Genomic DNA, 72,089 nt, shown 5'->3' on the forward strand with positions numbered 1-72,089 from the left:
ATTTGCTGTTTATTGAATTTTATAATTCGTAAGTAATATTCTCGAATTAATAAATTATTTTTCCAAAATTAATGTTTACTTTAATAAATAATTATTTTCAGTGTACGTTTGGTATAATAACAAGGACTGGTTTTACGCCTTATGTATGTATAAATTATTGGTAAGAGATAAATGAGAATATGCAAAAATCTAATTCATTATATGCAGGTAAATTTCGTCTGCAGCGTGTTTGCGAATAAGTTGGTAGATTAATGTACTTGTATATTATGTCAAATATGTAAGCATATATAAATACTTTGTAACTAACTTCCAACCACAATATGCTGCTTCGCAGTAGCAGCATACACGATTCGTACCACCCGCTATAGGTTCACCTTATTCAGGACCACGCCCAAGTATGAGTATTCCTACTATACTGGACTTGCGAGACGGCACGCCTACGTACTAAACCCTAACTCCGTCTCCTGTAGCTTTACTGGGAGCCCTGTGGGACCGCCGTTAGGCATTTCATCGCAGGGCAAAGCTTAGCCTTGAGGCTCACGTCCTTCGCTGGCTGTTCACGATTCTAGCTTCACTACTTCTCTGCTGTTCTATTCTCCTTAGATCCTTGAGTACCAAGACTGTCATCTTTTCCATTATATACCACGCTTGTCTCGATTGCAACATATAACTCTGGAGTTATTTGGTCTGCTACTTCCCTTTCTAGGAACAGCCGCTCATTTGAATATTTTTGACAATGGAAAAAGATGTGCTCAGCATTCTCGGTACTATTACCACAGAAAGAACAAACTACTCCCTCATCGTGTCCGTACTTGTGCAAATACTCCCTGTAACAACCATGCCCCGTTAAGAACTGTGTCAAGTAGAAATCAACTTCGCCGTGCTTCCTTTCCACCCATGCTTGTACGTTTCCAATTAATCGGTGTGTCCATCTACCCTTGGCTGATGAATCCCACCGTGATTGCCATTACTTTATGCTAACTTGTCTTTCTTCTTTGCGCTCAGACAACGTTAGTTTCCGTGCTATACCTTTGCGTCTGTCGTATACTCTCTTCTTTGCATTATGTCTGGTGGCATTATATCAGATATAACGCCAACAGCTTCATGCGAAACTGTGCGAAATGCACTGGCTATCCTGATGGCACTCAGCCGGAACACCGGTTGTACCATTCTGGCATATGTCTTGAGCATTAATGCTGATTCCCATACAGATACTGCACACATAAAAACCGACTGACTAACCTTGGCTAGGAGTGCTCTTCTGCTCTGCTTTGGCCCTCCTATGTTTGCCATTACCCTTGCTAAGGCCATATTTACACGCACAGCCTTTTCACAAGCTTTCTGTATGTGGACCTTATAACAAAGTCTCGCGTCAATCATTACACCAAGGTATTTCATCGACGGTTGCGTTGTAATGCAGTATCCGTCTATGTTAAGGGACATATTTTCCATTTTCTTCCTGCTTGTGATAAGTACTGCTTCCGTTTTTTTGTCCAGCAAGTTCGAGTTTAGAAGTGAGCCACTGTTTTAAGCTTAGTGCAATATCGTCAGGGTATCCGATTATCTGGACTTCAGTGGGTAAAGTAAGATACAGTACACCATCATAGAGCACATTCCATAATAGTGGGCCTAATACGGAGCCTTGTGGCACCCCGCCTGTCACACTATATTTTTGGACCTTCATCCGTATCGTAGAAAAGCATTCTATCAGACATATAGCTCTTTACGATGCACAAGAGATAGCTTGGTATCTTTTAAAGTTCTAGCGCACGTAGTATATGTGGCCAGTAGGCCGAATTGAACGCATTTTTAACATCGAAGGTAACGATTGCACAGTATTTTATGGTTCCGTACATCCACCTTTCTCCGTCTATGGCCTTCTCTGCTATACTTGTGACTCTTTTGAGTGCATCAATAGTCGAGCGCTTTCTACGGAAACCATATTGGTTTTCAGATAGGCCGCCAGTTTCACCTTCTAGGTAATTTTCAAGATGCGTGCAGACTATTCGTTCCAGGATTTTGCCCAACGTATCGATCATGCAGAGTGGTCGATATGAACTCGGTTCCCCTGCCGGTTTGTTCGGCTTCTGCAGAAGTACCAACCGCTGAACTTTCCATATATTTGGGAATACTGCTTGTCGAAGGCATCGTTTGAATAGATCCGTGAATATCCTTGGTCTGTGTTTAATTGCCGTTTTGAGAGCCCTATTCGGTATACCATCTAGGCCTGGAGCTTTAGAGTTCCGAAGCGCCCTGCTGCTTGTATTACTTCTATATCAGTAATTTCCGGTGCCTCTACTACTATTGACTCATAAGTGTATCTATTCCCTCCGTTCTGGCTTTGTTGAGGAAATAGCGTTTCTATAACGTTTCGTAATAGCGATGGACAGGTGGGCGCTTGTCCTTCACCACCTTTAATCATAGCCATCACGAGTTTATACGCTGCACCCCACGGGTTTGCATTCACTTTATCGCATAGTTACATGAAACACATCTTTTAGCTCTTTTTAATTGCTTTTTTAAGCTCGTTGCCTAATCTCCGTTGGAAACGGCGCCTTGCTTTATGACTTTCACTTCTCAGTTTATCAATATCATTATTCCACCAATATGCTGGTTTTCTCTGAGTGGTTTACCTTTTCTTGTTCATAGCAGCATCGCATGCTTTGCTAATGTGTTTTACTACCAGATTTGCTAGTTGATCCGTATTGTCACATTCTTCGAAGTCTTCATCAATCATAAGCTTGAATATTTCCTCATCCAGGGTTTCAATCTTCCACCCTTTAACTTGCACCTTTTTGTGGCAATCGTATCCCCTCTGAAGCCGCCTTACCTTGTTAATATTTATCATTATAGCAAGGTGGTAACTCTGGGTATATATATCGTATACCCGCCAATCTCCGCGTCGAAATAATACCCTGCTGGAAAAAGAAATGTCAATAATGGATCCACGCCCGTTCTTTTCGAATGTGTTTTGCCTTCCTGTATTTAGCAGTACAACGTCCAGTAGGCCGAAGGCTTTTAGCAATGCAATACCTCTATGCTTTATAGATTTTCTGCCCCAATTATCGTAAAATGGCCTTCCTCTCTGCATTTGATACAACACCGACTCCTATCTTGCTGGTTGTTGCAGGCTTTCGCCAGATATCCATATTCCAGACATCTGAAGCATTTTTTCAGTTGTGTCTTTTCTCGAATTCTACACATTGTCCAGCCGATCTTGATCCGTTGTAGATTCAATAAGCATTTTGCTTCCTGTGTATGAAGTTTTATAACTGCCGTTTGGGTGCATGCATATGCTGGTCTGACGCTTTTGATTGAGTCTTCGTTGAAAACTCGGAGCTCTTTCATTTCAGCACGAATCGCTTCTGCAATATCTGTTTTTGTTGTGTTATCGTCCAAATCCAGCACTTCCACTGTGATCTCTTCTTTTAGAGTTCTGATTTGAGCCTGATCTCCTAGTAACTTCCCCATCTTCTCTCTGTATCCTTCTGTCCTTCCTTTTTGCGGTTTCTTAAGCTCCAGTAATATCTCACCTTTAGCTGTCTTCTTTATACGTGTGACATCTTCGCCCAGTTCTTGCAGCGTTTCGTTCTTTTTGACCGCCCGAAGTATGCCAGCATATGTCATGTCACCAGTTTTCGTGATTACGATAGTTTCAGGTCGTAGGCGTGGTATGGTGTCCGCTTTCCTCTTAGCCTTGTTTTTATCACGTTTTGTTTTACTTTGTATAGTGGTCCAACCTTCTTCTTTTGTCGATTCCGCCCTTGCACCTTTAGGAATATATTCTACTCTCTCGCGATTCACATTTTTGCTAGTTTTCACCATCAGCCTTGCATGGGAAGTTTTGGTCTTTTTTGGTGGGGTCATACGGCTCACTTGTTTTTCATCACATGGCCTTTTTGGAGTTATTTCAACGGTTGTTGGGTCGATTACCACGTTTCTGCCTACATTAGATTTCCGCTGTCTAATGTGGCATAAGTGTGTAACTTTGATATTGCATTTAAGATTTCTCTCATTGGGTTGTTGATAGAGCGCTGTGGCGGACGCATCATATCTGTCAACTTTTGAATCATTTCTCCCAATTCCTACATAAAGTCTCGTTGGGATGGTACTGCTTTCCCTATCGGCGTGTTCTCTTGTAGAGCCGGTGGTGACGATTTTGCCCGAGTGGGCCTATTTGCGGTGAGTACCTTAACTGGGGATCTAGCTAGGCGAGAAGCCTTTTTAAAAGGATCTATTTCGATACTCGCACTTGTGGATTTATCTATATTAGTGTCGTTCGTTTTCCGAGAGGAGGTTTTCTCTGATTCCAGTATATCAATTTCCTCCCGCCTACAAATACTGCTAGTGACACCGCTATATTTGTTGCTGCTGTTGTCATTGTTGTATGTTTTTTCATTTGTTATCTCCATTATGTATGTACATATGTATATGCAAATCTATATATTTTGAAATTGAGTATATAAAACTGCTTAATTTTCCTTTATATCGGTACTTGAATTTAACCGTATATCTAAACTTTTTTTTACTGTTTAAACGGATTACTGGTTTTATGTGATATAAACCGTATAAACATGCATATATACATAAAAATTTAAGGCCAAAAGTGAAATGGATACACTCACTTTGAATTTCCTCAGGGGTCTTGGGTTAAGTAGATAGATATGTAAGTCAGTGTGGGTGTTTGTTTGGGTTGTGGGGAAGTTGTTTCTAATTTCCTCTTCTTCTGATGATCCAATTAGTTGAGTTGTTTTTTTTTTTGTTTAGGTATTTGTATTTGTATTATGTTTTGTAGTTTTTCTTACAATCTTTTTATATATATATATATATTTTATTTTATATATATATTTTATATATATCTTGTATATATTTATGGCGTCACTGACCTTTTTTATTAATTTGCACCACACTTTATATATGTATTATATATATGCACTAAAATTTGTATTTGGCCTTTTTGTTTTGTCTTTCCAGAATATGCACATATATTTTACTAGAGTTTCGCTAAACTTTTTAGATTTGTGTTTTGTATACTGTACTTCACTGTTTATTGGTCACTGACTTTATGTTTTTTACTTTTCATTGATGCCTCTCTTTTAGTCTCGAAGGACCATGTTAAACTTCTTGAACTCACCTTTTTTCATAAACCGATCGAAATAAGTGGTGTTGTATTTCTATCCTTTGCTTTCTGTTTTATTTCACTTTATATTTTCCCCCTTCTGGGTTTGTATGATTTTTCACTTGTTTTATTTCACCTTATAATATTTATTTCCCTTCGAAAGGGTTTTACAAAATAGTATTTTGAATTTATTGTTAAGTGGTTGAATATGTATACGTTGTTTTAAATTTATGTGTTTTAAGACAAAAGTTTGAGCCGCCGGAATGTTTGTTGATCGGAAGATGTTAAGAAAAACAAGTAAGGAAGGGCTAAGTTCGGATGTAACCAAACATTTTACACTCTCGCAATTTATTGAAGAAATTTTATTTACATAACACACAAATTTTCCCATAAATTCTGCATACAATTTAATAGAATAACGAAAATCGTCATATATAGTATATGAGGGCTGAGGTAATTCCTGAACCGATTTCATTCATTTTCAGCAGCAAGGTACACTATATCCAAGGCTATACGCTCACTTAATTTTGCTAAGATATTTCACATATTAACCAATACATATATGCGGAATAAAGCCCACCGTATTTTTGAAAAATCTATAATTAGGTACGAGTATATGGGAGCTAGGAGATGTTATGACCCGATTTTAATAATTTTTGGAACAGAACACTATTAGAAGAAAATAACTTCCTCTGAATTACATTAAATTTTCTAATAGATTTACCCATATTTTCGGTTAAAATTTACCCTTAGGTGCTGAGTTCAAAATGTTCGATATCTTAGTCTTCGAAAAGTTATAGTCCGTTTTCGACAATTTTTTCACAAATGAAGCCAGAGATGATATACACTATTTGTGTAAAGTTTTATTCCGCTATCTTCATTGGTTCCTTATGTATATATTATAAAGTGAAGGAACCGATTTCGCCCATTTTTGGTCCGTGTTATCAGGGTGTCAAGAAAATATTATATACCGAATTTCATTCAAATCTGTCGAGTAGTTCCTGAGGTATGGTTTTTGACCCATAAGTGGGCGACGCCACGCCCATTTTCCATTTTGTAAAAAAATCTGAGTGCAGCTTCCATCTGCCATTTCTTATGTGAAATTTAGTGTTTCTGACGTTTTTCGTTAATGAGTTAACCCACTTTTAGTAATTTTCAACCTAACCTTTGTATGGGAGGTGGGCGTGGTTATTATCCGATTTCTTTAAATTTTGGACTGTATTAAAAAGTGGCTAAAAAAACGACTGCAGAAAGTTTGGTTTATATAGCACTATTGGATTGCGAGATATGTACAAAAAACCAATTTGGGGACGGGGTCACTTCCTCAAAAAAATTACATCCAAATATGTCCCTTCATAGTGCGATCCTTCATACCAAATTTTATTTCTTTAGCTTTATTTATGGCTTAGTTATTGCACTTTATGTGTTTTCGGTTTTCGCTATTTTGTAGGCGTTGAAGTGGTCCTATTTTGCTCATTTTCGACAACCTTCCTATGGTGCCAAGAAATAAGTGTGCCAAGTTTCATCAATATACCTTAATTTTTACTGAAGTTACAGCTTGCATAGACGGACGGACGGACAGACAGACATTCGGATTTGAACTCCACTCTTCACCCTGATCACTTTGGTATATATAACCCTATATCTAACTCGTTTAGTTTTGGGTGTTACAAATAACCGTTATGTGAACAAAACTATAATACTCTCTTTAGCAACTTTTGTTGCGAGAGTATAAAAACCAAACATTTTATACTCTTGCAATTCATAACGCTTAAAGATATGGAAACATTTTGAAGTCTTGGTAAAAATTTATTATAATAGTTGTATGAAGGCAAGACTAAGATCTAAACCAATTTCATCATTATATGGGTATATTGGTCTATTCTCATGAACCTGTTTTCACGAAATTTTACACAGCAAAACACAGCACATATGTATATTAGCCATAAAGTCCACTGGGATAACGAAAATCATTATATATATATAAGGTAATTCCTGGAATATTTTCAGAAATATATGTCACCAAGCTATCACCAAAGATATCTTAATTTTTCAACTCCTCTAGTCATCCTGATGGCTTTGGTATATATACTATTTTGGTATCTAGCTCGTTTAGATTGACAAATATTGTGCGAGTATAAAAACACGCAGTCATAATGAAGGCTTGGACAGGTATTGAGCTACCAGGACAGTAATAGCATTATTCTTAGTATAGTAATGGCATTGAATACTGATATTTAAGTAGAAGAAGAGTCACCTTGTCTGAAACCTCGCTTGGTATCGAACGGCTCGAAGAGGTCCTTCCCAATCATGACGGAGCTTTTGATGTTTTCAACGTCAACTTACATAGCCGTATTAGTTTTGCGGAGATACCAAATTCAGACATCGCGGCGTAAAGGCAGCTCCTTTTTCGTGCTGTCGAAAGCTGCTTTAAAATCGACAAAAAGGTGGTGTGTGTCGATTTGGCGCATGATGAATATCTGGTCAGTTGTGGATTTTCCGGGTCTAAAGCCACACTTGTAAGGTCCAATCAGTTTATTGACGGCTAGTCTTTCACACAGTACGCTCCATAGAACCTTATAGGCGATATTTAGGAGGCCACGGTAATTGGCACAGATTGTGGGATCTCCATTTTTATGGATTGGGCAGAGTATACTGAGATTCCAATCGTCAGGCATGCTTTCTTCCAACCATATTTTGTAAAGAAGCTGATGCATGCACTGTATCAGTTCTTCGCCGCCGAGAGAATCATATTCATATTTCTATTGGAACTAGCATCTGGTCCTATGGATTATGAAATATCAATTAAGCTGATTGTTTCTCAATAGCTATCGTCGTACCACACGCACTCGCTTTTTATACGGTGCTCGGGTTCAAATCCTGGCAGAGGTCTTATTTTTCGCATATTTTATATTTCTGGCAAATATGAAAATTGATTCTTTTGTGATTTTTGTCAAGCTGCTTCCACTGTTGCCACTTTTCGCTTTGACTTCAGTATCAACATCGAAATATGATTATAGATTTTGTCATCGTCGCGAGGAGGCAGTTTGCCGACAGCGACGTCTGCAGAGGGGAAAAGAGTCGGAATATTGTTGTTTCTGCTTCTTGATGTTCAGAGTTTTTTGTCGTGAGCTACACATGTATGTATATTTGTATATGCGTTGGTTTGTTTTTTTGTCAGTCATAGACATACATATGTAGATGCGTTTGCTATTGCGCAAATGAAGAAATTCTCTATTTATACGTATATACAGATATACATACTTATGAATGAATGAATATAGAAGTGTGAATGTACATACGTACGCTTGATACATATAAATATATATATGTACTTATGGTATATGTGTATATGTTTGTATTTTTATTTTTGCATACTATTATATCTTCAAATATGCTGAATATGAAGGACAGCTTTATTTTTTTTTTTATTATTTTTCATTAATTAATTTCATTATTTTCATTAAAATAAACAAATTTATGTAAATAATTATCATATTTTATATAGAAAAAAATTGCAAAAAAAAAAATTATAGGACGAAATTACCAATAATCAAATGAATAATAATTAATTGGAAATAAAATAAAATATAATAAAATATATTTCATGTAGGATTTGAACTCGAACAAAATATTTGGAGTTGCAAAATGTTGTGTTACTAAGCACACAGCACCAAAGTCAACTTTGAAACCAACGCATTTATTGTGATATAGTTACAACACAAGCGGAGTATATTTCGCTCAACGCAATTTTTCCACCACTTATGAGGGAATACGACAAACTACACCTCATTAATAGAGAATATGAAAAATATCCAATTAGAAATCACAGAATTGTGTGCGAATTTGTGGTTGATGAGGAGGCAAATTCGTAAATCTTGTGCGATTAATAATTATTTCTTTACAATACACATTATTCTAATTACCCCTTATGCGCATAACAAAGAACATCTGCGTGGGCAATTTCTATAGAGTAGTCCCTTATAGTGTGGTGTAGTTTCTCTGATGCATACATTTTCTGTTCTCATGTTCCTTTATATCGTGGTGCACGCAATTGATCAGTTCCCTTATAAAGTGGTAAACATTGGCTTGCTTCCCCTTTTGAATGGTGTGTTCCTTCATAGTGTTCGAAATTTTTTCGATGTTCCCTAATGTCAAATAACATTTTAGCACAGCTAACATTTGCTCCTTCTTATTATTATACATTCTTTGCTTTGGTCATGAATAATTTCTATAACATCTCAAAATCATAAACGTCCGCGCATTTGTAATTATGTGTGCATGTAAACAAATACCAAAGAATTATTCTAATTGCGTACATATGTCAATTTGTCAACATTCAATATATGTATGTAAAAATGTGCACCCATGGCTTCATGTAAAATCTTTGTTGCCACGGTCAACCAATAGCCGAAGCCTATGATTTTTTGTTTTCAATTCAAAACGTTGTAATGATTGTGGAGCGTACGCAGGCAAAAAGACCCAGATGCCCAACATGTAATGTATTTAAGTTTTATGCCTTGTTTCTTACAAAAATGACTAGTAATTATTTAAAATATGATTTAATATGTTGGTAGAATATTAAAATGTATTTAATTGTGTAGGTACATCATTAATACTTCAATATTTGTCAACGCATAACAAGCGCAATTATTTTTACGGCGGGATCACTTGAAACGGCCCTGTAAACCTCGCTGTATCGAAAAATTGATGGCCGCCTGCGCGACGCTACATTGCGTTGTTGGTAGAAAATGGGCTTGCCGTAAATATGTATGAGCATGGAAACATATCGACATAAATTTTTGCGAGCCACAGAATTTTTGATGAAAAATATTTTAAATCGACTCAAGGGCTATGTTGCCATTTTGCTCCCTAGGTTTTTGCGGCGTTGCAACTTTTCCTTCTGAGGGAACATTAGAAAAATCTTCAATTTATGATTTTTGTCATCGTCGCGAAAAGGCGTTTGTTGGCAAGACATGCGCGGGGAGATGTGTATGGCACTGCTTTCATGAATGAAGCAACTTTGCCAAGTGAATGTGCGCCTGCGTTCATGAATGAAAATGTTTTTGTTGTGTTTACTACAATATTTGGCTACGTCGATTGGCTGCCATATTACTTGTGATGCTGGTTATGCGTCTTGAGACGTTTGTTGTTTTTGTAGAACAATGCTTTTGATTTTTTGTGATGGTTGGCAGACTTACGTGCACGCATATGCAAATGTAAGTTTGTGTGTTTGACATACAAACATATCTATGGATGTGCATAAAGAGCAATGCGTGCACATGTGACATGACCTTCACTTATAAGTGATAATGAGACAATTCGAATTTTTGAAGACATATCTACATAAGTATGTACTTAAGTAAATGCTTATGTATATAGATACACATATGTACTTATGTATATGCAAGTTTAAGTTATGAAATACGTTGTTTATTTTAGTATTATACGAAATGTATTTAATATAAACATGTACAAGTATGTACATACATATGTATGTATATTATTATAAAACATATATATTTATTATTATAAAACGTATAATTCATTTGAAATGTTTTCAATTGTGGATGCATTCATAAATATCCGCAAAACGATATAAATGCATCAACATATAAACACAACGCCTAACATGTGTCTATAATAGAAATGTAAACTGGTTTGGTTGATAGGTTTTGACAATTCACACGCTTGTCCGCAATTGAACCTTCTCTATATTATAAGTTCTCTGAAGATAGCGGTTTTCTCAATATCGGATTCGCGAAGTGGTATCTGATGAAAACCACTTTTTAGGTCGATAACTGTAAATAATTTGTTATTACCGAGATTTGCTAAAACTTCATTAATCTCGGGTATGGGATATGTATCAGGAATTGTAATTCTATTTAGTTTTCTATAATCGATAACCATTCGATACTTCTTTTCACCAGAATAATTCATTTTTTGTTAACGATCCAAAATGGGGAGTTCTATAGAGATTTCGATCTTCTTATTATTTATTCCATCAGCAAGAATTTCTTCGATTTGACGTTAAATTTCTTCTTTTAGTGCCATTGGACACGGGTATGGTTTTGAATAAACAGGGGTATCGGTTGTTGTCCGTATTTCACCTTTTAGAAGAGTGGTATAAGTGAGCCTTTCGTCAGGATCGGCGAATAGGTTGGGGCAATTATTAATAATATTATTTACTTTATTTTGTTGTATTTGTGAAAGATGGGGTATATTTATTCCAACACTGTTAACTTCATGCGCTATACGTTGCTTTAGTGCTATATTTATATTTTGACAAATTGTCATTAAATTTTTGTCGGTATGAATAATTGCTTTTAACTGCTTTAGAGTGTCATTACCTATTATGCCATGGAATGACCTAAGGGTTGGTAATATAAAGAATTTATTTTTTCCTACTTGCGGTCCAAAAATGTTTACGTATGTAAGCAGAGAACTTACAACATGTACAATGTACCTGTACAATGTACACTGTTGTAAGTTCTCTGGTATGCTAGGGGAACATCTCAGGTCCTGGAACATGTGCAACACGGGTCGTACCACAAAACTACTATGGGGTAGTGTTGACACTGGAGAGACCAAAAAACTTCTTACTTTAAGTAAAAGAGAACTAAGCTGTATCTCAGAGGTCATCACGGGGCACCTACCTCTAAGAGGCTAACCTGTGCACTGTGAATATTAAGTACTAGTTAAACAATAGTTATGATTTTAGTTTACAAATGTTTAACTAATAACTGTAAAAACTAAATTTTTTAAATATATGTATATACAGTAGTTTTCCGAAATAACGAATATTCGTATTAACGAAAACCGCTTGTAACGAACAAGCAAATTTGTTACATTGAGTACCTTAAATAACGAACATCGGTGATTTGTAAGTACAGTTGATCTCCTTTTTGCACGGTTAACTGGGACAGTAAATTACTCGTGTAAAAAAAACCGTGCAAAAAAAATCAAATTTTTATATAAAACTCACTATTGGGACCAATTTAAGAAAAAAATCGTGCAAAAAATAGAAAACGTGTAAAAAAGATCTAATTTTACATGAAAATCTATCTATTCGTACAGTGAGAATTTTCACTGTTGTTGTTGTTATAGACTTTTCTGGTATTGTATGTATATACATATTACTGTTAGAAGGAACAAACAACAACTATTCTGGGAATGGTAAAAAAATAATACATTTCAAAGTTTCGTCATTAATCGCTGTGTCTTCTTTTTTCTTACTTCCTCATACAGCTTAATTTTTTAGTTTAAACCTAATTTAGAATTTATTAAATTCTATTAACAGCAATAGATTTGTGACGTATTGACGTAAGGAATTTTGATTTTATTGCAAAAAAGTATACAATTAAAATAAAAAATCCGTGTAAAAAAAGTAAAACCGTGTAAAAATGGTAACTGGGAAGTGTTCAAAAACACCGTGTAAAAAAAACCCGTGCAAAAATAAACCGTGTAAAAAGGAGATCAACTGTACTCGGTTTAACGAACGAACGTGTTATGGTTTTTATTTTTTAACAAATACCTAATTAATAAAACTATTTATTAAACTGCAATTTACTGATATTTAACTCATTTGTATTGAAAAACATAACTCTAAAGTGCTGAACACAAAGGCGACGAACGACACGACGTAGCGACGGCTGATCACAAATGTCACTTTGAAGCCAGCGTCTTGAACATTTTGAAGACGGCAGCGACATATCCAACAGTAATTTCATTGTTGCCGTTCTAAAATCTTTCACTTCAATAAAATTTACATATTTAGTTTAAATTGAAATTATTTGTGCAAAAAATATAAAAATGGTCGATTTATTGGTTTAAATAATCGATTGTTATTATAAATGATATGTCAAAGCTATTTTACGTTTCTGCTGGCAAAATAACGTCATATTTGTTTTAACTTTAAATAATTTATATATTTCACATATTAGTGGCAACTCTACAGCTGTCCATTGTCGTCGCTAAAATTACAAACATTTTTAATTTAGCGACAACGACAACTATAAGCCTGTTGTCGCGTAGTCGTGCTGTTGTCAAAAAAGCTGTGCCCATAAGAACGCGTGTATTTTAATATTTGACAGATGTCGCTCGTCGCTTGTCGTTTGCTATGTGTTCAGCACATAAGTGAGTACTCGAATTAACGAAAAATTCGATGCAACGAACAGGCCTGACAATTAATGTGTTCGTTATTTCGGAAAACTACTGTATATTTTTTTGTCGACTTTAGCTTCGAACTTTGAACCGGTCCCTGCTCGGGCGCCAGTTAAAGTTTCATTTGTTTACTTCGATGTTTAAAATTCCCTTGCCACGAATACGATTACAAATTAAAACTCTGAATACAATTAATTCTTAACTTTACATTACACCTAACTTTTAGGTAAGGTTATGTATTAGTTATGTATGTTTGTATATGGTTTCTGTCTTTGATTAGGCTGTACCGAATTTATAAAATTATTTACGACTGGTAAATGTGTGCTTTCATTACATACTTACTACATCCATACGTATGTGTACATTCCATTTATTCTTGTAGGAGTATACGAAAATTTCACTTTTAGTTTAATTGGATTCCTTTAATACATACTTTACTTCCTGACATATTTCACATTAGGATTCGCTTGCTTCATTAATTACGATTTGAATTGGTTGCATTAATTTTAGTATAGATTTAGTTGTATATTTACAGAAAAAATACTACATTGATTTTTGTCTCCAAATCGTGCGCTCTAATTCTCCTGTCTTATTAATCTGTTATAAAATCACACTTATTATTACTAATTTCATCCTCGTTTATTAATGTGCCAAAGATTGACGGATTTTGTAATTAATTTCCGAAAATCAGTGATTTCGCTATTATTCAGGCTCAAACTATCTCCTATTTTAATGAACGTATTGGAACTTTTTCCATCCATAAAAAAAATTGTTATTTACTGTTTCTCAGTTCTTGAATATCTTTCCTGCTTTTCCTATTCGAGCATAAGCAAGATTGGCCAGGCTACAGGTATCCTGAAATTGAGGGCTAAATTGATTCGCTTGGTATTGACCGATATTTTATCTAGGGTTTTCTGCCGTTGATAGTTTTTTGAAATTATCTGAATTTCTTGGTCTATAATTATTATTATAACTTCCGCCGTTATCCTGCTTATATCGCCCTGGTATATGATTCATCATTTTGATTTCTATGTTGTATGAATATTTATTTAAAATTTTTATTATATCTCTGACCTCTATCAGGATATCTATTATAATATCTTGTATCATTTATTTTATTGTATTTACTAAACAACTTTTCATATTACTTAAGTTAGTCACCACTACAGTAAACCATCACTTCAGTCGGTTTCCATTCAATATTTTGTACTTCTGTAATTAATTCATTTATTAGTAAGTTCTGTTACGTTTTAGGTTAGCTAGCCTAGATCATGACTCTCATCGTCTTTCGTATAATATTCAGTCTTATGGTGATCATGTAAACGACATTACCAATGTAAAAATTCACACATTTGTGTTTTTCGTATCAAGAATTTCACTGTTTTAATTAACCATCAGAATATTTTTCTGAAAAATCCTCTAATGCTGGCCGAATTTTATTTATCGCCGAAAATAGCTTTGGCACTGGAAATTCAAATCAAAATGTGTACTTGATATCCTTTTTGTGATTTGAATTTCGCGGCTATGTATAAAGCGCTACAGAGCTCGTATCTTTGAAAGGTCTTGACATAACCTACAAAATGACGCTATGCATTATTAGTTTGGATATTGCGTTCAACAGTTATAGACGTGTATTGTAAAGTTTTCCTTCGTTAAAGGCAAATCCGCTAGAGAAACGTTCCGTGAGAGCAATGGTGTTTTGGGGGATGACACTCTTTCACATCGAACTGCGGATTGGTTTCGACGATTTGGAGCGGGTGAAAACGACACCATGGATAAGCCAGCCGGAGGAAGACCTGTGACAACGAATACCGATCAAATCATGGAAAACATCGAGTTAGACCAGCATGTGGCATCTCGTGACATCGCCCAGGAGATGGGAGTTAGTCACCAAACCATCTGCAGAAGCCTGGATACACAAAAAACTCGATGTTTGGGTGCCGCATGATTTAACGCAAAAATACCAGGACCGTGTGCTGTGTGTTTTGTCGGATTGGAAGGGATCATCCACTATAAGCTGATCCCATATGGTCAGATGCATAATTCAACCATCTACTGCGAACAACTGGACCGCTTGAAGCAGGCGATCGACCATAAGCGCCCAAAGTTGGCCAACAGGAAGGGTTTAGTGTTCCACCAGGACAACGCCGGACCATACACTTCGTTGATAATTCGTCAGAAGCTATGGGAGCTCGGATGGGAGGTTTTATCGTATCCACAATAGAGCCCGGACATAGCGCCAAGTGATTACCACCTCTTCCTGTCCATGGCGAACGCCCTTGGTGTTGTAAAGTTCAACTCAAAAGAGGCTTGTACAAAGTGGCTGTCCGAGTTCTTCGCAAATAAGGAGTGGGTCTTCTACCAGGGAGGTATTATGAAGTTGCTTTCTAGATGGAAACTGATTATCGAACGAAACGGCGCATATTTGAACTGAATCCGATCACTGCAACACTCTTTATAAAGCATTGCTTTTCGTTGGTTAGATTTTATCTAATTCTGGTTTTGTTCTTTTGTGATTATTAAGGGAATATCGTCAAGACGAACGTCGGGATCAATTTCATTTTACCACTTCATCGCTTGAAACATTTGATATCATTACTCTGTTGATCTTTTAATCATGTAATTTATCGCAAAAAACTTTTTTGCGTAATATTGCATGAATAAAGATGTATATAATATATTAAAGACAGTGAAATAGCATTTAATAGTTTTGCAATTTTAAAAATTTTAAATTGTAATATCTTAAAAATCATAAGCGACGGCATAAAACTATATGTTGTTACACAGGTGAAACTCCTTTATTACCCCAACAAATAGAAAAGCAGATAAAATTCTTCGGTGACACTCCTAATGACCAGAGCCCAATTCAACCTCAAAAAGGGGAAAAACTCACTTGAAACAAATACAATACGCTAGTGGTAAGCTAATATAAAGTTTGATCTACAATAATTAACGTTTATATGTCATTTACAGACAATATAATTAAAACTCATTTACTAAATCTTTTTAATAATTCAACTATACATATTTTCCCGTAGTTCCTAGGTGGAACACATTCCAATTTATAGAGTCGCGATTTTAACGGAGTCCTTTGTGAAGAGGTCCTTTACAATTATAAGCGATAACAATATAAAATAAAAATAAATCCTCTTCCTACTTTTTAGCATACACCACATTTTTGAAATCAACCGCTTAACATAGGGACCATGTGGAAAAACGATCGTACGATACATACGAGCATTGATGGATCGAACGGAAACCGAGCGTATCTACATAATATAAAAAGGCGCATGTAAAATTTAATGGAGAAGTACAAATTTAGAAGTAGATCGCATTTAATAGATTTACGTGTAACATAACTATAAATACCTTTCCAATCCTGTCGAGCGAAATAATAGTTGACTATCAAAAAATGATAAATAAGCATATTGAATATGTAAACAGCAAACGTCGATAAATTAATCCAGTTTATTTTAATTAAAAACTCAAACTAATAAAACGTCCATTCCATGCACTTGAAATCAATGTCTCAACAAATTCCCTTACCTCCTTATTGGCAATATCATAGTTACTATCAGGGACCGTAATCATTATAAGTTTTGTTACAGAAATCACAAAATAATCATTATATATTGTTTTTTATGATTTTCTCCACCGTTAATGATTAATTTTGTGTAATTTGTAAAAATTATAAATAATCATAATTTTTTAGCAAAAAAAATGAAAATCATAAATAATCTTTATTTTTGAGCAAAAAATAAAACTCATAAATAATCATTATACTTGATTTTTTTTTTTTTTTTTTTTGCTCAAGATATAACTCACTTTTGGATTACATGTTTGTTATTAAGTTTTTTGGTACTAATTTTTCATGTCCTTTTATAACATAGCTGAAGGATCAAATTTAAGATATGATTTTGCCACAGCCTAAATGAGCCACAGCCAATTTCAATGAAATTTCATGTAAAAAAAAATAAAAATCATAAATAATCGTTATATATGATAATGATAAAAAAATAAAAATAAAAATCATAAACAATCATTATATATGATAATATATAATATGATAATGATAATGATTATTTATGATTTTTATTTTTTTGCTCAAAAATGATGATTATTTATGATTTTTTTCAAAATTACTCAAAATTAATCATTAACGGTGATGAAAATCATAAAAATAATAAACAATCATGTCCATTAATTCGATGCAGTTTTACAGCGGGAACAACAACTATACATACTTCACGCTTGTCAAATATAAAAAAACAACCGTAAACATATGTATAATCTTAAGCTATAAGGAATTCGTGGGAAAGAAGATTTAAAGTAAACTTGAAAAGAGATGACAGCTGCACGCAGCACATTAAACATATTTACGGATGGTGCGAAATTGGAGGTGCTGAGATATACTGCTCGGAGCTAGGCATAAGAGCTCCGCTGAGCTGTCCTTAAATGCACAACAAGGTTACTCTAAAGTCAACGTACATGTAGATAGTCAGTAGACAATCAAGCCAAGAGATTGCCAAGAGATTCGTAAAACTATCAGCTGAAAGCCTGATCGACAGTACGATATTCTGGAAGAGATATCGTTAGTGAAACCACATAACCTAGCGCAGGCTTCCTAAAGGATAAGGATGACTAATACTCATTGACTACTTGACAGCACTTCATCTGAAATCGCAAGGGATAAAAACTGATCTATTATGTATATGGCTTTCTGGTCTATTAGACTAACCTAACTTATTGGAAGTCTCTCTACCCAGTTGATTGTTGTAAGATTTCACCTTAGTTTTTTACGGCAGAAAAATCTCTCATTCTTTCCAAATACTCTTAATCTTCAGCAATTCGTTAATGTGGTCGAAAGGAATTATCGTCACATCGCCAATTTAGTAAAAATAACGTTTTTATTGTTACATCGATGTACAACATTTTATACAATAAGCGACATCGTGAAGCTAAACACAAGCTGAATTAAATACTATCACAATATGAAAAAACCTACCGAAAGCAACCATTTTTTCTACAACCTTTAGGAGGAAGCAGTGTATTATACTTCTCTTCCGCTTAGTCGAATCAAAGTAACCCAAAAAACATACATATCCAGCTCCCCATAAGCCCATATTCTAACACAACTAATCTCCAATACAATTATCGATCATTACAACATGTCCGCCTAGAATTAATTAACCTAAGAGAACTTTCATCACTTGTCAAAATTTGATAGTTTATAAAATTTATCTTTAAGCTGAACATCTATTTTGAAGTGTGGTTGTTTTAGAGAATTAATCTATAGTATACGTATTTATTAATGAAGTCGCAAAAGCTGATACTTTTTAGACAGTTAAGACATAATTGTATTATTATTTATAATAAATATAATACTGTTCAGCCATAAAATGTAATTGAATTTAATAATACACTCGGTTTCAAAATTATGCGGCGGTAATTAATAATAATATAATAATTTTTAGCAAGTAAGAAAGCAATTAATTATTTATTTATTGTTCTTAATATAACACATAATACGACCTATATATGTATATACAGCATAAAGTTCACTAGAATAACGAGAATCAGTAAAATCAGTAAAAAAAAAACTAAATTTCAGTAAACGACAAGTGCGGCTCTTACTCCATTCAGGCCATGTTTGTCTACTTACGGAACAAGTCGTTAATTGTTTCCATTGTGATTCAGCCATATCAACAGCATGTTTATCTATTAGGTAACTGCACGTTGTCAGAGGCATATAAATTCCCTATTTATTAGCATCTAACTGCAATGTTGTGCCCAGTTTGTTTCCAGGAATGTCACTATGTCCCGGGACCCATTGCAGGTGTATCGTGAAATATGATGTCATTGCTATTAGTAAATCCAAACACTCTTTTACTATCTTCGATGATATTCTATGCGTCTTTAGTGATTTTAAAGCCGCTTGACTATCCGAAAATATGAATATGTGCTTAGTCGTTAGCACTCTTTTTGACAAAACGAGAAGGCTTTCTTTAATTGCAGAGATCTCTGCTTGGAAAACACTGCAGTGATCCGGTAATCGGAAAGCGATTCTGGTATCCAGTTATACCCCGCCTCCTACTCGTTTGTCCAGTTTTGAACCGTCTGTATAGATACTTATCTCAGAATCTTTGTCCACCGTTCCCATTTCCCACTCCTCTCTAGAGGGGAAGGATATGTGTAGGTCCGAGTTTAGATTCATTTCTATAGGATTTCGAAAGTCCGTACTATTCGGTATAAATGGGAACTTGCCGAGTATACTGGAATGTCCCCTATTACAGTTTTGCAGTAGCGACGATTCTCTCAGCCTTAGTGCCGATTTCGCCGCCTGTTGTTTGCAAAATAGATCTATAGGTAGTAAATACAGAATCGCATCTAATGCCTGGCTCGGCGTTGTTCTGAGAGCTCCACTGATACATATACAAGCAGCTCTTTGTAAACTTACCATACGCTTTACTGCGTACTTTTTGTCAATTATTGGCCACCAGACCAGTATCCCATATGTCATTATCGGTCTAACTACAGCTGTGTAGAGCCAATGTGATACGCGGGGAGTTAATCCCCATTTTGGTCCAACCATTCTTTTGCAAGTGTATAGTGCCAAAGCTGCCTTCTTTACCCTGGCCTCCAAGCTTGGTTTCGATAACAGCTTCCTGTCTAAAATAAGTCCCAGGTAGCTTGCCTTTTCATTTATTGGTAGCGAGGTGCCGTTTATTGAAGGTGGTGTGAACTCCGGAATCTTGTGTTTCCTTGTAAACATCACTAGTTCAGTTTTGGTTGCATTTAGGCTTAATCCACATGATTTTGCCCAACGATTTATCACATTTAGCCTTGTTTGCATAAGGTCCGAGAGTATATGTGGGAATTTTCCCCTAATTGATACCGCCACATCGTCAGCGTAGGCCACCACATGTACTCCCCCTTTCTCTAGATCTAACAACATACTATTCATTGTTAGGATCCATAGAAGTGGGGATAGCACGCCTCCTTGAGGTGTACCCCTTTGGACAGATCTGCACATCGTCGAAACCCCCAGCGTTGAAGTTATGAACCTGCCTAGAAGCATCTGTTCAATAAGTTTCATGAGTGATTCCGAGACGTTCAGATCTTTAAGCGCGTTGATAATGGCCTTCGGCTGGATGTTGTTAAACGCGCCTTCTATGTCTAAGAAGGCTATGAGAGCGTATTCCTTTACCACTAGAGCCCTTTCAATCTCTGTTACCACCGAGTTTAAGGCGTGGATTTTCCTTTGGAGTACGCGTGCTGCGAAACTGCTAACTTTTCCGGAGCTAGCTTACTTCTTATGTTAATTTCTATTAATCTTTCCAGTGTTTTTAGTAGAAATGAGGAAAGACTGATTGGTCTAAAATCTTTTGGACTTGTGTGAGAGCTTTTGCCCGCTTTTGGTATGTATATTACCTTCACTTTTCTCCACAATGAAGGAATGTAATTTAACCGAAGGGTTCCATCGAGAATGCTTGTTAACCAGCCCGTTACGTAACTGAGCGATTTCTGCAATTGAGTCGGGAATATACCGTCAGGCCCCCGAGATTTAAAAGGCTTGAAGCTGTTAATTGCCCACCTTATTTTGTCTATCGATATTAAGTCTCCAATATTAGGATCTGTGTCCACTACTCTGTCTAGAGCATACTCAGCGGTGGAGCTCTCTGAGCTGCCCGGGAAGTGAGTATCCATCAGCAATTTTAAGGTTTCTTCACTGGATTCCGTCCAGCTCTGATCTGGCTTCTGTAGGTACCCAACGTTATGTGCAGCCTTTGCTATTACTTTTCTTAACCGATACGCTTCTGTCGTCGTCTCGATTTCTTCACAGAAGGATTTCCACGATTTACGTTTTGATTTCCTAATTTCCTTTTTGTATAACTTGAGAAGGCTATAGTATCGTTCCCAGTCTCGCTCTACTTGGGATTGTTTCGCTACGTTAAATTGCCTCCTGCACTCTTTCTGAGATTTCTTGAGCTCGGGGGACCACCATTGGGGTCTAATTCTTCCCTTACTGCGAGTAAGTGGACATGCCACTTCTAATGCTTGTTGATAAGATTCTGTGAACCTTTCAACTAAGGAATCTATGTCTTCCCTGCTCTTAGTTTGGAATGGAGGAGTCATAGGGATATACCTCTTTAGCTCTTGCATATGCACTAGCCAGTTTGTTTTCCTATAGTTCCTATATTTATTATCTTGACCTGCTTTGTCACTTAGTACACATTCAATATACCGATGATCGGAAAAGGAGTGTTCTTCTAGAACCCTCCATCGTATTACTCTGTCTACCAGTTCTTCCGACACAAGTGTTATATCTAATACTTCTTGTCGGTTTCTGGTAATAAAAGTTGGCGTGTTTCCTCTATTACACAGCAATAGCTTAGTGCTTAATAAATAACTAAAAAGTAGCTCACCTCTTGTGTTGATATCTGAGCTGCCCCATAGTGAGTGGTGTGCATTGGAGTCGCATCCAAGTATTAACACACTCCTGGACGCCTCGCTTTCTTGCACCAGCCTTTTTATCAGCAGTGATGGTACCTGCTCCTCATCATACGGCATGTAGCAAGAGACAAGCCGGTAGTTACCTCTGCTCGTCTCCCAGCTTACTGCCGTTGTGTCCAAGTCACTATATTTGTACAATATAAAAACATTAAGATCCTTTTTAGCCAATATACATGTCCTTTTCTTACCTTCGCAATGTGACATGTAAATTTTATAGTTTGGCGTCCTCAGGCCGCAAATCCGCCCTCCATTAACCCATGGCTCCTGAATGAAGACAAAGTCAGGCTGATCTATTGCCATGCGGTTAATTAGGGCTACTGACGCTACTTTGCTGTGGTGAAGATTAATTTGTAGGAGATGCATTAGTCAAAGTTACATCTACATCGTCTTGAGAATCGCTTAAAAGCTCTTTCTCAGTATATAAGTTAGAGAGCCTGTCCGCCAGTTCAGACCCTGAGGAACTCTCACCTTGTTCGAGGATATCGACATCGCTCGAGGACTCCATAGGATCTTCCTCCACTTCACCCATCTCGTTATCCGAGGTAAGATGGTCGATAGCACCGGCATCTGCTTTATATGTCTTCACCTTGACCTTAGTGAAGCCATAATTGATTTCACCGCCACTTCTGTTCAGCGGTTCGATTGCGTCATTCGTTAGCAACAACAAAATCTGCATTGTGGCCCTTTTGGTCTCCACGCCCGATTCGGTTGTCGCTTCGTCGAATGCCTTAACGAACTTCCAACCCTCCGTTGGTAGGTTAGGGTTGCAAGCCCTGATCAGCTGCATAATCCGGGTGAGATGGTGTAGCCGGTATCCACACTCGTGCCCTTGGTCTAGACGGTATATCTTTTCTGTCGACCGCTATTAGTTTGGCCCCAGGATATACCTCTCCCACTTTCGCTAAGGCGGCTTTATAGAGCTGGACCGATCGTTCGTCGTCACATGCTACTATCTTAATTTGGCCCTGGTACCAACCGGCATCTGTGCATGACGGCGGTGGACCCGGATTGCTTAGTAGCACTTCCAGGGCCACGTTAGCCAGCGCAGCTTGCACCCATATCCATTGGGTTCTGGGAATTCTGCCTTCGGGATCTCCCTCATCCAGAACACCAATGATAATGCGGTTCCGGGCCACATCCGCAAACGATTTGTTGGGCGTCTCCTTTATTTTCGGTCGTTTAGCCGACGGCTTAGCCTCTTCAGCTGACCTCTGTCTTTTTGTTGCTCCTGCTGGCGGTTCTATGCTAAAATTGGGAAGAACCGCTTTAGCACACTCTATGGTTTCTTTGAGTTCCTTAGTGAGCTCCTCCTTTGTTGGTGGATGCAGGTGAGCTCTTCTTAGAATGTATGCAGCGCGTTTCCTCTCTGCATACTTCGCCTTCGATGGCTCTTCCACCCTGAGGGTAGGCCATTCTTTCGGCACTGCACCAGCAACTAAACTTTTGGCTTCTCTCTTTGCCTTCTGCCTCTGGTTGGTAGACTTGGCTCCGCGTGCCGCTGTTGTTGTTGCCTTGGACCCACGAGTGTGGGGGAATAAATGTCCACTTGCGCATAGCCCCCGATACGCAAGCAAGGCTATCTTATTACGGAGGGCGCCAGGTATCCGTAAGCTCCGTTCGAGACTGGGCTATTTAAGGGCCCCCAGCCAGGTTGATCCTCGGGACGGGTCGCATGACACCTTGATCCAGCCCTTTGTTGTACCCCCTACCATGATACGACTGCGTCACCGAATGCTGTGCTATTGAAGAGCAACAAACACTCAACAACGGAGTCGCACCTTAGCTAGATACCTCGCGACTATGGTGGGGACAGACCGTTACCGGACAGTCCCCTCCACAATTGCGACACTGTGGTAACTATTACCAGTCGACACCCTCGCGGAGGGTTCAGCGGGGGATTTTTGCCGACCATTTTAAGACTTAGTACTAGTAAAAATATTTATTTGAAAAAGAGCTACAGCTGATCTCCAGGAGCTCCTCTCAAAAAAGACGTTTTGCGGTGACCTCTATATCTCGGAACTGGATCATCCGAAATTAAAAAACCAAACAGATTTCGTTAAAATAATGTTAAATATAGTAATTAATCGAAGGAATAAGCAAAATAAAATTTTTTTGACAAAATGGCGGTTTCTCAAAAAAAAAATCGATTCTTAACCGAAATTTCGGCCTTAAATTGTTTATAAAAAAAATATTTATCGGAGAAAAAATCTTCGATTAAGTACTAAAAAATATATTTAAGAAGGTCGTGTTAAAATTTGAGACTAATCGGTCTAGCCGTTTTCGAGTAATGTTGGTCACCGACTTTGAAAACACCATTTTGAGAAAAACGCGTTTAAAGTTTTGACATTGTACTGAAAAGCACTCTGAAACGCCTTTTCAAATTTTTCATTTGCTTGTAACTTTGAAAATATTCACCGGAACGATATGAAATTGTATTCTTAAACATATGTACATTAAGAAAATGAAGTAAAAAAAAATCGATTTTTTGAAAATTCTAACTGTATATAACCCCTTAAGATATCTCCATTTTTACGAGAGTAATCGCTCGCACAGACGGACTTATATTTTTTCTTTTTGTTTGAAAGTCACATTTATTTCTTATTAATAATAAAAATACTTACTTATAACAATAAATAAGTAAAGAAAACGTTACAAAACTATGTATATATTTTCCTTTTGACAATACTTAGCGCATTCAATGTCAAAAATATTAAAAGGCACTTAAAAGAGGAAAATTGCAAACAATTTTGTGTTTGTGTCTTAAATATTACAAGCCTTTAAGCGGAAAAGGCACTTAAGCGGCGAATTTTATATGCAAATTTAGAGAAAAAACAACGATGTCGCAATAGTACGAGAGCTAGCAACGTTTTTGAGCAAGAATTTCAGGTAGGGCAGTTTTTAGATATGCTATCTCTCTCACTCCCCCGGACATCATACAGGCTACCTGGCTGGCGGTAGCGGTTGCGTTCATCAGTGCGCATCGTACCTATACAGGTAAAATATTATAATTTCAAATCATTTTAAGAAGTTTTGTTTTTATTATTTATATTAAACCATTCTCAACAAAAACTTATTATTGCCAGATATTTTTGATGTTGTCTAAACGGGGCCAAACGCCTATTTTTAATTAAAAAATAAATTTTTTTCGAAATATTTTAGTATAGTTGAAATTTTTACAGCATGTCATTTAAGTAATTAAAAGCTCAGAATTAATTTGCCAGATAAAAAATCGGTTGTTAAACCTTTTGCCAGACCGGTATAAAGTGTCAAGTGATGTAGTATCATTTAGTTTGGTCTAGAAAATTAATCGTTTAATAAATGATCAGGAACCATTTAAATTATAGAATTTATTTATAGATGAATACCGTAAATAAATAATACTTTATTTTTGTACAAATTTGATATAATAACCAATCTTAAGTTTGAAAAATAACCAAAATTTGGATGGTTACATGAGAATGAAAGTTAAATTTTTTAATCCATAACTGTATCACAAAAATCGGAGACATCTTGATAATCATCTTCATCTTCATTACTGCTGTCATTATCATTGTCCTTTGAATTGTTATCATTCCATAATAAGCTGTTATCTGTACCAGAATAAAAAAAATTATCATCTTTTCGGTCAAGAAATTTATGTATATTTCAATTTAAATTTTTACCTTTCATAATAATGTCGGCAACTAATGTTGGTAATTGCTCCCCAATAAACCAAATAAAATCATATTTATCATTATTAATGGTCCAGCCAGAAGCTTGAGGTGATAGAGATGTTTGGTGTTTTAAATGAGCATGTGTCCAAAACGTTGGTGACGTAGCGAACTCGTAGTAAGTGTTGATATAACTCAGCTTTACTTGGCGGTAGACTTGATGGATCAAAATTACGGAACTTTCTTTCAAAATTATCATCTGATTTTTTAGACTGGTAAGTACTTGAGAACAAATGAAACCGAACTTCATTAACGTCCCAAGAATCACGAACTCCGTAAATATGACAAATAAACTTTTCTAAAATTCTAAATGTCTCATTCATTAAATTTTCATCATCTGTTGTTATATTTTGACAGGCTAACTGATACTGTTTTGATTGTTTTAACAGTTTAAATGGTCGTAGTTTACCTTTCCGGAAAAAAGCTGGGGTGTAATCACATCCTGTAAGTGCATGAAAGCACGGTAGAGCTTTTGATAAAGGATTTCCTAGAATTTTGTATATTTCATTGACGTTTATAATTCTTTCGTGATTCCCAATACCCAAATTCATCCAGAGTTTTAGTGATGCATTCAAATGATCCATGTTTTCAAGAAGTATTATTAGTATATCAGTATCTGAGCTGCGTACCAATACTTCAGCATCGACATCTATTTGGCAAATGTGATATATTATTCGAGAATCGGCTTCTTCACCTTTTTATGCAAGACAAAGAATCTTCAACAGTTTTAATAACTTTATCATTTTCAACCCGATATGAATGACACTTGTTGAAGTTCACGTAAATTATTTTATTTCCAATGATAGGAGCCATTTCATCACCAGCCCAATGGTCAATAAAAAAATGAACTAGAGCTTGTTTAAAATAAACATTTTTGAGCTCAGCTACAAAATTATGAAGACGAATTTGATTGGGCCCGATTGTAACTTCGCTGATCGATTCATCCCGTCGTGAACGCTCAAAATCTTTGATTGATGGTGTAAAATATTGATCAAAGACAATATCGACACGATTGGATTTAAATCGTAGTATCATACTGAGGAATTTTTTAGATAAACCATCGAAGGTTACAGGTACTTCTTTCATTAGGTGTAACATGAAGAAACCATCTAAAATAGCAACATTAAAACACGAAGGTGGCTTATCGACGCCATCACCGATTTTCTTCTCAAATGTTCTTCTTCTTTTCGTTGGTGGTGATGAAATATTGGACTGATCACTTCCAGAATCCATATGATTTTCAATAAGAGCATTATTATCAATATTTTGATAGATAATACCTACGGTATCATGCAAAGTTTCTTTTCCGTTAAGAGTATCAACGTATCTATCGAAGTTATCGAAAGCGACACCTGTGCATAGCGATGATCTTCGAATAATATCAGGTGGACAAATTGCAGAACGATTTACAGATGAATAAGTCGCTTCAGTTTCCAGTTCTGCCAGGGTAGTATAGTTACAACAATGTCCAAGACGATTAAGTATGTTAATGATTTTTCGGCTACTTGTAATACTTTTACCAGTCATACCAAGAGTTATGTGTTTTGATGGTTTAATGGTACCATTAGACACACAAAAAACAGTATCAGAGGCGATTGAGTTACTTAATCGATTACAGTTTACACCATTTCTGCGCCTAATATCTTTCCCTCCGATCAATACTTTAAAAAATCGATCCAATTTTTCAAAATAATTTTGATTTTTCCATTTTGCTTTTTCCATTTTTTCTAATGCTACTTTATCAATAACCTCATTTTCCTCCAGTCTCCTCAAATCATCATCTTCCAATAAACTGCAATCTTCATGCATAATAATTTTCCTTTTATTTTTTTAAATAATTTTTATTGATTTTTTAAATTCTTTCAATATTTTGTTTTCAAGATAATTATTTGTCATTAAATTTACTTCTGACTGAGCCCGAAGTTTTAATTCATCATTATAATCATCACAAAGATGAGATAATAGTAAGCAATTTTTATTGTTTATAACTTCTTCTTCTATCGATGAAACAATGTGATTAAAAATCGTCTAGTGGATACTTCGATTGTCATGCCAGGAAGTTTGTGGATTATCAGCAATAACTTTATTATAATCATTTAAATATCCCAATTCACATGAATGATGATAATAAATTAATTCACTTGTTGACCGTAAATGCTCTATTTTATATAACAGTTCTTGATTATTTAACTTTATCATCCACTCGGCTATTTTTTTATACATTTCTGCATCATTTGAGGAGTGTAAGCTTTGTTGTTTACCTTTTGATTGCTTGCGATCTTTTCCACAAAAAAAAAAACAAACTCGTGAGACATTTGAATTTCTTTCAATATTTACCTCACCATCAGGTTGAATTGTTGTATTCGATGTATCAATATCTTGGATATTCACTTCTGTATGTGAATTTTGAGACGTTTTATCAGACAGAGTTGTTTGAACACTTACTCCAGTATTTGATGTCGAAGCTGAACTTGATGTGGTGGGAAGATCTACTTTAGATACAATCTCTGTGATATCCATCAGTGTCATTAATTTGCTCCGGTAACTGAACACTATTATATTTAAGTTTAAAATTTACACGTATTCGTAAAACTTCTTTACACTTTTTATACTCTCGAAACCTGTTGCACAGAGTATAATAGTTTTGTTCACATAACGGTTGTTTGTGTCACAAAGAAATATAAGAGTTAGATATGATCAGGATGACGAGTAGATTTGAAATCCGGATGTCTGTCCGACCGTCCTTCTGTCCGTGCAAGCGATAACTTGAGTAAAAATTAAGATATCTTAATGAAACTTGGAACACATGTTCCTTGGCACCCTGGGCAAAATCGGTCCACTGCCACGCCCACAAAATGGAGGAAACCGAAAACTTATACATTGTCATAACTAAGCCATAAATAAAGTTATGAAAATGAAATTTGGAACATAGGATCCCATTAGGGAGGGGCACATTTGGATGTAATTTTTTTGGAAAAGTGGGCGTGATCCCGCCCCCAAATAGGTTTTTTGTATATAACTCGCAAACAAATAAAGCTATATAAGCCAAACTTTCTGCAGTCGTTTCTTTTAGCCATTTCCTTATACAGTCCAAAAATGAAAGAAATCGGGTAATAACCACGCCCACCTCCCATACAAAGGTTAGGTTGAAAATTACTAAAAGTGGGTTAACTCCCTAACGAAAAACGTCAGAAACACCAAATTTTACATAAGAAATGGCAGAAGGAAGCAGATTTTTTTACAAAATGGAAAATGGGCGTGGCGCCGCCCACTTATGGGTCAAAAACCATATCTCAAGAACTGTTCGACCGATTTCAATGAAATTCGGTATATAACACTTTCTTGACACCCTGATGACACGGGTGAAATATGGTCGAAATCGGTTCACAACTACTTCTACTTCCCATATAACTCAATTTTGAATTCCATCTGATTCGTTCACTTTATAATGTATTCATAAGGAACCAATGAAGCTAGCGGAATAAAACTTTACACAAATACTGTATTTGAGCTGTGACATCACTTATGGAAAAATTGTCAAAATCGGACCATGACTTTTCAAGGCCCCTGATATCGAACATGAAGAACTCAGTGCCTAAGGTTAATTTTTCACCGAAAATATGGGTAAATCCCTCAGATATTTTAATGTAATTCATTCCCTCTGAATTTTTTCTTATAACAGTTTCTCTCTGTACCTGAAGTGGTAAAAATCGGGTCATAACTTCCCCCAGATCCCATATACCTAATTATAAGTAATATTAAATTAAGTGAGCGTATAGTCTTCGATACATTGTATTTTGGTGGTGAAAAGGAGTGAAATCGGTTTAGGAATTATCTCAGTCCCCATATACTATTTATGATGATTTTCGTTATTCTATTGAACTTTATACCAAATATATGGGTCGCCTTGTGTTATCTTTATAAAATTACATCAATAAATTGCGAGAGTATAAAATGTTCGGTTACACCCGAACTTAGCCCTTCCTTACTTGTTTAATTTATCTTCGACAAAAGTTATTACTTTTAGATGTATCTTGACAAAAAACACATTTTATTAATTTTTCATTGCCCATTGTAACAAAATTTTGACAGAAACTTTACAAACAACAACAACGAATACGGCCACCCGAGTAAACTGACGCCATCTTGACTACAAGCAGCTGTTGTCGTTTATCTCGCTTGCGTAGTTAATACGTGATTGTCTGCACTTTTCTAACATGCTCTATCACTTGACACTTTATATCGGTCTGGCAAAAGGTTTAACAACCGATTTTTTATCTGGCAAATTAATTCTGAGCTTTTAATTACTTAAATGACATGCTGTAAAAATTTCAACTATAGTAAAATATTTCGAAAAAAATTTATTTTTTAATTAAAAATAGGCGTTTGGCACCGTTTAAACAACATCAAAAATATCTGGCAATAATAAGTTTTTGTTGAGAATTGTTTAATAAAAATAATAAAAAAAAAACTTCTTAAAATGATTTGAAATTATAATATTTTACTTGTATCGGTACGATGCGCACTGATGAACGCAACCGCTACTGCCAGCCAGGTAGCCTGTATGATGTCCGGGAGAGTGAGAGAGATAGGATATGTAAAAACTGGCCCACCTGAAATTCTTGCTCAAAAACGTTGCTAGCTCTTAGACTACAAAATATGGTCACTTATACGTGGGGCCACTTAAGCGCGGATAACTGTATCCATTTCTAACTCGTTTAATTTTGGGTGTTACATACAACAGTTATATGAACAAAACTGTTATACTCTGTGCAGCATGTCCTGAGAATATAAAAAGTCCTTTTTTCAAACTCTCGATTTTGAAGACTTAATTAGACAAGTAAGGAAGGGCTATGTTCGGGTGTCACCAAACATTTTATACTCTCGCAAATTATTTATTTAATTTTATTAATATAGCAAACAATTTGACTCACTTATTTGGCACATAAGTATATGGGTGGTTGTGAACCGATTTGGACTATTTTCATAAGTCAGGAAGATAATATGAACCGAATTTCATTGAAATTATTCGAGTAGTTTTGGAGATTCTGTACCATCTTTCTAATTAAAACTAAGTTTTCTGGTGGTTTTCCTTACTGAATTAAATCATTTTCAGTAGTTTTCAACATAACCTTTGTATGGGAGGCGGATATGGTTATAATCCGGTTTAATCCATTTTTAAACTTTATAATACCCCTGGCAGACGGCGGCGTTAATCCGGATTAACTGCTTTAATCGTGGTTAATTCGAGAGTTATCTCCGTTTGCTAACTTCCATTTAATCCTCAAAATTTTAGAGAGTTAGTGGAATTTTCGTTGGCGACATTGTTAAAAATTGCCGTTTTTATTTATTGTGAATGAAAACAAGCAATACTGACAGTAGTTTTTTCAATTAAATGTAAACAAAACACGTAAGGAAAGGCTAAGCTCGGGTGCAACTTTTATTTATTTATACTCTCTCACACAATTCGAACCATATATTCGGCATAAAGTCCAATAGAAAAACGAAAATCATTATACGAGGGCTGATTTATATATTTCTGGCCTAGGCAACACTAAGTGTTGCCAGGTGCAATCTGACATTTCCATTAGAAAGTTTGACATTTTTTAGCATAACATCACTCAGAATCGTCGTTGTCATTTAATCGTGAATTGTTTTATTTACAGGGAATTATAAAATTCATCTCGGCCAAAAAATAGAATTAACTCGTGAATATTTTCGTGCGATCATTTTTCACAACTTTCGACGTGGATTATCGCGACAAGAGTGCATCGATGAACTAAAATCTTTGTATGGCTATGAAGCACCATCCTATAGCACTGTGAAAAACTGGTACAACGAAACGCTCAAAGACGAGTTCCGTGAAGGTCGTCCAAAAACAGCCGTTGTGCCAGAAAACATAAATGCCGTACGTGAACTGATAATGCAAGACCGTCATGTAACATACCTTTAGATAGAGGCATGCCTATGAATTTCTCCCACCAGCATACATTCGATATTGCATGAGCACCTGGCCGTTAAAAAGGTTTGTTCTCGTTGGATCCCGCACAATTTGACAATCGCTAAAAAAAAGTCTCAAAAAAAGTGCTTCGAAAATTGGTTTGAGCGCATGCAAAAGTATATAAATATTGATGGAGAATATTTTGAAAAACAATAAAACCATTTTCGTTAATAAATATTCCTATTTTCATTATTAGGTCAGAAATATATATAGCAGCCCTCGTATATAGTCTGAGAGGGCTGAAGTAATTCCTGAACCGACACCACCAACAAGATAAAATATATCGAAGACTATACACTCACTTAATTTTGCTAAGATATATCGCATATTCAACGATTTATAAATCCCATCGTAATTTTGAAAAACCTATAATTAGGAATATGGAATCTAGGATAAGTTATGACCCGATTTTAACCATTTTTGGTACAGAGACAAACTATTACATGAAAAAGATTCTCTCTGAATTACATTAGAGAGATTTACCTATATTTTCGGTGAAAATTTACCCTTATTCACTGAGTTTCTCATGTTCGATATCCAGGGCCATGAAAAGTTAAGCCACAGATGACAGTTTTTATGTAAAGTTTTATTCCACTATCTTCATTGGTTCCTAATGTATATATTATTTGTCATCCGCGTTATCAAGATGAAAATATTATATACCGAATTTCATTGAAATCGGTCAAGTAGATCCTGAGATATGGTTTTTGACCCATAAGTGGGCGACGCCACGCCCATTTTCCATTTTGTAAAAAAATCTGAGTACAGCTCCTTTCTGCTATTTCTTCTGTAAAATTTTTCTGGAGTGGAAGTTCTAATAATAACGAATTTATGTATTTTACAGTTAGTATTAGTTCACTATGCAGATCGGGTCGCTTCATAGAAAATAGGTGTACAGTAATCCCCGCTTAAGTGCCCCCTCTTAACATACATGACTTCTGAGACACTTAAGCGGGAAAGGCACTTAAATGAAACCCGCTTAAGTGTGTCGAGGTACTTACCATGCTTTTTCTCAAATATTTCGATATAATATTTTTTTCTTTTAGAATGAAAATGACGAAAATCGTCTTATATAGTATAGTAGTAGGTCTGAACCGCTTTCACTCGTTTTCACCAGCAAGATACACTATATCCATGACTGTATGCTCACTTAATTTTGCTAAGATATCTCACATATTTAACGGATATATGCGGAATAAAGCCCACCGTACTTTTGAAAAACCTATAATTAGTTATATGGGAGCTAGGAGATGTGATGATCCGATTTGAATAATTTTTGGAACAGAGACACACTATTAGAAGAAACAAATTTCCTCTGAATTACGTTAAATTATCTGAGAGATTTACAGATATTTTCAATTAAAATGTACTCTTAGGGGCTGAATTCATTATCTCTCACCCGAGGCTGTTGCATCCTTTTCATTGATTATTCGTTTTTATGTGGTGGGTCCCAAACCCTACGCACAACCGCATAAGCGAGGTTTGCCTTCTCACTTTAGCTCGCCGGATGTCTGTTGGCTACCCAGAGGATAATTGGTTTAAGACCGGAAGTCGTGAGCTGCTTCAGCCACATGCGAAATAATCGTTCCTGACCACTCCCAAGTGAATGACAATCAGGAACTTTCCTCACTTACGTGAACTTCTACACATGACCCCATCCTCCAATAAAATGATTACTTTGTGTAAAATGGTCTTGTTTTGTAATTATTTTCGAAAACAAACGATAATGTTTTTTATCCCACACATTTTTTTCTATTCAAGTTCCGAAATTATAATCTCAATTTTGACTATGGAAATGTTATAATTTTTTGCACAATACTGCGAGCAAAATCCAACGATTTTTATTTTCAAAAATTGAGTGCGATGCGGCGACTTCAAAACATCGCAAAATCGTGCTTACTTTGGACATCTACATATGTACATTTGACCACATACACTTCGCGTCATCAGGATAGCGCCCCCAAGCATGCTTGGTTAATACCAAATATTTTCCATAGCTTTTGGGTTAGAGCTACAAAATTTCTTTCTAAAATACTTTAAAAAATTTGCCTCAAAATAAGCTATACAAGAACACTATACGATGCATTTTAATGATAATTATAATTTGATGAATTAAAAACCAAAATAGTACAAAAATTTGCTGACGAAAATTGCGACATCAGGATAGCGCCCCCTCCGCTAACTATTTCATATGAAAAATTAAACGTAACAGTTTTATACTCTCGCACCAAAAGTTGCTAAGAGAGTATTATAGTTTTGTTCACATAACGGTTGTTTGTAAGTCATAAAACTAAACGAATTAGATAATGGGTTATATACAGTAGCGGACCAAAAATTTGGGCACTCTAGAAATGTATAATATTTTGATTTTCTTTAAAAACAAAGAGTTATATGATAAAATTTGCCATGTTATCCAGTAAGAGCTGTTGGTATTTAATTGAGTTAACATTTCCATCAATAAAGGGCAACTTTCCAGCACAATGATAGGGTCCACTCTGCCTAACGGTACTTCTGACACATTAAATATAGAAACGTTCACCAACTTTTCTGCGAACGTGCGACATATCGTATGAACCGAAGTGGTTAATTTTGGATGTATCTGAAAATATGACTTTTCTCCAATACTCCTTGGTACAAATTTTGTGCAATTTAGCCCACTGAATGGCCAAAGTTAGTCCGGCTTTTTGGAGGCGCTGTAGTACAATTCGTGTTCTGATTTCGGTTCCATTCAGTTCGGTTCCATTATACACTCATGAAAATAATTAAAAGCGTTTTCTTGTATCTGAATAATGTACTTAGTATAATATATACTTTCTTGTATATGAGTGTTTGATTTGTTAATACTACATCGATTTAAAGTCACTGAAAGTATAAAATTTAGTGTTTCTGACGTATTTCGTTAGTGAGTTAACGCACTTTTAGTAATTTTCAACTTAACCTTCGTATGGGAGGTGGGCGTGGTTATTATCGGGTTTCTTTAATTTTTGAACTGTAAGAAGTGGCTAAAATAAACGACTGTAGAATGTTTGGTTTATATAGCTTTATTGGTTTGCGAGATATATACAAAAAACATATATGGGGGCGGGGTCACGCCCACTTCCCCAACAAACTTACACCCAGATATGCAGCTCCCTAATGTGATCCTTTGTACCAAAGTTTACTTTATTTATGGCTTAGGACCAAAACTGGTCTATGTGTGGCTTTTTAGCCTACCAGAGTAACCTATGTTAACCTTAACCTTAGTTATGAGACTTTATGGGTTTTCGGTTTTCGCCATTTTGTGAGCGTGGCAGTGCAGTTTTGCCCATCTTCGAAAACACCCTCTTCAGGTTGCAAAGGAATGTGTTCGAAGTTTCATTAAGATATCTCAATTTTTACTCAAGTTATCGCTTGCACGCACAGACGGACGGATTGACATCCGGATTTCAACTCCACTCGACATGCTGATCATTTATATATATATAACCCCATATTTAACTCTTTTATTTCTGTGAGACACAAACAACCGTTATGTGAACAAAACTAAAATACTCTGTGCAACATGTTGCGAGAGTATAATCAACGATGCCGCAAAAAATAGGCACTTAAGTGGGAAAAGGAGACACATAAGCGCGGATCACTGTGCATATATTGTAGAATGACAGAATCAGATGGAATTTAATTGTGTTATATGGGAAGTAAGCGTGATTGTGAATTCATCACCAATTTTCAAACTACATAATGATATGACTGTGGACCATGACGAATTTCTCAATGACCATTTGGTAGTAAATAGGCATAAAACAGCGAAAACTTAAAAAGATCTACTTCAAAGTAAAATTTGACTATGTCTAAGTAAGGAAAATTTCCCATTCCTGTTTTTCTGCAATTTTCTCCAAATGTCCGTCAGTGTGTTATGTGTATTTACTTGTTAACGAGCTCCTTTACTTAAAATTCTCTGAAGAGGAAAATGTTCTTGCTGAAGCACTTCATAATGTTACAGACGGATAATTAAGATGTGGTTGGAGGTTATGGCACTTTTCCCACTCAAACTTTAATTTTCCAAACATTTTCATGCTTAATAAAGCATACTTATGAAATTTTTCAATTTGACCAGCTGCAAAGTGTCTATAGAAATGGCAATAAACCTGTTGTTCAGCAGAAACACTTAACTGCAGAGAATTGTGTTGTAAATATATTTATTTATATACAAACTTGTGCGCATTTGTAAACATAGTGAAAATAGTTAATTATTATTGAAACTACTACATCAATTTCAGAATGTACGTATTTAAATTTGCTATGTTTGTAAATTCTGGTATGATGTCCTCCAATATTAATAATTGTATAATAATCTTGGAAAAAGTCGTTATTATTATAAACCCAACGATTACCTTCCTCCCGCCCAACCTATGCGTGGGGCGCGATCCGCAAACGAGCGGAATTTGCCGAGTCATGAAAGGCAAGAGTTTTTTAAGCGTCGAGACCTCAAACTGCTCAGCTAAAGATAAAAAAATTGCAACAGCTAAGATTTAAAATTTACAAAAACAAAATGTTAAACATTTTTAATATTACTTATTAAGCGGAGACAAAATAGATTTTTTGATGCTAAAGATCGAATCAGACAGGTCAAATGTGTTGGAATGAGAATTAAAATCATAACATATTTGACGGAATGGTTCGATTAACTCAAAATTTGTTCTCGAAGATTTTAAAAGTAATGGTCTAAACTGAGAGAAATGGGACATTAAACTTGATATCAGACAAAAGGAAAGAGCTACAAACTGAACCATTCAGAAGTTTAACAGAAATATTATGCCTAGCATTTCCCTACGACAAGTGAGTGTAGGTAGATTTATAAGTTTTAAACGACTAGTATACGGAGGAAGATTCAATCTTGAATCCCAATGTAAGTGACCCAAAGCAAAAAGTACACAGAGCCAAAAACTTCACCTATAATCAATAAGATTGACTTCTAAAAAAGCTTTTAGGGCGAGGAGAGCTAGGGGGGGAAAAATTGAAGAAAATTTTACTAGAATGTCTTCTTAATTTTAGCTTAAATTTCTTCTAAAATCTATTGAAAAGAAACCCGGCTGAAAATAAAAAGATAACTTCTTATTTATTAATTTGTTTTTGTAATTTTGTCAAAAAATTCAATGGTAAGAAGAAATCTACTTGTTTTTATGAGAAAACTATTAAAGAGCAAATCAATAAGGACATCCACTTATTTTTACTAGAACCTTATTAAATTTATTAAAAAGAAAAACCTTTTATTTTAAAAAGAGTTCTTATTAATTTAAAATTTGCTATTAACGTCTCAAAATGCGTACATACATACATATTAATGTTTGTATATTGCATCAGCCAATTTAAAAAAAAAAAAATTGGCGACAGTGATATTCTTTTTATCCCGTTGCTTTGTTGTGCGTACATACGTACAAATTAATGTATGTATGTACATATATTGCATCAGCTAACTTAGAAAAATTTTACTTGGCGACAGTGATTTTCTTTTTATCCCGTTGCTTTTTTGTGAAGTTGTGAAGTGTCACATTTCAGTTGCTCTTGTGTTGTATTGCGTGCTAGTTGTGTTATTATATTAGTTGTATTATTATATTATATTCAAAATGTGCGATATATATGGTGAACCAAGCCAAGGAAACGATGAATTCTTGGAATTATTAAAATCTTGGGGCCTGCTAAATGAAATAATTGATACCCTGATTGAACGGGGGGTTAATTCCTTTCTCATTCTTGAGAAAATGCAAATTGACGACGTTGACGCTTTTTTCAATAGATGTGACGCAAAATATTTCGGAGAACGCATAAAATTTAAAGCCGGTTTAAAGGAGTGGCGAACAAAAAAGGTAAGATGATTCCTTTATTTTTAAATTATCAATTCTGTTTATAGAGCTATGCACAACACAAGTAATCGCCCAAGAAAAAACTTTAATTTTGCTCTAAAAGCCAAATTTTAAGTAATTTTAATTTGAAAGTTAGTGTGTGGATTCTGTTTTTAAGGGTATTCCATTTATTTGTGACCAAGAGACACAAACTGCAAACACCGAAGTCTTAGATTGGCTGAAAAAAATATCCAGTGATTTGTCTTCCGTCAAATCGGGAGAATGTAGTATGCTACCTTGTTCGCCTCAAACGAAGAATTTCAATCTACGCGAGCTTTTAAAAACATCAGTAAAGGGACAACTTGCTTTAAGTTATCAAGAAAAACATGGCTACTTGGACAGTAGAAACCAAAAAAATTTAACACATTGCATCGTTGACAACTATATTGGTTTAGGACGCAAAATGCAATACTCAGATATGAGGGAATGGGCGAATGAAATTGTTGCGGTATTTCCTAAAGAAAAGAAGGTAAGGTAATTGCACGAATTCGATTATAACTACTAAAAACTTACAACATTTTTTTGTTACTCTTATATATTAGGAATTTTACTTTTTGGAAAGAAAAATGGGAAAAAAGAATCCGAGTGGTAAATTGTTCTCGCGTTGGGCTAATGCCATAAAGTTGGAAAACAAAGCCAATCCTGTTACCCAGGAAGCTTATGAAGATGTTTTTGACGGTGTGCAATACTTTTTACTCCTACTTTATAAAATAATTTGTAGTTTTAACAATATTTAATTTAACTTCTTGCACTGCAGATAACGTTTTGGAAAAAAAGTGTTGGTTGGCACATAACTGCACACCTTGGGAAAAAGTTTTTTTTTTTTTTTTTTCTCAATATTTCTTTATTTATTGAATCTGCTTTGTTTAAAGCCTAACAATAAGTATTAAAATCTTAAATCTATTTACAACTAAGTAAGCTCAAGACTGTGTTTGAGCTTTTTGGCAGAACGTTGCTCTTTAGTAGGCAGGTAGATCTCTTCTTTTTAAACGAGTTTGATTGGAATGTACCAAGGCGTTTGCCAATGGGTTTGGATGTTCACGAAGTTTAGAAATATATTTCTTTCTGCTGGGAAAAAGTTAAAAAGTTTTGGTTAGATACATGCACGTTTAGAAATAAATGTAAGGGATCTCTATCGGATTTGCTAGCAGACTGGCCGCGCTACAATGACTTTAACGGTTACGAATTGGTAAGAAAAAAGCACAAAGTATTTATTTACAAATTAAACATTATTCAATTATAACAGGTTGATATTGATTTTAATGACATGCATCCAGATATTGGAAACGAGTTGTTATTAAAACTTGACAAGTTTTATAAAGTAATCCTTCCTGTCTTAAATGCGGAAGTAAAAGACCAAGCCAGCCGAGAGTTACTACTTTCGAAACTCATTTACAAAGATTTATCAAATGGTAAAAAAACATGAAAAACAATATTAAAATATTTATATATTGGATTAATTTATAATTCCAGATTCTAAATATTGCATTGTGTTGTTACTGCTCCATGCGGTTCTTCAACCACAGCGTCGGAGTAAAACCCACAAACCAACGATTGGTGACGCTCAATCAGAGTTTATAATACTAGCAACTACACCAAATGATATATTACCAAAGATTTCGTCCAAAATTGAGCAATACGCGATTGAAAAACAGCATTTGCAGCCTTACATCATTGCAGTAGGTGAGGACTATACAAGTATATCAGAATTCTTTATATTTTGCGACGGGCTTAAGTGGAAGTGCCCCACTTTAATGAAATGCGTCGACTGTATTATTAAGTTAAGTTATGTATTCCAAATTGAATATTCCCATAATAGCAAGCAAGTTTGGGTATTTTTAGAACAATACTTTTTTGGGCTTAAGTCTGAAGATTTTCCTTCAGTTTCAAATTTACTCAACAAGTTAGATAACTAATTTTTTATTTTCTTTCTTTTCTTTTTAATTGTTAAAAATGTCCAAATTTGCTTGCTATTTATGTCACAAACCCCACTTAACTTCATGTTTACTTATAAATCATTTAAAGGAAGATCATGGGCTTCAGTCCATAGCAAAATATGTTTGCAAAGAGGAAAATTGCAATCAAATATTTCACAATGTGTATAGGTTTCGAAAGCACTTAGAAAAGCATAAAACTGTGAGTTTTTCCTCGGTAAATAATGATTTAGGTCAATCTTTAGTTTCTCAAGAGCCACTTACACAATTACAGTATCGTGATGAGTATCCCCTTCCAAGTCTTGCAAACTTCAAGCATTCAGTTCTTGAATTTACTCTTGAACTGCACAATCATCCACATTTTTCGAGAAAAGACGTTCTTAGTATTCAAAAATCTATAAAAGAACGTATTATGGCTCCAATAGTAGAAATGGTTAACCCGTTGATTCAAAATTTTGAAAATAAAGTCCTATCTAATGAAATATTGAGAAATTTATCTGAACCATTTAAAAATGTGGATTCTGAGTATAAGTTTCTTAAAGAATTGGAAAACTTGAAGCATTTTAAACATCCGCAAAAATATGTAATAAGCAATGAATTGTCTGGAATTATTTTAAATAATAATCCGACTTTAACTAGCGCTAAAGCAGAAATAGTATTGAATGACATACCTTTTCAAATAAAACAATTTTTTGAAAGTGAAGGGGTATGGGAATCAATTATTGCCAATGTTGAAATCATTTCAAAATTTGCTTCATATTATAATTTTATAAATGGAGATCTTTGGAAAACTGCGAAATTCGATGAAGGCAAGTTGACAATACCACTTTTCTTATACATGGACGATTTTGAGATCAATGATCCCCTAGGCTCGAAATCCTGCCAACAGAAAATATGTGGAATTTATTACACTTTTCCAACAATCCCTAATTATCAAGCTGGTAGGCTCATGAATGTATTTGTAAGCGGATTTATGAAAAGTTCAGATATATGTGAATATGGTTTTAATATTGCCTTCACTCCACTTATAGATATTTTAAAGAAATTATATGTCGATGGTTTGAGTATTGACATAGGTGGTCAACATATCCAAGTTTACATTCGGCTTGCTCAAATATTAGGTGATAACCTTGGTCTAAACACAGCTTTAGGATACAATAGTTCATTTTCATCAAATTCATTTTGTAGAGTATGCAAACGCAACAAAAATGAAACACGCATTGATTGTATCGAATATTCCGATTCTTTAAGAAACAATACCAATTATGAACTTGATATTACATTAAATGACCCAGCTGTAAATGGTATAAAATATAACTCTGTATTCAATTCTCTTTCGTTTTTTCACGTCACCGATAACATTTCATGTGATATCATGCATGATTTATTCAGTGGTGTATGCAAATATAATTTTAGTAAAATATTACATTACTTTATATACGAAAAAAAAATGTTCACTTTGGAAACTTTTAATTCCCGGAAGCAAATGTTCCAATATGGGCAAACAGAAATCGGTAATGTTTCTCCTCCTGTAAAAAAAGAGCACATAAAGAACGCTAATTTTAAAATGAACGCGAAGCAAATGCAAACTTTTTCCCACTTAGTATTACTTATGATTGGCGACCTTATCCCACCGAATGATTCTGTTTACAAATTTTTAGTTCTTTTCATTCAACTAATTGACTATGTGTTATTGCCAAATTTCGACGACGATCTCTTAATTAAACTTCAAGTGTTGATTGAAGAACACAACAGGTTATATCAATGTATGTTTAAGGATACTTTAAAACCCAAACACCACAACCTTGTACATTACCCCACTATTATTAAAAAACTAGGCCCCCTAAAATACCTATGGTCATTTAGATTTGAGGCTGAACACCAAATTCATAAAAAATATGCCAGAAGTATAACATCCAGAATAAATATTCCTTTATCTCTGGGAATCAAATCAGCTATAAGATTTGCGAATTCAGTTATAACTAATAACTTTTTTCAAGCCGAAATTGTTTGTAAAGAACAATGTCCTATTACAAAAGAAATTTACATTTCATCATTAAATTTATCCGATTTGAATTCATATAAAAAAACAGATTCCGTTATTTTCCGAGGAAAAACGTTCAAAATTGGACACATTGTTTCAGTTACTAAAGCCAGTTTTCTTATTTACGAAATATGTGATTTCTTAATAAGCGAAAATAATATTAGTATTGTAGTAAAAAGTCATAGTTGTCTAAATTTTTCTGAGAGATTTCAATCATATTTGGTTGGCAGTGAAAAACATAATTACACTCTCATCAAATTTGATTCTTTAGATGGTCCGCCAATAGATTTTTATGTTTTAAATAATGGTCTTAAAGTTATAAGAGCTAAAAAATATTGGTAAAAATACCTTTCATACAATTACAAGTTTGTCAATTATTTATGTTATAAAAATTACCAGGAAGTATGTAAAGTCAATTTTAATTATATATACATAAGTATTTAAACTAGCTATAGTTATGCTAATGCTGAATTAAAAAATAAAAAAAGTTATAAAAAAACTCGTATTATATTTATTTTCAGAAAGTATTAATTTCAATTAAGGGGAAAATAACATCAAATTGATAAGATCATCGGCTTATTAAAATTAAGATGATGTTCCAATAATAATTAAGACTTCCCATCTTATTTATGTTAAGGAGAGTTTCTGCTTAGTTTTACGGGTTATCTACTTGATTTTATTAAGAAGCGTTTCCTCTTAATTCTAAGGGTCACCTTCTTAATAATATTGAAAAGGTTTTCACCTTAGTTTCATAGGTTATCTATTAAATTTCACTGAAAAGGATATCATCTAAATTCTAAGCGTCATCTCCTAAATTATATTGAAAAGGTTTTCACCTTAGTTTAACGTTTTATCTTCACATTTTTATTAAGAAGTGATATCCAGTAATAATAAGATGGGCATCTTATTGGAGAGAAATTTAAGAGGAATCTTCTAAACTTTGTTCTAATTTACAGGGCATTTTAGGTGGCCATTTCGCTCTGTGTAAAAATCGTTTTTGAACGGACTCTAGCTTATCAGAATGGGTATTGTAACTAGGATTCCATACCACAGAACCATACTCCAAAATAGGTCTTACCAATGTTGTAAAACGAATTTTAGTAATATACGGATCACTAAACTCTTTAGACCAACGTTTAACAAAGCTAAGGGCACCTTTAGCTTTTAAGACTATTGAATTTATATAAGAATTATAATTTTGTTTAATTTTGAAAACCAAGATAATCCAATTTTTGCAATAGAATTAAGTGGTTTACTCTATCGAATGCTTTACCAAAGTCTGTATAAATAACATCGGTATTATTGTCCCTAAAACCCATTAACACATGGCATACGAATTCAAGCAAGTTTGTTGCTGTAGATTTCCCTTTACAAAATCCATGCTGGAAAATGAAATTAAAGGAGAAAACGAGAATGTAATTTGGTCAGTGATAATAGCTTCAAAAAGTTTGGGCATAGCTGATATTTTTACTATCCCCCTATAGTTCTCAATTATATTTCGGAGGATCTAACACAACTTTTATGCAAAGGTATTATAAAAGAGCTTTTCCACAATGACGGAAGAGATAAGTTGAAAAGCTTAGTTACCTTTAATATTTTGCACAATTTTTAAGGAAGCATAAGGGAATCATATCGGTGCCATATTTAAACGAACTTTCTAATGTATCTAAATGATTTAAGACATCTAATTAAAAAATGATTGGTGCATTAATAAGGGTACTCGGACAAAACACATGGTGATATGGCACATCCGTAGGGGAGTTTGAACAATAATTAAACTTAAAATAATATAATTGTCACATGACATGGTTGAATTATATTTCATCGCGGACGGAAAATTGGAAATCGTACGATTGGAGTTAACGAAACCATAAAAAGATTTTGAATTGCGAATAATATTATTTTTAACTTTATTTATGTAGTTTTTATAACATTTTTTGTTAAGTTCCGCAAACTCTCGGCGTAACTTAGAATATTTTAAATAGTCACCACGCATTCCATTTTTTTATAAAGTTTAAAAGCACGAGCTTTTCTATTTTTATACTCTCGCAACAAAAGTTGCTAAGAGAGTATTATAGTTTTGTCCACATAACGGTTGTTTGTAAGTCCTAAAACTAAACGAGTTAGATATAGGGTTATATATACCAAAGTGATCAGGGTGACGAGTAAAGTTCAAATCCGGATGTCTGTCTGTCCGTCCGTCCGTCTGTCCGTCTGTCCGACCGTGCAAGCTGTAACTTGAGTAAAAATTGAGATATATTAATGAAACTTAAAACACGTGTTCCTTGGCACCATAAAAAGGTTAAGTTCGAAGATAGGCGGAATCGGACCACTGCCACGCCCACAAAATGGCGATAACCAAAAACACATAAAGAGCTATAACTAAGCCATAAATAAAGTTATGAAAATAAAATTTGGAACATAGGATCGCATTAGGGAGGGGCACATTTGAATGTAATTTTTTTGGAAAAGTGGGCGTGACCCCGCCCCCAAATATGTTTTTTGTATATATCTTGCAAACCAATAAAGCTATATAAACCAAACTTTCTGCAGTCGTTTTTTTAGCCGTTTCCTTATACAGTCCAAAAATGAAAGAAATCGGATAATAACCACGCCCACCTCCCATACAAAGGTTAGGTTGAAAATGACTAAAAGTGCGTTAACTCACTAACGAGAAACGTCAGAAACACCAAATTTTACATAAGGAGTGACAGAAGAAAGCTGCACTGAGATTTTTTTACAAAATGGGAAATGGGCGTGGCGTCGCCCGCTTATGGGTCAAAAACCATATCTCAGGAACTACTCGACAGATTTCAATGAAATTCGGTATATAATATTTTATTGACACCCTGATGGCATGTGTGGAAAATGGATGAAATCGGTTCACAACCACGACTACTTTCTTTATAACTCAATTTTGAATTCCATCTGAATCCTTCACTTTATAACAGAGACCGTAATCATTATAAGTTTTATTATAAAAATCACAAAATAATGATTATAAATTGATTTTTATGATTTTCTTCACTGTTAATAATTAATTTTGAGTAATTTGTAAAAAATCATAAATAATCATTATTTTTGAGCAAAAAAAAAATAAAAATCATAAATAATCATTATTTTTGAGCAAAACAATAAAAATCATAAATAATCATTAAATATGATTTTTATTTTTGTGCTCAAAATAAAACTCACTTTTGGAACATGTGTTTGTTATTAAGTTTTTTGGTTTAACTGTGAAGAAAATCATAAAAATCTGTATTTAAAAAATCATTGTGGAAATGGATAGATCGTCCAAAATGGATTACAATGACGTTATCCTTTTGTTTGTGTGGCGATTCTAAGTGATTGATTTTTTTACTTAAAAATCTGAACGATAATCATTATTTACGGTCCCTGCTTTATAATATATACATTAGGTACCAATGATGATAGCGAAATAAAACTTTACACAAATACAGTATATGATCAGTGGCATCACTTGTGAAAAACGGACTATAACTAATATGGGTAAATCTCTCAGCTAATTTAATGTAATTCAGAGGAAATTGTTTTCTTCCAATAGTGTGTCTCTGATTATTAAAATCGGGTCACAACATCTACTAACTCCCATATACCTAATTCTAGGTTTTTTCAAAAATTCGTTGGGCTTTATTACGCATATATTTATTGGTTAATATTGGATATAGTGTACCTTGCTGGTGAAATTGAATGAAATCGGTTTAGGAATTACCTCAGCCCTCATATCTATATATGACGATTTTCGTTATTCTATTAAACTTTATGCCGAATTTATGGGTAAATTTGTGCGTTATCTTAATAAAATTTCCTCAATAAATTGCGAGAGTATAAAATGTTCGGTTGCACCCGAACTTAGCCTTTCCTTACTTGTTAAGTTTACATAGCTCTTTCGTTTTTACTTTGGGTAACAAAACATTTCGGAACAAACCTTTCAAATAAATTAAAAATAATTTTATTAAAATGTGATACATTAAATTCAATATTACCACTATAATCAGGCCAAGTCAATTTAGAAAGTTCCAGATTAATCCTTTCGAAGTTAGCTTTCGCTAAGTTGAAACTAAAACAAGATCGGATTTGATTTCGATATTAATTTCCAAAGCAGGAACGGACAACAGAAAATATTGAAGTACTATCAACATAGACCAAATCTAAGAATTTACCGAATTCGTTCGGAATCAAATTAATTTGGTTAAGACCCAACACGGACATTTCTTCAAAAAACTCATTAAAGTTTAACGAGTGGATTTCCATGATACATACGGTAGATTGACATCGCCCAGAACAATCATGGGATCAGTATTATTAGCAATTGAAAAAACATTTTTTATTAAAGAAGCAGAAGATAACGTTAAGTAAATACAACCACTATTAACGCAAACTCGTATGCATTTAAATTCACTTCTGTCCACATGAGGGATTTCGACCGTCACAAAGCCAACAAGAAATAATAATAATCATATTGCAATTTGGAAAATTACAAGTCATTATGAAAAGTTTAAGTGGAATGAAAATCAAAATATATATAAACAGAAATAAATACAAGTAAGGAAGGGTTAAGTTCGGGTGTAACCGAACATTTTATACTCTCGCAATTTATTTATATTTGACAGACATATACGTCATATAAATTGTATAAAGTCCATTTAAAGTTGGAAACCATAATATTAGGTTAGAAGCACCGAGGTTCGATATATGGGGCCTTAAAAACCTATGGTCCGATTTCGGTGATTTTTAGAATGGGGCTGCCACACTATAAACATAGTATTTGTGAAAAGTTCTGCACCGATATCTTTACTAGTGCTTACTTTATAAATTGTAATGTAAACGATTCAGGTCGTCTTCAAAGTTCTGGTATATAGGAAGTAGGCGTGGATGTGAAGCGATTTGGCCTATTTTCACAACATATCATTGGGATGAAGAAACTATTACAAACCAAGTTTCATTGAAATCGGACGAGTAGTTCCTGAGATATGGTTTTTGACCCATAAGTAGGCGACGCCACGCCCATTTTCCATTTTGTAAAAAAATCTGAGTGCAGCTTCCATCTGCCATTTCTTATGTGTCTTAGTGTTTCTGACGTATTTCGTTAGTGAGTTAACCCACTTTTAGTAATTTTCAACCTAACCTTTGTATGGGAGGTGGGCGTGGTTATTATCCGATTTCTTTCACTTTTTGGACTGTATTAAGAAGTGGCTAAAAAAAAACGACTGCAGAAAGTTTGGTTTATATAGCTCTATTTGTTTCCGAGATATGTACAAAAATCCTATTTGGTGTCAAGAAATAAGTGTGCCAAGTTTCATCAAGATATCTTAATTTTTACTCAAGTTACAGCTTGCACAGACGGACGGACGGAAGGACGGAGAGACAGAAATTCGGATTTGAACTCCACTCTTCACCCTGATCACTTTGGTCTATATAACCCTATATCTAACTCGTTTAGTTTTGGGTGTTACAAACAGCCGTTAGGTGAACAAAACTTTAATACTCTCTAGCAACCTCGTTGCGAGAGTATAAATATGTAAAAAAATGAAATACAATAATTAAATAAATGTAATTCGGTAATAATGGATGGTCAAAGATCACAACCAATATAGTGAGCAGTTTGAGATGCACTGAAACACTTAAACGCGAACAGCTGTGAGCAAAAAATTAATAAAAAAACGAATGAAAGCAAAAGTGGAAAATTAAATAAAATCAATATGCAAAGTATAAAAGAAGAATTTATGACAACAATAAATCATTTGAATGACTCGGCACAAGAGTTTAAGAAAATAGTTAAATACTACTAAAATTTTAGTATAACACAGAAGCAAAATACTTAGCTTTAGATTTCACTTGCACAAATAAACTATATTTAATAAAAATTTAATATTTAAGATAAAATTTCAAAAAAATTCAGGAACCGAGAAAAAATACGAGCTTCACAGTTGACGCGTTGCCAGATATACATACATATATGTTAGCGGAAATTTTGCTTTCCGTTTTTTTATATTCTTTTTCGGTATTTCACTTCAAGACAACAAAACTTGGCTCATTCATTTGTCGAATTCTGCGGTTATAAAATGCAATGATTTGTTTGTTACTACTACACAGCAACTATGTGGGCCGCTTTGGCCTCGTGCTTCAATATTGTGATGGCGACTACGATATCCATGCACTTCATTTCAATGAGATTTTCAATTTACGTGTACTATGAAAGACACATTCATATACGCAGTTCCGAAGTATATTTTGGTTTTTCAGTAAATCAGTGCAATCGTTGGAAATTTGGGCAATTCCCTCCTTTTCAATGCTAGTTTGCATCTATAAAGTAAATACATGTTGTGTTACTCTGAACACGTCCTTGAAAGGAAAGGCGTGTTCGTTTGAATGTGCAATTCGCCATATACATATGTATATGTATACATATGTATGTACACATGAACACATATTTAGTGCAAAATTAAGGGCAAAGCCTGAGAACAAATTACGCAAAAAATCCTAGTAAATCCTTACAAAGTTTTCATAGATTAGGGCTTTATCAATAATCTTCTATTGAGAATTTTGATTTGAACGAATTTCGGATAAAAAGAAAAACGTACAAACCAATAATTTTATGTGCCTACTTTAATAGATGTTTGCAAAGATAATATGTAAAACGTAAGAAAGGGCCCTGGCAATTTATTAATAGCCACACTATTATAAGAAACACATCCCCTTCGTATTTCTATAAAATATATGAGAGGTTTACCGATATTTTCGGCAAAAAAATTAACCACAAACACTGAGGTCCTTATGTGCGATATATAGGTCCATAACAGTTATAGTCCGGTTTTAAATATCTTCAATGGTGCTTATTGTTTATACATTGTAAAGTGAACGAATCAGATGGACTTCAAAGTTGAGGTTTAATGAAAGAAGGCGTGGCTGGTAATCGATTCAATCCATTTTCAAACTTTACTAATGGAATAGCAACAAAATGTTATGAACCTAATATCATGTTCCGAAAGCATGTTTGGCGTCGGCGATTTCACAAAATTCCGTCCGCGGACTTTCACAACTTGAAAACACATTGGTAAGGAATATACATATGTAATTTACCATTAAGTACGATTGTGCTAAATTTGAATTATATAAATACTTCTTACTTGAATTCTAACAGTATGCGTTTTCTGTACTTAATAACAGAACCATTTTGTGATGCTGAGTTCTATAGACTATATACATATGTATATTATACTTATTTCTACTTGTACCCTTCTCTTAGTGGTTTGCTACTAATGGAACCTCTGAGTATGTGGTAGAAATGCAAACATTCAACAAGGCATCATTTTGTCATTTATGAAAGAGAAAATGAGGGCAGGGGAAAAGTGAAAAAACGTACAAATTAAAGCTATTTAAATACTGAACAGCTTTTCTAACAAGAATTTGGATGTTATAACATCACCAAAATAAACAAGTAAGGAAGGGCTAAGTCCGGGTGTAACCGAACATTTTATACTCTCGCCAGTTATTGATGTAATTTTATAAAGATAACACAACTCGACCCATATATTGGGTATAAAGTTCAATAGAATAAGAAAATCATCATAAATAGTATATGGGGACTGAGGTAATTCCTAAACCGATTTCACTCGTTTTCACCACCAAGATACAATGTATCGAAGACTATACGCTCACTTAATTTAATATTACTTATAATTAGGTATATGGGATCTGGGGGAAGTTATGACCCGATTTTTACCATTTCAGGTACAGAGAGAAATTGTTATAAGAAAAAAATTCAGAGAATGAATTACATAAAAATATCTGAGGGATTTACCTAAGAATATTTTCGGGGAAAAATTACCCTTAGGCACTGAGTTCTTCATGTTCGATATCAGGGGCCTTGAAAAGTCATGGTTCGATTTTGACAATTTTTTCACAAGTGATGCAACAGATCATATACAGTGTTTGTGTAAAGTTTTATTTCGCTATCTTCATTGGTTCCTTATAAGTGAAGGAATAAGATGAAATTCAGAAATGAGTTATATGAGAAGTCGTTTCCATCCATTTTTCACACGTGTCAAGAAAATATTATATACCGAATTTCATTGAAATCTGTCTAGTAGTTCCTGAGATATGGTTTTTGACCCATAAGTGGCCGACGCCACGCCCATTTTCCATTTTGTAAAAAAATCTCAGTGCAGCTTCCTTCTGCCATTTCTTATGTAAAATTTGTAAACGTCAGAAACACACGTTTTTCGTTAGTGAGTTAACGCACTTTTAGTAATTTTCAACCTAACCTTTGTATGGGAGGTGGGCGTGGTTATTATCCGATTTCTTTCATTTTTGGACTGTATAAGGAAATTGCTAAAATAAACGACTGCAGAAAGTTTGGTTTATATAGCTTTATTGGTTTGCGAGTTATATACAAAAAACCTATTTGGGGGTGGGGTCACGCCCACTTTTCCAAAAAAATTACATCCAAATGTGCCCTTCCTAGTGGGATCCTATGTTCCAAATTTCATTTTCATAACTTTATTTATGGCTTAGTTATGACACTGTATAGGTTTTCGGTTTCCGCCATTTTGTGGGTGTGGCAGTGGACCGATTTTGCCCATTTTCGAAAGCAACCTCCTCAGGGTGTCAAGGAACATATGTTCCAAGATTCATTAAGATATCTTAATTTTTACTCAAGTTATCGCTTGCACGGACAGACGGACGGACAGACATCCGGATTTCAAATACACTCGTCATCCTGATCATTTATGTATATATAACCCCATATCTAACTCTTATATTTCTTGGTGACACAAACAACCGTTAGGTGAACAAAACTATTATACTCTGTGCAACAGGTTGCGAGAGTATAAAAATAAAAAATGTCGCTCTCTTAAATCTTTTAAATAAATGATTTTGTTGGAAGCGACAAATTACAAATAAATTAGATTTTAAAGCTCACATAAACAAGTGTTCCAAAAGGATTAAAGCCATTTTATACGCTTTGTTCACTCAATTGTAATTCAATGTAACGCGGCTAACTATAACAAGTCGCGTACCGTCTGTAAGTTAATTACCATCGTGTAATGGGAAAAACGCACTAAATTTCATAAAAAAAGAATTTACAAAAAGTCTTTAATCAAAGTATTCCATAAAACAGTCCATTATACTTAAGATACGTTCCATCGCTTTGGAAAGTATCTGAAGTTATTATGATACAAAAGCCGGGTAAACCACTACATGATGTCCTATCTTATAGGCCATTATCGCTGCTGCCAGCTCTATCGAAAGTCTTCGAGAATGTTCTTATAAAGAGGCTCGAATCAATAATATGTAGATTGAAAACACCTTATACCAGTACATCAGTTCGGCTTTCGTGATCATCATTCAACAATTGACCAGGTATACCGAATCGTTAATTTCGTTGAAAATGCTATGGATAAAAAGAACGTGTCTCAGGCTTTTGATAGAGTTTGGCATTTGGTTCTACTGCTGAAATTTAAATGCATGTTAGCCAAACAATATTGCGAAATAATTGCTTCCTACCTAAAATATAGATACTTTCGCATAAAACAAGAGCATGCATACTCACACTTGCAACCGATAGAAGTGGGTGTTCCCCAGGGAAGCGTGTTGGGGCCAATGCTTTACTTGCTTTTTACAAGTGATATCCCCACTGACTACAGTTATGTGATAGCGACATTTGCGGATGGCACAGCCCTGTTAGCAGCAGGAGAGTCTACCTGAATATTTACCCTTCGAGTGCAAACAGCAGTCAATGCAATTACTAAATGGGCTTCCAAGTGGCGCATTAAATTAAACGATTCCAAATCAATGCACGTAGACTGTACTTAAAAAACATCATACCATCCTATACCACATCACAATAATGCTAAGTACCTAGGAATCACCCTAGATGCAAAGCTTTGCTGGAAAGAGCATGTCAAGAAAAAAAGGTGTGAGCTTGATTTAAAATTTGCTAAGTTTTACTATCTAGTCGGTAGGAGATCCACGCTTTCAATCGAAAATAAGCTGTTTATATATAATCAAGTACTAAAGCCAATTTGGTCCTATGGAGCTCATTTAGGATATTCACAAGGTGTCAGAGTGTGTCATATCGTCGTATTGCCATATTTTTTTATGACTCTCATACTAACACTGTTGTTGTTTCACATGCATAATTAAAATATGATTGATACAACACTGCGTGGTATGTTTCTTGAGTTCGCTATTCTATACCGCTACCCACTTGCTGCTGATTTTTTTCGGTTTTTTGCGGCATATGTCTAGTACTGCAGTAACCGGTTACTTTTTGGAACCGGTTTTTTTGGGACACACTCGTTTTATACCGCACATTGTATATATCTGGAAAAGACGGACATATATCTGGTTCTGGCCTCAGCAAAAATCGCTGTGTTTTTTTTTTGCTAAGGCCAAAATCGGATGATCGTATATATATATTGATGATTTTTTATCGCGGATCGCGGATCGCGAATATATAATATCGCATTTCTGTCTTCTTAATTTTTCACTATCAGCTGATTATGTGTAGAAATATGACAAAATATGACATACAACAGTTAAGGGTGCTCACAAGTGTCGTATTTTTTAAGAATATTAAAATATGACATAAGACATACAATAAAGCTTGTGAATTGCCTAATTGTATACCAGGTACAATTTTAATATAAAAAAAAATCAGATTGATTTAAAAATTTAAAAACGAATGTGAAGTCGCCCACTTCTGGGCCAAAAACCCAGCCTGTGTGACAAAAATGCGTAAAATTGGGTCATTACTTCCATAGCTCCCATTTACGTTATATTAGGATTTTCATATCAGATATGTATATCGGGGTATTGATATTGTTGGTAGAAATTATTGAAATCGTTCCAGGAATAACCCCAGCCCTCATCTATCGGCTCCGAAACTACTTGAATATCACTGTTGGGAAACTACTTTATCTGTGGTAAACATAGGCTATATTAAATGTTAGGGATCCATACTAAAACTCCAATAATGTAATGTAATGTAAAGGTGTGAAAAAATGATCAAAAGATCTTCTTAAATCGCGGGCGCTGCGAAAACTATTGATTATAGAACATAATAATGTACTACAAATTTGCAGATCATATAATTATCTACAAAAATGTCGCATAGCATATGTCTAACTAGTATAGTTTTGTCACAATAAGTGTCTTTATCATTTTAAGTAATATACATACATAAATGTCACCGCTATAAAAGCTTTTTTATATAGTTTTGTTCACATAACGGTTGTTTGTAACACTAAACGAGTTAGATATAGGGTTATATATACTAAAGTGATCAGGGCGACGAGGCGAGGACGAGGCGTCAAAATCCGAATGTCTGTCTGTCCGTCCGTCAGTGCAAGCTGTAACTTGAGTAGAAATTAAGATAACTTGATGAAACTTGGCACACTAATTTCTTTGCACAATCAAACCGGGCAAAATCGGACCGCTGCCACGCCCACAAAATCACGAAAACCGAAAACACATAAAGTGCCATAACTAAGCCATAAATACAGCAATGGAAAATAAATAAAATTTGGTATGCAGGATCGCACTATGGAGGGACATATTTGGATATAATTTTTTTGGGGGATGCGGGCGTGGCCCCGCCCCCAAATAGGTTTTTTTACATATCTCGCAAACCAATAGAGCTATATAAACCAAACTCAAACTCTGCAGTCGTCTTTTTTAGCCACTTATTATTACAGTTCAGAGATGAAAGAAATCGGATAATAACCACTCCCACCTCCCATACAAAGGTTAGGTTGAAAATTACTAAAAGTGCGTTATTCACGGCCCTGGATATCAAATTTGAAGAACTCATCGAAAATATCGGTAAATCTCTCAGATATCTTAATTTAATTCAGAGGAAATCTTTTTCTTCTAATAGTGAGTCTCTGTATCAGAAATGGTTAAAACCGAGCTCTCATATAACTAATAATATGATTTTCAAAAATACGACGGGCTTAATGGCTTATAAATCGGCTAATATATGAAATTTCTTAGCCAAATTAAATGAGCATCTAATCTTAGATATAATGTACCGCAGTCAAATAATTATATGTGCATTTCTGCTTTTGTTTATATTTCTTATTCACTGTTGTTTTTTGGATTCCGGTAAATGTGTATGTAATGAAAATTGTTTCATACCTTTCTCGTTCGTTGTACAGTTACATTAAGAATGTTCTTGTGAATTGGATATTGCATAGTAAATATTTATATGTGCCAAATCAGTTTAGCGGATCTTTCTTACTGATAGTGTCGCAGTAAAAACTTTTTTTGCTAAAATTTGTTTTCAAAATTATTGTAGGTGCATTAACTTAATAAATTATTAAAAATTTGATTACATTTATTGAACTTTAAGTCTAAAATGCCAGTTCTTTCAGTTAAACTCAAATGTACACGCCAAAATAATAAAATGCACATATAAATATTAGCCTAAACTTCAATTCTGTTAAAAAAATATTTTGAAATTTGTTAATTTTTTTTTTTTTTATATCGTATACATACTCAGAAATAGTTTGCAATATATTGATTAATATGTGATATACCATAACAGAATTAAGTGAGTTAGTCTTGGTAGTAGTATAATGTAGCTTGGTGGTGAAAATGAGTGAAATCGGGCCAGGAATTACCCCAACCGTCATATACTATACATATTTCATGATTTTCGATATTCACTTAATGACTTGTAATTGAATAAAGCGTTTTCGCAGCGATGGCAAGATACAAATTGGAGAAGGCCAATTTCTATACAGAAAAGGATATAAGCGGCCATGATTCTCATTGTAATCAAAACATCAGATAACTCATTAAAGTTCAACTCGACGGCACAAACTACTCTACTACTACTCTCATATTCTGGACACAATAACAAAGGTTTTTTGATATAATTACACAACATATCCATAGCTTCATAAAGATATGTAGATATTTACGCACGTACGTCTATCATAAGCTGAGATTGATTACTCAGGACGAAAAAATAAACACACCCAATTACACTATGTAAAATAATATTTTATACGACATCTCAAACATAATAGACAAGCATACATTCGTAAATAAACGGTTACGCTGAAACACAAATATGTTCATAGTTTTGAGATTTTGTAGACAAAACGAAAAAAATTTAGTGCGAAAATTAAGTATATACATCTATACATTTGTAAATCACTTACATGTTTTGTGATGGGTTTCATTATAATCTCTTTTCGTTATTTTGTGCATTACGATCTAATGTCGCAATCAAGCAAAATACAACTTACTCGTATAGTTTGACATTTTGAATGTTGTACATACTCAGAATGTTTTGACAAACAGTGCGCTATTTGTGTTGTGGTGTTTCGGAAACTATTGATGCGGCAAACTGATACCTTGAAATAGGTCATGTGGTCTATCGAAAGATTCATGCATCAGCATACATTCAGTATTGCATGGAAATTTGATTGCAAATATAATTTGTTCACGTTCGTTCACACGCAATTTGTCAAAAAATTTTGTCGTGCAAAAAAGGGCACATGAAGATTGGTCAAGCGAAATGTTAAAAAAATACGATAGCGGTGCTTGAAACTTTTCTATGGATCGCAGCACGTGATGATTCGTTGATTTACCACCAGTCGACTGTATGGATGTTTCAAGATGAGCCTATCCAACAAAAGTTGTTCGCGGGCGAAGCACTGCCCACCAAATTTTTCTGACAAAAACTGGACATGCCGCAATCATACCACTCGAATAATGTAGAATAGTAAATTCTGAGTGTTACACAACCATTTGTTTGTCAATTGTCTTTCAAGAAATCAGGAAAACCAACCGCCGAAGACGGATCATTGATTCAAAGGTTTTTCAAACACCAATCAACTACATATGTTAATTAAGAAATAACAAAACACTGCTTGTTCCATAAAACAGATAGTCCTTTAAAAACGCTGGTATTTTTAGAAATCAAACCAGCCACATGTATTGGTAGTTATGTATGTATGAAATTTCAAAAGCAATGTATTCGTCTCTGAGCAAAATGACTTTCAGTTTTCCTGATTCATTTCAAGTGAACAATGGGTAAGCATTTTCACTACGCAACGAAATTTATTTTCCCAATAAGCACTTTTCTAGATAACTCCCTATTATCAGTGAGAAGAAGAAATACTACAAAAGTGAAGTGAATCATTGATTAATTGATGGGTTGGTTGTTTGGGCAAATATACAAATTCCATTCTAGTAACTATGCACTAGTATTTTCATTGGTTTTGAAAATACCTAAGCTTTTAGAATGTTAGTTTTTTTATATCTGGAGTACATGAAGGCAAAAAGTATTTTCATTGATTGGCTTTGAGCTTTTTAATTACAGAGATTTCTTAGGTTTTCTATACGAGCACAAGTGTGGTGGTCATTTCTAAGTAAGACATGTAGGAGAGATCTAAGTTTGAGCGAAATCGAATATTCGATTCTTCTTGTAAAAACTTCTCGTATTAAAGTCATCAGAACTGAAGTTAATGAAAGCCACATCTCTTCCAGTTAATATGAATATTATTTCAAATTATCAGAATTTCGTAAAAGTTAACATACATAGCTTAAGGTATATTATTGCAAATATCTGCACAAGCTTATGGTGTGGATACATAAAGCTAAAAAGAAAGAGATCCAAAAGTTTTGCAAGTTACTTAACTTATAGATCTGATTCAGTTCATTATAGTATTTTTTTATATTTTTCATTTCTACCATTATTTTATTTATGCTAAAAGTATACGACATCCCTCTTATGTCTCGCATTTGTTATGAAAGTGAGTAATTGCAATTACAGTCCCACATTTTAACAGTTATAACATTACATGAGCGATATATATTCAAAGAATTAGGTCCGCCTTTATTGGTGGCTGCTGTTTATCTACCATAAATAAACAATAAAAACTTTCTTTTAATTGCATTTACATATGCTATTACAGTGGAACTTCTCTACCTCGAATCACCATAATCCACAAAAAAACTTCGAGTTAGAGAGATTTCAAGTTATAGAATTTTCATTAAAACGTACAATTTTTAAAAAAGTGTTAAAATATAGATTTTTACACAGTTTTATTTTTTTACTTTGCATAAAGCTTTGTGTATATAATAGAGCTCTTAAAATTATTCGATTAACCTGAAAACCGATTATTCGAATATCCGGTTTGTAACCGTTCGTACGAATATTAACAGCACTATTCGGTTAGTCGCAATGTTCTGACTATTCGAATAGTCGTTCTACTGCGGTTATTCGAATAGTTATACTGTCACTATTCGAATAAATGAAAAAAAAAACATAGCGATTTTTGCTAAGGCCAAAACCAGATATATGTCCGTATTTTCCAGATATATACAATGTGCGGTATAAATCGGTTGAGAAGTGTTCGGGCAGAAAGGCACGAGCAAAACCGACCACTGACCGACCCAAAAAAACCGGATCTTCACAGAAAACCGACTACCCACTCGTCGAAGTTTTGCCCCAAAACGCCCCAAAGCCCTACCCACCGACCGCCCACACTGCCACGAGTGTGTCCCAAAAAACCGGTTCCAAAAAGTAACCGGTTACTGCAGTACTAGGCATATGCCGCAAAAAACCGAAAAAACTCGATAGCAAGTGGGTAGGGGTATAGAGTAGCGAACTCAAGAAACATACCACGCAGTGTTGTATCAGTCATATTTTAATTTTGCATGTGAAACAACAACAGTGTTGGTATGACAGTCATAAAAAAATAGCGAGTTCTTTGTTAGTTTTAATGTTTCACTTTTTTCAATAAAAATAAGAAAATTAATGAACTTGCACTATTCGAATAGTCGACAACGAACGGTTAACCGAATAGTCGAAAATGAGCGGTTAATCGAATAGTCGATGACTGACGACTATCCGAATAGTGCAAACCGAATATTATTATTCGAATAATGCCCTATTCGGTTAATTCGGTTAATCGATTAGTTGAATGCCAAGAGCTCTAGTATTTAACATTAAAACATAAATTCTGTAATCTTGAAGATTGCAGTTTACTTTTAGTTTACTCTTGACGTCTGTATCCCATGCCTTTGTTATATGATTTATGTAATCCATAAGTGTAATATCATATTTTTTGTTCGCCTCCTTACGATATAGAGAGGCACCTTTAAAATTCTGCCGCGATAGTACAATTTTAAATTTTGTATTATGCCCTGGTCGAAAAGTTCGATTTATAGAAGGAAATTTGTATGAAATATGACTTCTATTATACATTCAAAAGTTCGAGTTATGGAGAACTTCGAGTTAAGGAAGTTTGAGTTATGGAAGGAAATTTGTATGAAATTTGATTTCTAAACGCTATTGGCAATTCAAAAGTTCGAGTTATGGAGATCTGCGAGTTATGGAAGTTCCACTGTACGTATTTATTATATTTGCCTTTGTTTGGCTACATTTTTCCTAAATATCGAAGTAGTACTTAAGAAATAAGTTAAGTATACCTATACATTTTAGAGCTAAAAACATAGAGGCAAAATTATAAATGATATAAATTATACAAGCATACAAGCAATAAAGCTAAAATATTCTTCTTCTGAGCACATTTATTTTTAATCGGCCAGGGTCACAATAGCGAAATAGTTCCTTTCTTGAATCTTTCCTTCCGAGACCAATTTAAAACAGGGCCTGAAGCACCGTCTCCTACTGATTTTGCATCAAAGACCTGACCAAATGTTCAACTTATTTTGAATAAATGTTCAGAATTCCACTTTATGCACATAGACAGACGTATATTTTTAGTAATTAGGTTTTTAGCTCATTTTCAGCTATTACCTATCTGAATGAAAGCTCCGAGCATCCAAAACATCAAACTTTATATACTAACGGTTCGTTTTCTGCGTTACGCACACAAGTTGAAACTCTGCAATGCGTAGCATTAAAAATGGTTTTTGTGCCAGTAAGAATTTTCAATCAGCAAATGGTGTTCAGTGTTCGACTTGACTGTTCCTATTACGGATTACATCCCCCTCAGTGGAATTGATGTTATTGTAATTCAACTGCAGATCAACCAAACTAAAAATTAGTATTACGTATTTCAAATAAATTTGGATAATTACCATCAGAGTGGGAGAGTCACTATTGCAAATGGGAAAAGCCACACCATTGCACAGTGGTCGATTACATGGGCCATAAATAAAAATAATAAAAGTCTGAAATATGCCACTGTATGTACCAAAAACATTTCTTAAGAAACCAATAAAACTAACGGTAAATACATGTTTGCTCTATCCCATTCGTACGCGCTATGAATAGCGAGAGAAGGGAGACAATAAAAATAAATTGCTTAAAAATTATCTCTCACAAAAAATTAAATTGCAATATGAAATCGTGTTTAATCGCCATAAATCAAACTGTATATTAAGAATAAAGGTATATATTATATAACAAAGTGATTTTTATGTAATAATATATTGTTTTATTGTTTTAAAATTATTGTTTTACAAGTCACCTATTGAGTAGTAATTTTTTTTTATACATCGATTTAAGTTATACAAGTTATGACCCCTATCTCGCCCAAAAATGAATCCTTTTTGTTTATATTATTTAATGTTTCCTAAGTCTTTGTTTTTAATTTCAACTGCCACCTTTTGGACCTCTTTATGTTGTTCGTTTTATTCTACCAAGCATGCGATTGCAACATGTTGCCTGTGCTTCGGCTAACTTGAGTAAAAAGATAAAACTGGGTACACATGTTTCTTGGGACTGTGGGAGGGTTGCTATAGAAAATGAGCAAAATTCGACAACTGCCACGCCCACAAAATTCATAACCGGAATGCTATCAAGTGTTATAACTTCTATAACTCGAATATCTCCATAACACGAGCACTTGAATTTGCAATAGCGTTTAGAAGCCAATTTTCATATAAATTTCCTACCATAAATCGAACTTTTTGGTCAGGGCATAATACAAATTTAAAAATTTTTCTATCGAGGTAGAATTTTAGAAGAGTTCCTCTATATCTTATGGAGGCGAACAAAAAGTATGATATTACACTTATGAATTGCATAAATCATGTAACAAAGGCATGGAATACAAAGGTCAAGAGCCAAACAATTGCAAACTGCAACAAACAAAATTACAGAATACATGTTTTAACGTATGAAAATAAAACATTTTTCGAATTAAATAAATAAAACTGGGATAAATCTATATTTTACTGCTTTTTGAAATTTTTTTTGCTTTAATGAAAATTCTATAACTCGATCTATCTCTAACTCAAAGTTTTTTTTGTGGATTATGGTGATTCGAGTTAGAGAAGTTCCACTGTATATCTCAAAATCTACTTGACCAATATCAATGAAATTTGTTAAATAATATATTCTTGGCACCCTGATATTACCGATGGAAAATAGGCGACATCGGTTAACAATCACGCATACTTTCCATATAACTCAATTTTTAATTCAAATCTGATTCGTTCACTTTGCAATATATCAATCAAGAACCAATGAAGATTTCGGAACAAAATTTTACACAAATTTGAAAACCTCAGTGAGGACCATGTATATGGACAAAACTCTTAGATATTTAAAACAAATTCAGAGGGAATCTTTTTCTTTCGGGTCATAACTTTCAGTAGGCTTTATAACGTAAACGCAATATTCGAGATATCTTGACAAATTAAAATTAGCATACAATTTTGGATATAATGTAGTGGCAAAATTAGTTAAAATCGATCCAGAAATTGATAAATATAAAATGATTCTAAAGAACTCTTTGCCGAATATTTGTGTGTTATCTTAATAAAATTAAGAATTAAATTGTGAGAGTATAAAATGTTCGGTTACACTCGAACTTAACCCTTCCTTATTTGTTGTATTTCATTTATGTATTGTAAATTTATATCTGGTTTAATGTTTTATCAACTTTTACCATTTAATATAATTAATAAAATTCGTTTTCATCAGCGGGAGCGGGAGAGAGGTTTGGACCGGTTTATTTATTTTAATATTATTGCTTTTTACTTATTATGATTTTAAAAAGCTAAGACAAAAATTTCATTTTGATATAGGCAGTATTTTTGGCTGCTGATTTCATACAAGACCGACCACACTTCATTGCCACCCCCACAAAATGGCGTGAACTAAATAATTATAAAGATTAGAAATTACTAAGCCAAAAATAAAGATATGAAATTTTTTACAGAGTATCACAACAAGAAGGGGCATACTTGGATGTAATTTTTTTGAAAATTGGGAATGGCCCCACCCCAAATAGGTTTTTTTGTATATAGCTTCTAAATTAACCTAAACAAAACTTTCTGAACACACTTCCCTTTAGCATCCGATTACACACCATGAAAACGGCTGAAATTTTAAATTTTTAGTGCGTCTGATCCTTATTAGAACATTTTTTTTAATACATCTATATGGATTTAGGTCATATCATCATTGCTCATCAAAGTTTTCTAGTTTTAACCATAGACAATTCAATGATATTCTGGCTACCATATAGACATTTCTTATTTAAATGCATTTAAAGTCTAGCACCTTGCTGAAACGTTTGCTTGTTTAATGGTGTTTCAGCCATAATATGTATTTATGCATCAATTTATATAAATTATCAGGAGTGATTGAGCTTATTTTAGAGTGTGCGGTGCGAAAGTCAATTATACGTTAGCGTTTCATGAAGGTTTTGCTGGTCGTCAAAATCTCTTTAAATTAGATTAAAGTTACATGGATTTACATACATACATATGTATATACATTGAAGAGCCAATCCTACATTGCACAGTGGTTCCGCCATAGGCCAAATATCAAAAAATCCATCTCACGATTTTTTATCAAAATGTATACAGATGTCTTCTAAATTGTCTAAACTTCCTATTTGCAAACCGGGTTTTCCTAAAAATCTAACGGTAGTTTCTAAAAATAGAGTTAAACGCATGAATACCTGTATTTTTTAAAGTACATCAAACAATTTTTTTTAATACTGCAGCAACAACGAACTTCAATTTGTTCTGGTAATTGTTCAGTTTAACGAATCAAGATTATTTTTAATGAATTTTAAAGTTAAAGTATTTATTTTAACTTCTGAAATTAATTAAGACTAACGTAATTTGTGTTTTTAGTAAAATAAGTGTTTTATATCAATTATTTTTTTGTACCTTTATTGTTTCGTCTTCTCTTTGTTTACATAAAGTTTTAATTGTGTTCCCCCGCGATCCCCCTTTAATTATATTTTATATAGTATTTAGCAGAGTCTTAAGGTAATAAAAGTTTTAAAGTGAAAAAATGAACTGTATTAAATTGGTTTGTAATTTGCTTTTTTCCTACATAATTTTTATACTCTCGCAACAAAGTTGCTAAGAGAGTATTATAGTTTTGTTCACATAACGGTTGTTTGTAACACCTAAAACTAGACGAGTTAGATATAGAGTCATATATACCAAAATGATCAGGGCGACGAGGCGAGCTGTAACTTCAGTAAAAATTAAGATATCTTGATGAAAATTGGATGGAAACTATGAAGGATCGCACTATGAAGAGGCATATTTGGATGTAATTTTTTTGGGGATATGGGCGTGTCCCCGCCCCCAAATAGGTTTTTATACATATCTCGCAAACCAACAGAGCTATATAAACCAAGCTCAAACTCTGCAGTCGTCTTTTTTAGCCACTTATTAATACAGTCCAAAAATGAAAGAAATCGAATGATAACCACTCCCACCTTCCATAGAAAGGTTAGGTTGAATATTACTAAAAGTGCGTTAACTCACTTACGAAACACGTCTGAAACACTAAATTTTACATAAGAAATAGCAGATAGAAGCTGCACTCAGATTTTTTTACAAAATGGAAAATGGACGTGGCATCTCCCACTTATGGGTCAAAAACCATATCTCAGGAACTACTCGACAGATTTCAATGAAAATCGGTATATAATATTTTCTTGACACCCTGATGACACGTGTGGAAAATGGATGAAATCGGTTCAAAACTACGACAACTTCCCATATAACTCAATATCGACTCGACGACTCCGATGGGGCCAAATTTGTTAATATATACTATATTTAAAATATTTTTCTAGATTTTTGGTGAACATTTCACAGCGATATCTCAACGGGAAGTATTTATGACCGCGCCTTCATACAAGCCGAACCACTGTGCATTGGGTTCCCTACCCTTAAAAATTAAATAAGTGTGAAAATAATTGACATAGGAAAATCCGAACAATACAATGAATTCTGTATAAGAAATAAGCACGAAATTGATTATCATAAAGATACAAACATGTTAACATGGTAATGCAATAGTTTTGTTCACATACTTGTCAACAAGGACCAGGGAAGGCATGATGCGAAATAATTTGTTTCATAAGGGTCCAAATCTTTGTAGGGACAACAAAATATAATAATATGTTAAATAAATAAAAAAAGTATTAAATACAAATTTATTTATTAAAAAAAGTTAGTTTTACAAAATTCAATATTATCATTATTTTAAATTTTATTTCGCTGAAATTTTAACGGTTTTATTTCTGGCATATCGCTTATTCTGATGATATCTGTTAATTTAGCCCGAACCATATCTTCATCCACAGAAACTGGATGTAATCGATTTATTGATTTACAAGTATTGAAATTTATTTATTTATTTAATTGGAATTGAATTTATACATATATGAAAAAGAGACGAATCAGATTGAGTTATAGCACTTCAGAGCTTTTCGGTTAACGGCTTAAATGCCACTGCTAAACTTTTGAGGCAGTTACGTTAAAACTCGTTTCAATGTTGTTTTCGCATCAATTGCTTCTTATGCTGTTCTTTCAACCGTATTTAAATTCTCCATTGTTACACATTTCACTAGAACGGTTTTATATGTGTTTAGGTGTTTAGTGACCGTAAATATTGTTCATGCGCTGTCTGTTTCGTTTTTCCCAAGAGCTATGTATGTATGAAGCAAGAGGGGCGTCAAACCCTGCATTCCAGTTCTCTCAATAGCACTTAAAATCAGCCCACTTCAAGGTTTATGTTAACAATAAATACAGTTATTTTCTCGACTTTCCATTTTAATTTTTTATTTCTTTAAAACTCTAGCTACCATTGCTAATTTTACCGAACGCTTACAGGTATTTACTTTGTCCAAAACTCTACTATATTCAAATTCACTGTTTCAGAAAACACATCTTCGAACGACAAAATTTCTAATTTTGATATATTAGAGGTTGCAATTGACACATAATATGATTAAATTTGATTTATGGCTTGAATTATTGTGATAATTTGAGAGTGATTTTAGACTAAATGTATTTCACACCGTAGCTTCACGGCTTTGTTGGCTTTTAAATTATTCTATGTAATTGCCTGTGGCATTTCCCAACAGCTTTCAACCAAACAATAGCTTCGTTGAAATTATGTGGCAAAGTTGGAAAGTTAATTGGCTTTGAATGGAAACGGCAGTTGTATAATTATCTGCTAATTTTTGTAGCAAACAAAGTGTTAGAAGTTTGTAAGTATTAATTATAATGTATATAGGCTACGTGTATGTTTAGTTGTAACCATCCATTATACGTCTACATATGTATGTGGTGCAGATACAGTTCATAGTCAAAGCTATTATCATTCAATTACGCACAATTCTGCAATACCATTAAATTAAACTTTACCATAATTTACTACTGTATGTCTGTACCATCGTTCTTGTAAATTTAGTGCTTCTGTCGTTTTTCGTTAATGAGTTAAAACATTTGTAGTAGTTATTAACATAACCTTTGTGTGGGTGTGGTTGTTATCTGCTTTCACCTATTTTCTCTCCATAAGACATTATGCGGGACATTTGCCCATATGCCCTGTCTTACTGTACGTTATCGCTTACACGGACAGGCCGTGGGACAAATATCCGGATTTCAAGTGGTCTCATCATGCTGATCTTTTTGATATCTAACTCGTTTAGATTTAGGTATTACAAACAATCGTTTCACAAAAGTATTATACTTTGTTCAAAGAAAACTCTGTTAACAGCTATATAACGACTATTGAATATTAAACAAATTTTACTTCGTTTACACATAAACCCAATGAGTCATAAGTGGAGTGAATATTCGATAATAATAAAGTGGGTTCGTGAGTCCACTTTTCTTGCTTTCTACTAGCTTTTTTATAGATTCGCCAATCGTTAGACAGACAACTCTTACGGTGTAACCTCATGTTTCGTTTTCTTTTTGGTAAAATTCTTATATCGGCGACCAAAATATGAACTAAAATGGTCAAAATTGGATTTTGCATAATTAAGGAACGAGTTTAATCACAGTTATTCCTTAACTTGACAATTTACTTAACCTTAACCTTGGGTTAGCTAGTAAATAATAAATAGCGTATAAATTTATATTATACAGCTTTTTGAAAAATGTATGTTTTAATGAAAATTCTATAACTGGAAGTCTCTCTAACTCGAAGTTTTTTTGTGGATTATGGTTATTTGAGTTAAAGAAGTTCCACTGTATACCAAAGATACATATTTAAAAAGTATTTTATAAATTTTTTATTTAAAAATTCCTAAAATTCATCTGAAAAGCATCACTCAATATTGGTTTATCTAAAATCAATAAACCTTATTGGACTATTTTATTTCGTCCACTTCCATATCGTCAACTGAATCAATTTCTACAATGCATGTAAGCCAAGTTGACTAAAAGTTTGTACATTGATGCTTAAAACTGGGTACTTACATAGCTGAGTTTAAACTTTGTCAGAGTTAATAAAACTATTTTTACTTCATATTCATAAATTTAATCTGACGTGTTACTCCATGGCCATCCAGAAGTACATTATTATATAAAATAACGAAAACTTCAAAAATATATATGTATCTCAAAGTAAAATTTGTTCATGCCACGAAATCGAAGTATGGACTATTTACCATTCCTAATTTTTTTTGCAATGTTTCCCCAAATGTCGTCTGTATGTTATCCGCATTCACTTGCCAACGAGCTTCTTTAGATTTTATTGAATTTCTCTGACGAGGAAGATGTTCTCGACAATTGAGATGTGGTTGGAGGTCATGACACTTATTTTCTCCCGCTCAAACTAAGATTTTGCAAACATTTTCATGCTTAATAAAGTATCTTTGTGACTTTGCTCCAGTCAAATTGACCTCCAGCTAAGTGGCTATAGAAATTGCAATGAATGAGCAGCTCAGCAGAAACACTTTACTGCAGAAAATTCTGTTGTACAGTAATCCCCGCTTAAGTGCCCCTTATTAACATGCAAGGCTTATGAGACAGTATAAAATGTTCGGTTACACCCGAACTTAGCCCTTCTTTACTTGTTTGTTATAATATTCGTTTTGGAATTCCAATCTTTATATCAGTAAAAGGATATTTATATTTTAGGCCATTGTACCAGAATTTACAAATACGGGAAATTTAAATACATAACAAATTATTCTAAAGTAGTATCGATAACTCCTAAGGTTTTCCAACTATTATAGTATATAAGTAAGTAAATATACAGTGATCCAGTGCGGGAAAGGCACTTAAATTAATCCCGCTTAAGTTCCTCGAGATACTTACCAAGCTTTTTCTCAAATATTTCGATCTAGTATTTTTTCTTTTAGATTGAAAGTCACAATTATTTCTTATTAATAACAAAAATACTTACTAATAGCAATAAATATGGACTTAACAAAACTATGTATATGTTTTCCTTTTCACAATACTTAGCGCATTCAATATCAAAAATATTAAGAGGCACTTAAAAGGGGAAAATTGCAAACAATGTTGTATTTGTGGCTTAACCGGGGGGCACTTAAGGGGGGATCACTGTATATTTACTTACTTATATACCAAAGTTATGACTGTCAACAGTGACGTGGGAGCCAAGACGCGAATGCGCTGACTGTTTGTTTGATGACAGCAGATATTTCGTCTTGTCCTCGTTCACCACCAGACGCATTCGCTTCGCTTCCTTATCCAGGCGGGGAAAAAGCAGAACTAACGGCGCGGATGTTGTTTCCAATGATATCGATATCATCGGCGTACGCCAGTAGCTGTACACTTTTATAAAAAATTGTACCTTCTCTGTTTAGCTCTGCGGCTCGAACTATTTTTTCCAGCATCAGTTTAAAGAAGTCACACGATAGTGAGTCACCTTGTCTGAAACCTCGTTTGGTATCGAACGGCTCGGAGAGGTCCTTCCCGATTCTGACGGAGCTTTTGGTGTAGGTCAACGTCAGCTTACACAGCCGTATTATGAACATATGTTCCATCGTCGTCGATTGGGGAATCGGGTTCGCCATCTCCTGGTGTTGTACTTTCATTGGAGTGTGCTCCGGTCTTGAAACCTTCAGTTAGTCGCCGGACCTTCCGTAAAATTTTCGAGCATTACCCCTGTCGGCCAGCTTGTCAAGCTCTTCATACTCACGCATTTCGGCCTCTTTCTTTTTTTGTCTGCAAATGCGTCTCGCTTCCCTCTTCAGCTCTCGATATCTTTCCCATCCCGCTCGTGTTGCGGTCGATCGCAACATTGCGAGGTAGGCAGTCTGTTTTCTCTCCACTGCGAGACGACAATCCTCATCATACCACCTGTTTTTTTGACTTTTCCGAAAGCCAATGGTTTCGGTTGCAGCTGTAAGTAAGGAGTTTGATATGCCGTCCCACAGCTCCCTTATACCGAGATGCTGATGAGTGCTCTCAGAGAGCAGGAGTGCAAGTCGGGTAGAAAATCGTTCGGCTGTCGGTTGTGATTGCAGCTTCTCGATGTCGAACCTTCCTTGTGTTTGTTGACGTGTGCGCTTTGCTACACAGAAGCGGGTGCGTATCTTAGCTGCTACAAGATAGTGGTCCGAGTCGATGTTGGGACCACGAAGCGTACGCACATCAAAAACACTGGAAACATGTCGTCCACCTATCACAACATGATCGATCTGGTTGCGAGTGATTCGATGCGAGTGATTGGCGCAAATCAACGATATGTTGAAGAACCTCGCTTTGATGCGGATTGTGGCTAGACGTTCATCCACTGGAGTGAATGCCAGGACTCGACGACGGAGTCTCTCTCCCACCACGAATCCCACACCGAATTTGCGCTCCTTTATATGGCCGCTGTAGTCGATGTCACAAGGACCCACCTTCTTCCGTCCTTGTCCCGTCCATCGCATTTCTTGGATTGCGGTGATGTCAGCCTTTACTCTTAAGACGACATCAACCAGCTCGACAGAGGCACCTTCCCAATTAAGGGTCCGGACATTCCAGGTGCATGCCCTTAAATCATAGTCCTTTATACGTTTGCTGTGGTCGTCATGAAAAGGGGGGTGTCTCATCCGAGGCTGTTGCTTCTTACCATATGTTATATAGAAAACTGCTAACGCACTTTAGTGAGTTAACTAGAAATTTGAAAGACGAGAAGATGAGATTGTTTCAATACAAAGTTGGTACAACGGCGTTTAAATTGTGAAGTTTCACGACCAATATCCATTATTGAACGCTATTCCCATTGTATCATCCTCGTGGTAGAAGATAACAATAAAGTATGGGATATGTTATTATCCGATTTTTATACTATAACATGAAATCAAGCGTGACTAGAATTGCCAATTCTATTCATTGTCCACTTAAAAAAAAATAATGAAGGGCTAATTTCGAGTAATTGAACATACTCGTATATACATATATATATATATATATATGCGCCTTTGCGATGCGTATTCTTTTCGACTTGCAAGACGATTTTCAATTTCTGATGAAGATTCTCCATCACGGCATATTTTTGATACCCTTCACTGGGTATTTCCAGAAAGTTGAGATCTATATAGATCATCTGAGCTTTTATAATGAAAACAAATTTAACTTTCTTGGTACAGAGTAGTTCTAAGTTCGGGTGTCACCGAACATTTTATACTCTCGCAATTTATTTATTTAATTTTATATATATTCTGACAATATATGTATTCTGACAATTTAATCTTTTTTAAGATAACACACAATTTGACCCATATATTCGGCATAACGTCCAATAGAATAACGAAAATCGTCATATATGGTATATGAGGGCTGATGTAATTCCTAAAGTGATTTCACTAATTTTCCCCATCAAGCTACACTATATCCAAGACTATATGCTCACTTAATTTTGCTAAGATATCTCACATATTAACCGATATATGCGGAATAAAGCCCGTAAATAATTAGATATATGGGAGCTAGCGGAAGTTCTGATCCGATTTTAATAATTTTTGGAACAGAGATACACAATTAGGAGAAAAAAATTTCCTCTGAATTAAATTAAAATATCTGAAAGATTTCCCGATATTTTCGGTGAAAAATTCTCCTTTGGCACTGAGTTCTTCATGTTCGACATCAGGGACCTTGAAAAGTTATAGTCCGATTTCGACAATTTTTCCACAAGTAAAGCCAAAGATGATATACAGTATTTGTGTAATGTTTTATTCCGCTATCTTCATCGGTTCCTTATGTATACATTATAAAGTGAATGAATCATATGGAATTCAAAATTGAGTAATATGGGAAGTAGTCATGGTTATGAACCGTTCTCGCCCATTTTCCATCCGTGTCATTAGGGTGTTAAGGAAGTGTTAGTTGAACTTTAACATTTAAATATCCACTCAGTCCAAACTAGCATCTGTTGGTAAGAGCATTTTGCGTTGGATTGCGAGGCTAATATTTTTTGGTTTTTTTCATGCAAGAAAGTATCAAGACTCAAGCAGCTCACGACTTTCGGTCCGGGTGTCATGACGTATAGTAACTCCCCTGGTCTCTAACTCTCTCCTGTGGCAGTTATTTTGCCAGGGGAAATACGGGAGAGACATTTTCATGAAAAATTTAATTGTTTTAATTGACTGAATTATTTTTTGGTTAAATTATTTATTTCACTTTAATTGTCACAGTATTAATAATTTAGTACAATAAAGGCAAATAAATTAAATTAATAGTATACGTTACATATATGAATTTCCAGGGGAGAGACAAATTCAGTTTGAAAATCAAGTACACCGCATGATCGGGCCGCAATAACTAAAAAACTACAGCCCTCAGACGGATTTCGCGATTAGTATTGTTAACTTCAGGCTGAAATGAGCCCATGAGCACTTTTTTCAATGCGATCGTCTTTGAATTTATGTCGTACAAGCGGTAGATACATAAAAAAATCGGGACAAAAGTTAATTTTAAAAATTATATGAAGTAAACAAAATAATATTGTTTTTTATTTAACAATACTTAATTTTAATTATTTTACTTCCGATTGAACTTAGTTTAGGTTTGACATCTCATACAAAAAATATATGTGTTCTCCGAAAGGTATATAAAAAGTAGCAAGGGGACAGGCGAGGGGAGAGACTTGTTCAGACTTTGTAAGAAATTTCAGAAAACATGTTTTAATTATGATTAATATGAAGTGATTCATTTAAAACAAGTAAGGAAAGGCTAAGTTCGGATGTAACCGAACATTTTATTCTCTCGCAATTTATTGAAGAAATTTTATTTACATAACACACAAATTTACCCATAAATTCGGCATAAAGTTTAATAGAATAACGAAAATCGTCCTATATAGTGTATGAGGGCTGAGGTAATTCCTGAACCGATTTCATTCATTTTCACCAGCAAGGTACACTATATCCAAAACTATAAACTAACTTAATTTCGCAAAGATATCTCACATATTAGCCAATACATATATGCAGATTAAAGCCCACCGTATTTTTGAAAATCCTATAATTAGGTATATGGGAGCTAGGAGATGTTATTATCCGATTTTAAAAAGTTTTGGAACAGAGACACACTATTAGAAGAAAACAATTTCCTCTGAATTACATTAAATTATCAGAGAGACTTATCCATATTTTCGGTTAAAATTTACCCTTAGACGCGGTGTTCAACATGTTCAATAACAGGGGCCTTGAAAAGTTATAGTCCGTTTTCGACAATTTTTTCTCAAGTGAAGCCAGAGATGATATGCACTATTTGTGTAAAGTTTTATTTCGCTATCTTCATTGGTTCCTTATGTATACATTATAAAGTGAAGGAATCGGATGGAATTCAAAATTGAGTTATATGGGAAGTTGTCGTGGTTATGAACCGATTCCATCCATTCACATGTGTCATCAGGGTGTCAAGAAGGTATTATGTACCGAATTTCATTGTCGGTTTTCGCCATTTTGTGGGCGTGGCAGTGGACCGATTTTTGTGAAATTCCTTTCGAAAGCAACCTCCCCAGGGTGCCAAGTTTCGTTAAGATATCTCAATTTTTACTCAAGTTATCCGTTGCACGGACAGACGGACGGACGGACGTCATCCTGATCATTTTGATATATATAAACCTATATCTAACTCGTATAGTTTTATGACTTACAAACAACCGTTATGTGAACAAAACTATAATACTCTCTTTGCATCTTTTGTTGCGAGAGTATAAAAATAGCAACACAAAGGACAAAAACAATACTTTAAGCTGATTGCCGCACAAGTTACCTCTTATCGTAGAATCACCCATATACAGTACTTTTCGCTGAATTGAACATCAAATCAATTCAATTTGGACTATCTGGTGAATTAAGCGATTACGTGGGAATCAAAATTTTAAGTTTTTTGTCTTATTAAATAGTACAATATTAAAATATTATTCAAAAGTATGAAATCGATATGATTAAAATTTCAAGAATGTAAAACTTTAAACGGATTTATCTCAAAGCTTCAATTTTGAAGTCAGTGGACACGATTTCTTGAAAAGTTATGAAGCGATTCTTTTGAAAAATGCCCACACATCTTCATTACAATTATTTTTCGAGTCAGTATATGGCCAAAAGTTTACCACAAAAGTTAGTTTTTTTTTTTCAAAATCGATCACGAATTCAGATTTCATTCTTCACTTTTTTCCTTCGTTCATTAACAACAAATATTTTTGGTTTGTTGATTTGGATGAACAATGAGTTATGATGTCCACGGCAAGAACCTTTTTTTGGTGATGTAAGATGAGGTCCCAACGTCTAAGCTTTCGAAATTTGTAAAAATAAATTTCACAAAATACTGTTTAAATATGTATCTTTAATATGCTGAATGAAATATATGATTGTATACATTAAAAAAAAAATGTAAATATACTCATGTTTCCAACCTCTTAAACCCACCTAACCCCTTAAAGGAACCATAGGGTCAATTAAACGAAAAGTACTGTATATAAGGAACCGATGAAGATAGCGTAATAAAATTTTACACAAATACTGTATATCATCTGTGGCTTCACTTATGGAAACATTTTCGAAATTGGACTATAACTTTAACTGTAGAAACAACAAGTAAGGAATGGTTAAGTTCGCGTGTGACCGAACATTTTATACTCTCGCAATTTATTTGTTTAATGTTATTAAGCGCGTTTTCTTTTCTTTTTTCGAATGGTGACTTTTTATATTTCAATATTATACACATGCTGCATTACCTTTTTAAATGTGCTCCATTTTTTACATGATTAAAGAACAAAAAAATGTCACCCTATTATGCTGGTCATCTCTCACGGACAATTTGATAACTAGAGTACAGGGCAGAATGAATTCAAAGATTTTGTGAGAAAAAAGCGCTTTAAAATTTCATGCAACTCAACTCATGTATTGGACACAAAGTCCACTAGGAAACAAAAATCATTATATGAAAGATGGTGGAATTCCTGAAGTTTCATTAATATATCAGAAGTTTTACTCAAGTAAACGCTTGTACGGACAGACGGAACT

General features: G+C 34.4%; 2 protein-coding genes across 2 annotated transcripts; both read left to right on the forward strand.

The window, feature by feature from the left end:
* The first annotated feature begins 36,854 nt into the window (after positions 1 to 36,854).
* On the forward strand, positions 36,855 to 38,970 carry LOC128922129 (uncharacterized). The gene is made up of 4 exons (XM_054231749.1): positions 36,855 to 37,858; positions 37,932 to 38,067; positions 38,147 to 38,202; positions 38,863 to 38,970. The coding sequence occupies exons 1-4, from the start codon at positions 37,619 to 37,621 to the stop codon at positions 38,968 to 38,970; spliced, it is 540 nt and encodes a 179-aa protein (XP_054087724.1). The 5' UTR covers positions 36,855 to 37,618.
* Positions 38,283 to 41,709, forward strand: LOC128922130 (uncharacterized). The gene is made up of 2 exons (XM_054231750.1): positions 38,283 to 41,500; positions 41,639 to 41,709. The coding sequence occupies exons 1-2, from the start codon at positions 39,343 to 39,345 to the stop codon at positions 41,707 to 41,709; spliced, it is 2,229 nt and encodes a 742-aa protein (XP_054087725.1). The 5' UTR covers positions 38,283 to 39,342.
* The last annotated feature ends 30,380 nt before the right edge of the window (positions 41,710 to 72,089 follow it).

This window comes from Zeugodacus cucurbitae, chromosome 5 (genome assembly GCF_028554725.1).
Source record: "Zeugodacus cucurbitae isolate PBARC_wt_2022May chromosome 5, idZeuCucr1.2, whole genome shotgun sequence".
Lineage (NCBI taxonomy): Eukaryota > Metazoa > Arthropoda > Insecta > Diptera > Tephritidae > Zeugodacus > Zeugodacus cucurbitae.

Coding starts and splice junctions, on each gene's coding strand:
- LOC128922129 (XM_054231749.1), top strand. CDS start 37,619: ATGCTACCTTGTTCGCCTCAAACGAAGAATTTCAATCTACGCGAGCTT. Junction 38,068..38,146: donor TTATGAAGATGTTTTTGACG/GTGTGCAATACT, acceptor CTTGCACTGCAG/ATAACGTTTTGGAAAAAAAG. Junction 38,203..38,862: donor ACTGCACACCTTGGGAAAAA/GTTTTTTTTTTT, acceptor TTATAATTCCAG/ATTCTAAATATTGCATTGTG.
- LOC128922130 (XM_054231750.1), top strand. CDS start 39,343: ATGTCCAAATTTGCTTGCTATTTATGTCACAAACCCCACTTAACTTCA. Junction 41,501..41,638: donor TTTTCTTATTTACGAAATAT/GTGATTTCTTAA, acceptor TTGATTCTTTAG/ATGGTCCGCCAATAGATTTT.